General features: G+C 38.9%; 1 protein-coding gene across 2 annotated transcripts; it reads right to left on the minus strand.

The window, feature by feature from the left end:
- Positions 1-11,103: 11,103 nt before the first annotated feature.
- On the minus strand, positions 11,104-33,427 carry LOC133823166 (uncharacterized). Of its 2 annotated transcripts, XM_062255777.1 has the most exons (4): positions 32,285-33,427; positions 32,138-32,201; positions 11,499-12,337; positions 11,104-11,391 (listed from the first exon to the last, which is right to left on the minus strand). In XM_062255777.1, the coding sequence occupies exons 3-4, from the start codon at positions 11,995-11,997 to the stop codon at positions 11,363-11,365; spliced, it is 528 nt and encodes a 175-aa protein (XP_062111761.1). In that variant the 5' UTR covers positions 11,998-12,337; positions 32,138-32,201; positions 32,285-33,427; the 3' UTR covers positions 11,104-11,362. The 2 variants fall into 2 exon arrangements, with proteins under 2 accessions (XP_062111761.1, XP_062111760.1); XM_062255776.1 differs by having other exon boundaries at positions 11,104-12,337.
- Positions 33,428-72,089: the final 38,662 nt, after the last annotated feature.

Genomic DNA, 72,089 nt, shown 5'->3' on the forward strand with positions numbered 1-72,089 from the left:
ATTTAACATTTAGCACTTAACAGTTAACAATTAACGATGCTAATAAGCATGGTCTAGCAATATCAGTGCTAATGAGCACGTTCTTACTCATCATGCAGTAGTCAAGGGCCAGCCTTATTAGTGTATCTCATGCAGGCAGATAAAGCATGTATATTCTATTTAAGCAGTTAAACACATAACAACATAAATAGTTACCAAACTATGAGTCGAGCTTGTCTTCAGTGGCGAGTGTACATGCCCAGCCAGTCTATAGGAACCCAAAACCTTGGCACGCTCTAATACCAAGTTGTAACGCCCTGGTTAACCAAGACCGTCACACTGTGTACTTTAAATAGTGCTTAACTCGCTAAATGATTCATTGGGCCATAAACGTGCATCTAAGTGTTATTAATGGGCCAGGGTGAAAATCTTGGTCAAACGGAATGGATTTATTTTACTAAAAACATTAAATTGTACATGGGATCCCATAAATGTATTTACAAGGTTTTTTACAATCCAAAATGGTCATTACATTTCAAAAGTTACAATCCACCGACCTAAGCGCAAAAATAGGGTTAAACCCTAGTTCCCCTGAGAAACACCTTAGCCATGGTGGTCAAGCGGTCACATATGTACACATTGCCATCTAAGCTCTCCACTCAAGGCTAGGTAAGATTTTCTTTCCCTTTACCTGCACCACATAGCACCCGTGAGCCAAGGCTCAGCAAGAAAACTTATTATTTCATGTATACAATATAAATAAATGATCATGTAATCATTATAGGGTCCTGTGTCCTAGATTGTTGACTATTTAGTCGTTCTGGGGACCTGCGCCCTAAATAGATTACTAGTAAGTCATTTTGGGGTCCTGCACCTTAAATAGATGACTAATAAGTCTCTCTAGGGTCCTACGCTCTGAATAGATGACTAATAAGTCTCTCTGGGGTCCTGCGCCTTAAATAGATGACTAATAAGTCTCTCTAGGGTCCTACGCCCTGAATAGATGACTAATAAGTCACTCTGGGGTCCTGCGCCCTAAGCCATGTGACTATCAATTCATCAAAGCCTTTTAGCCCTGGCTCTGAGTAACTAGTCATAGACTAGCCAAGCACTTTAGTTTTCTTCGACCAATAGGTCGGTCAAGCATTTAATGTTCATGTTGATTAGATCTAATCATTTCGGCACGTGTTAATATGCTATTGTCGCTCTTGACTCATAAGTTAACTCCATACGACCAGCGCTCAGTACTATTGCCAATCATGACTGATAAGTCAGAGCTTCACGACCAGTATTAAACACCATTGTCATTTCTGACTAATAAGTCAGTGTCATTCACAAGTAAGCAATGTTGATAGGCATTTACAATGCAACCAATGTCCATATATAGAGCACTTAACATGCCTCATCAATAATCATGTATGTCACATACTGGGTGCAGTTTTCTTACCTCAGACTTGAGCGTAAAATAAATAAAGAACGACCCTTAAGAACGATCATGTCCTTAGGTCCTTAGCAGTCACCTAATCATAACCAAATATGAAATCTCATCAATAAAATGAGTAATAAACGGTTCATGGACTAATACCCATCTCCCGGGACCTCGAATCCTACTAAAACGGTTAGTAAATTCAATCCCGAGCCTTGAGACTCGAAAACCTGCACTTAAAACTAGTTAAAACCCAATCTGGCTCAAAGAGGACAGGCGGGCCGTGACCTGCCCCCAAGGGTCGCGGTGCGCCCCAAGACAGAGATCCCCCTGTCTGGGTGCCAGGGGCGGGCCGCGACTTTCCCTTGAGGGTCACGGCGCCCCTGCCAGGCAGAGCCCAAAGAAGGTCCTGAGGTTCACTCAAGTCGCGACTTGACCTTGCAAACCCAGCTCCCCTGCATTTTCTCAATCTAAACTCAGCCAAAACTCATTAAACCAATCCCAATATCACAACCAAACATTAATACAACATTACTACCAATCTAACAACAAAACCCAAGCTTTATAACACCCAAAACACCATCAATTACTCAATTCTAAAATCAAAATATCAAGCTTATAAACCATCTTAAAAACATAGGAAAAACCTTTAAGTTCAAGCTAAAAAATCATTACCTCAAACACAGAATTAACACCTAATCTTCACTCAAACTAAAACCCAACTCAAATAGCCTCAAATCTCTTAAGGTTCAAGCTTCAAAATGAACACAATGATAGATAGAGAGAATGATCGAGAGAAAGAAAAGAGAACTCTATTTTTGCTTGTTCCTTCTACAGCCTACCCTTGGCTGAACATATCCAATGGTCTAAATGACTTCAAAACTAAGCAAGGGAAAAATTGTCATTTCCCACCTATCCCGTTAATCATAATTAACGTCTTCCAATTATCGTCATTCCCAATATCCTCAAATAATTATTAAATCATATCCCATTACCCGTTCATTCCCGGTAATGTACTAAATACAAATTTACCCCTAGGCTCACCCCGAGCCAGGTAATTAACTCCGTTATGAACAAATCGCTAACTTACATCCTAGGATCGTCTCATGCCGAATGGCTCAAACATATCCACATAATAATGTGGTCCCACTCATATATCACATACATGCACATAAATACACAAATACGCCATCAACGACAAAAATTATGAAAATGTCATTCTTATAAGAAGTGGACCCACATGCATGTAATTATCATCATATAATAATATAATTTACATAATCATGCATATAATCACATAATAATGCATTAAATCAATTATGGCCCTCATGGCCCCCTAATTCTGGCATTAAGCCACATTAGGGAATTTGGGACATTACAGCTTCGGCTCACGAGTGCTCTATGGTGCAGGTAAGGGCAAGGGAAAGGTCGATCAACCATGAGTTGGAGAGAATGGTGTGGCGTGCACATGTTCGACCAACGTGGCTGCCACGGCCAGGGTTATTTTGAGGAATTCACTGTAAATTGCTGGTTTTGTCGCTTAGGTCGACTACATTGTAACTTTTGAATTATAATACATTTTTGAAACAGTATTTCGCGATCCCAATGTATAACTTTTATGAATTTTAACGAATGTCCAAATCTTTCATAATTAATGTTGCACAATGAGTTTTTATTTCAATTTAATCACAATTTTCAACATAAAACCTCGATTAGCAAGCTAATGACACACTTTATAAATCACATGGTAATGGCTCTAAGGTAGTAGTGCGTTATAGACTAGGTCATTTGTATTCACGCACAAATTTGTACTGAGAAGAGACTCTGCCAAATTGTTTTCATCCAAAACTTTGAGAGAGTATTTATAATAACAGTGACTCGTGGACGTAGGTAGATTTTAACTGTTGAACCACGTTAAAATCTCTAGTTTCTTCTATTTTTTCTAAATCATTACTTATTGCTCTACATAATTAAGTTAACAAAAAACAACGTCAACAAAAATTTTATAACATTTAAATTTATATTAATATAATTATTAAATATCTAGTCTTGTATTATATTGTTATCCCCAAAATTTGAATACAATGACGTGGCGATCAAAAGTGACAAGTGGAAATACATGGTAGTCAATAAATGTGTTATCAAGAAAGGCAAAAGGTTTGAGATGAATATTCAGAGTTGCGATATTACTGGTCATAAAAATTATTTATTTGGTTGGAAGTGATTTGATCGACTAGGTGAAATTTCTGACTGACCAGTAAAGCGCTTTGGCCGACCAGTCATCTTGGGGTCAAGTGTAACCGGTCAATCAAATGTTTTGCCTAACCAGAAGGGTGTTTTGGCCGACCAGTCTCACTTCAGGGAGTGGAGTTGGCCGACCAAACAAATCATAATTCTGCAACAAAATTTCAGTAACGACTTCAGCTAGAATTATTCGTACCCACAGCGGGAATCTCTCAGATTATCCCAAAGAAATCGCATATTGTTGTATTTTAAATTTGATTATTAATTAAATATTGGTTAGAGCAACTGAATTATCCCGATTATGAGGGACTTTGATTTGTACAATCCTGAGCCTATAAATAAAGAGCTCATGGCATCATTGAGGGGATTCGAATTCTGATTTTCCTGGGAGAGCATTTGTATTCTGAGAGAAATCTTGTATTTTCTTCATTTACACTTAAGAAACTCAGTTGACACAGATTCATCTGATCTTAAGTGTAGATCTATATATCACAACTCTAAGTGGATTAAGCTATTATCAACATATTGGGGTTGAACCACTATAAAATTATCAATGTCTTATTTTCTCTTGAAGGTTTACTGTAGTTTTGACATCTATTCATCGTTGGCCAAAATCGTGGTCAATATATATATTATTATAATAATGATATTTTATAACCTTTGAATTTGAATTTGAATTTATGTTAATATAATTATTATATATGCCGTCTTATTTTAAATATTATTATAATAATGATATTTTATAATATTTGAATTATATTAATATAATTGATAAATATCTATTTTTAAGTTATTTTTTTTAGGTTTATTTCATTAAATATTTAGAGTATTTCATTAAAGGTGACAAAACTAAAATAAAAAAAAAAAATTGTTATCTATAGATAGAAGATTCCTTCATTATTCATATAAATACAACTTAATTGATAAATAGAATGTACACGTGTAAGTTTCAAATCTACTTTTTATATATATTATAATGAAATGGAAAGAGATAGGGACAAGATTTATTTACATAAAAAATATGGGAGACAATTATTACATAAAATAAAAATAATTATAAAAATTACATACAAAATTTTATTTATAAAAATTTATTTCCAAAAAATATCATTGTCTAAAAAGTAATATACCTGAATTTGAAACATTCCCAAAATCCTAATTTTCCCATTTTTTTGAGTTTTAAAAAGTAATATTTTAGTTACTTAAAATGTTAATAAGTTACTAATTTGTTTCTTTTTTATAAAATAATTATTTTTAGAGCATATTATTTTATATATATATTTTATCTTAAGATTCTAATTAATCATTTTTAAGTTAAATTATGGTGTCTTATTATTATTAAGGTATTTTTACATTGTCGATTAGTCATTTTTTAGAAATTAATGAGTTACAATAAAATACAACAAATTACTATATAGCTTATTATTAAAAGTTACTTTTAGTATACTATACAATTTCTTTTTTAATGAAAAATTTTAATTCACTTTTTAGTCACTAATGTAATTTACATGGGAGTAATAATGTTTTTTATAAATCAAACAAAAAAGAAACTTAAAAGTTACATGCGAATTATAATAATAAATACACCTTTCAGTATTTTATCATTAATTTTTGTTTGATCAAATTAAAAAATAACTACATAGTTACTTTTTAAATACAACATAGAAATTACTTATTACAATTATTAAGAAACATTTCTGTTTTGTTTACAGACAAAGCTAAAAAAGAAACTTAAACGTTACTTTTTAAATACAACACAAAACCTACCACATCCTATCATCTTCTTTAGTGACGTCAAGAAACACATACTTGTCATATACCAAAATGACCATCTTCAAGAGTAGGTCGCGACGGTACAACTCTTGAGCCCAAATAACTAGCGATGTGATCGGAAAAAGCTTCTAAAGCCGCAGAATACCCACAAACTTGCCGAAAAAAAGACTCTGAGTGGTTGGAGTTTTCCGAAAAATGCAGTCAAAGTCGCACCTTCGACGACTTTGATCTGCGCGTGTAGTCTTCTCCGGCATCAGATGGCGGCAAGGTTTGGGCTGTGAGATCGTCGGTACAGTGTCTTCCCTCCTGTCTGGCGCGTGTAGCAGTATGGTGGCCGGAATATGACAACTTACTTGAAGAGTGAAAGAGTTTTCAAAGTTTCTAAAAAAGGTATTAAAACATTATTCTTTATAATATTTATACGCGTTATTTTTTAAATTAAAATTAAAAAAAAACGTATCACAATGTAATTTTCTCAAAAAATATTTATAATATATATCTTAGCATTTAAGGATTTTTGTCCTTTTACAATCTACTTTTTTTTTAGGGTTTATACTTTTTTGGATCCTGTGTTTTGTCTCATTACCTATTTGGACCCTGTGTTTTGACAAATTACTTTTTGGACCTTATGTTTTGTAAAATGGTTATAATAGAACCTAAACTCAATTTTAATGAAGAAAAAATTAAATATAACAACACAGTTTTTAAGCAGAATGATTTTATTTTTGTTCTGGATTGTTAGTTTGGTAAATTATTTGTGATTTTAGTTGAGAAAACATTGACCAAAATCAGGTTTAGGGTTCTATTTTAACCATTTTACAAAACATAAGGTCCAAAAAGTAATTTATCAAAACACATGGTCTAAACAGATAATGAGATAAAATACAGGGTCTAAAAATGTATAAACAGTTTCCTTTATAGATATAATTTATTATTCAGATAAGTATAACTTCATTGATAAATAGAATGTACACGTGTAAGTTTCTAATCTACTTTCTTTTCCTTTATTATTCATATAAACACAACTTAACTCATAAATACAAAGAGATAGGGACAAGATTTATTTGCATAAAAAATATATATTATGTTATATATCTTAACATGTAAGGAATCGTATATGTTATAAATTCCATGACATTTTTCATCCTCGTTATTTTTTTTTATTCTCTTTCTCCTTCTCTCAAGTTATTTATATATTTTTTTTCTTTTTCTCCATTGCCTTAAATATTTGCTTGCTGCTACATCTTCAAAATCTAAGATAAATTTATATTTACTTGCTATTCAATTACACTATGTTCCACTTGTATTATCTCAATTATAGATCATTGTTCTATTTGCATAATATTATTCTTATATTTAATTGCTGCTAATTATTCTTTTTTAATGTCTACTGTGTAAGTTTTTCTATTATTAGACTTATTCATATCATTTATTGTTAGGTCTAACAAAAAAAAATATTAGCTTGATAGATTGTATTCTTCATTGAATGAATTAGATGGTGATGAAAAGATAACTTAGGAAGAATTTCCTATAAGAAATAGAGTTTGTCTTTTTTATAAATCTATTTTTCATTTGATGTATCTAATATTTATTTTTGGTTTGCGGTATCCATTAAATAATAAAACAAATTATTTCCTATATATTAGTCATTTACTTTTTGTTATTTATATATATATTTTTATAGAATCTGGAAGAATTAGTACTGAAATAGGATAATAAAATTTTTATTTGATTGTCGTCGAAGATGAACAATGGTGAAAAATATATCGGATCATAGTTCTCCAAATTTACGTAATAGTAAAAATATTATGTCCTCCCATAATAAAAGTGATGAGTCAAGTTCTTCAAATATATATATATATATATATATATATATATGATAAAGCAACATATACAAAAAAAAGACTAAATACGAGTGAAGTTGAAAAAGAGCTATATTGAAAAAAAACAGAGAATATTATGCTAAAAGAAAGAAATTGCTTATGATACAAAAAGAAATACTTATTTGATACATAAAAGTATCTAATGTTAATATTTCTAACATATGAGCATTATAACTTATTTATTATGAAATCAATAACAATAAACTATGCTCATGTAATTTACAAGATCAAACTTTATTTAGGGTATTGAATTGAATATATAGAGATAAACATATCTGACATTGAGTCTCCAATGTTCATCTTTGAATCTCTCACAATCTACACAAACAAAATTAGAAAATCGCAATACAAGAGAGAACTTAAGGAGAGCAACCCTTACCAAAACCACATGCATATCTTCACCCAACAACATATATGTTCTAATATATGTGTCTATGCCTTCTTACCCTAAGGGGTATATTGGGCTTATTGGGCTTATATTATTAGATATGGTGGACTATGATTTAATGGGCCAACCTATAGTCTTTAGGGTGATACTATGTACCTCAAATGCAATTAAATTAATATTAACCTTCACATTATGGTCTTTAACTATTCGTAGGCACTCTAGAAAATGATTGTGATAATGGAATTATGTTTGTAATTATATTAGTCCATATAAAATTCTAACATTCTCCCACTTGGACAATATAATCAAACCACCATAATATTGTCCATCACTAAAAGATAGTCTAATAAATCATATATAATATCATATCGATAGGATACATATATTATTTATGATTCGGTCTTGAAGACATTCAAATACAATAACAATCATTAAACCAAACATGCATGTGGTACATCAATTTGAGACTATGCGCATTCGTCTCTTTTGTACCTATCACTTCGTCAAACAACAATATATATTCATATATATGACAACAATAATAAGAAGTGACTTCAAAGATCATTATGCATGTTTCATAAATACAAGTCATAAGCATTCCACACAAAATACTAGCATGTTCAATACATAAAATAGCTCCCACTGAACTCAGTAATCTAGGCCCCTAGTAATCCCATACGGGTAATGTGTTCTGCAAACACACATATAGGTAAGCCTTTTGTAAGTGGATCTGCCAACATGCTAGCGGTAGGCGTGTACTCAATGGTAATGAGGGATTCAACAACTTTCTCTTTAATGAAATAGTACTTAATATCAATATGCTTTGAGCGAGAAGTACTTCGAGTGTTCTTAGAGAAAGCTACAGCTGCGGAATTGTCACAGTACAATTTCAGCGGCCTCGAAATGGAGTCTACAACACCCAATGCTGAAATGAAATTCCGCAACCATATTGCTTGACAAGTAGCCTCATAACATGCCATGTACTTTGCCTACATCGTAGAGGAAGCTGTGAGAGTCTGCTTGACACTTTTCCACGAAACAGCTCCTCCAGCCATCATATAGATGTAGCCTGAAGTGGACTTTTTATCATCCACGCATCTTGCATAATCGGCATCACTGAACCCAACTATATCAAGAGTGTCAGCTCGCCGGTAAGTCAACATATGATCCTTGGTACCCTGAAGATACCTCATGACCTTCTTAGCCGCTTTCTAGTGACTAAGTCCAGGATCACTCAAGTATCTACCCAACACACCAACAACAAAAGAAATATCTGGGCGTGTGCATACTTGAGCATACATCAAGCTACCTACAAGCGACGCATAAGGAATAATCTTCATTTCATCTCTCTCTTTATCATTTTGTGGACATTGGGCCTTTGAGAACTTATCACCCTTCACTATCGGTGCCTTCCCAGGAGAACAAGAATGCATATTGTACATTTTTAAGATCCTATCAATGTAAGTCTTTTGAGATAAACGAAGAATACCATTATCCCTATCTCGAAGAATCTGAATCCCGAGCACATAAGAGGCCTCACCAAGATAATAAGTCAGAATTATTGGATGCAAGTAGAATGTCATCCACATACAATACTAGAAAAATGAAGCTGCTCCCACTGACCTTCATGTATATACATTGATTCACTACATTCTCCTTGAAGCCATTTGCGGTGACAATCATATCAAACTTGAGATACCACTGCCTTGATGCTTGCTTAAGCCCATAGATAGACTTTTTGAGCTTGCATACCATGTGTTCCTTCCCAGACATCTCAAAACCAACAGGTTGTGTCATGTAAACATCTTCAAAAAGATCTCCATTCAAGAAAGCGGTCCTTACATCCATTTGCTTGAGTTCTAAATCAAAATGAGCCACTATAGCCATAATGATTAGGTGAAAAGGTTTCTTTGAAATCAATTCCTTCTCTCTGGCTATAGCCTTTAGCCACAAGCCTAGCCTTATACCTTTCCACCTGGCCATTCGAGTCATGTTTAATCTTATACACCCATTTACATCCAATGGGCCTGCAACCTTTTGGCAATTCAACCAACTCCCAAACTTCATTTTGTGACATAGAATTCAACTCATCTTTCATTGCATCCATCCAAAACACAGATTGAGGACTATTCATAGCTTCTTGATAGGTAACTGGCTCAAAAGTGTCTCCCACATCAAACTCATGTTCCTGTAAATAGACAAGGTAGTCATTAGGAATAGCAGGCATGCGAGCTCTTTGTGATCTTCTCACCACAACTCATCATCCCCAACATCAATATTTTCATCATGTTCTTGATTCTGAGGTTCATCATGAGTTTCCACTAGAATTTGTTCAATTACAGGGTCATCAATAGGAGCGGAAGCGACAGGATAAGGGATAAAAATGCGTTCTTCCCTGAAAACAATTTCGCTTGACCCTTGACTTGAACCAAATTCATCTTCAAAATAGACAACTCTCTCTGATTCGATAACTCTGGTAGTGTGAGATGGGCAATAGAATCTAGAACCTCTTGATCCTATGGTGTAGCCTACAAAATAACCACTAATTGTTTTCAGATCAAGTTTCTTAGATTGTGGATTGTAGGGTCTCACTTCTGCTTTGCACCCCCAAACATGAAAATGATGCAAGCTTGGTTTTTTTTACCTGACCATAGCTCATAAGGTGTCTTTGGGACAGACTTATTGGGTACTTGATTCAAGATATACGTTGCAGTCTTTAATGCTTCACCCCATAAAAACTCTGGCAAACTAAAATGAATCAACATACATCGCACCATGTCAAGAAGAGTGCAATTTCTCCTTTCAGCGATTCCATTCTGTTGGGGTGTTCCCGGCATTGTATATCTTGCATCAATGCCATATTCTTGTAAGTACCTAGCGAAAGGCCCAGGGTTCCTTCAATTCTCATCATAACGCCCATAATACTCTCCACCTCTATCAGAATTAACTGCCTTGATCATTTTCCCCTTTTGAAGCTCAACATTTCTCTTAAAAATCTTGAACGCATCCAAAGATTCAGATTTTTCATGAATGAGTTGTGTATGACCATACCAGGAAAAATCATCAATGAAGGTGATGAAGTATCTATAACCACCCATAGCAGGTGGAACAAAAGGTCCACATATATCAGTGTGGATCAACTCCAACAATCGTGTGCACCTATCTGTTTTACTTTTTCTAACCTTTGTCATTAACTTTCCTTTAATACAATCAACACAGGCAGTAAAATCTGAAAAATCTAGGTCTTGAAGAACCCCATCTTTCACCAACCTTTGCATTCTATCTTTAGAGATATGGCCTAAACGTTTATGCCACAACATAGAAGATTTTAAATCTAACCTTGCACGTTTAGAACCAACAACAGTATTAAGAGAAGTAGAAACAATAGGAGTAACATCATGCAAAACAAGTTTATATAAGTTTCCACATAAAATTCCATTGCCAACCAAAAGAGAGTCACGATACAAATTAAGTTTTCTAGTTCCAAAATGAAGACTATAACCCAGCCTATCCAGAAAAGATACAGAAATCAAATTCCTCCTAATACAGGGTATGTAAGCAACATCCTGTAATTCCAAGAAGTGTCCTGTATTCAATTGTAATCTGACTATCTCTAAAAATTCAACTTTGACTTTTGTATCGTCTCCCATGTACACATGCTGCTCCAAACTACTCGGTCTTCTTCAACTTGTCACTACCTGCAAGGAATTTGTAACATGAATTGTGGCTCCAGTATCTAACCACCAAGAATTTGAGGGCACATCAATAATATTAGACTCTAAATAAACCATCACATGATAATTACATTTCTTTTCTACGTGAGCTTTGAGCTTTCGACAATCAGCTTTCTTGTGCCCAAAGTTTTGACAAAAGTTGCATTTTCCCTTGAAAAACTCATTCTTATGACCAATAGAAGATGAGACTGACTGTCCACTCCCTTTAGAACTAACTGTTTTCTTCTTATGATGCTTTTGATCACTAGAGTTACTAGGAGTGAACTTTTTCTTGTGAGAATTATTGGGATTTGTCACCATGGAGATACTTCTTGCCCTTCCCTTTCTCATGTCCTCCTCTTCCTTGGCAAGAATAGCAGACATCTCCCCAACAGTCCATTGCTCCTTCTGAGCATTGTAGCTTGATCTGATTGAATCAAACTGAGATGGAATGTTCTCCATCACCAACCACGCCATGTAATCCTCACCAAGGCCCATATCCATGGCCTTAAGTTTATGATAGTGGCCCATGAACTTGTCAATGTGAGCCCTAATGTCACCTGAACCATCATAAATAGTGTGATGTAGCATGTTCAAGTGTTCATTCTACTCATTCTTTGAGAATTTCTTATATTTTTCCTTAATGGCAGTAAGAAAATCCTTTGCATTTTCAGACTTGGGAATACTATCACGAATGGATTCGTCCATGTGATATCTCATAAGCATCAAGCAACAATGATTGGAGTGTTCCCAGTCCTCATAAGATTTCTTATCATTCTCAGCAGCATCATCAGCAGGTTGAGCTGGTGCATCAATTCTCAAGGCCAGTCCATTTTCATGAAGGTCAAGTTCATCGTAATATTTTCAATCCACTACTTGTGGTTGGTTGCTTTCAGCGTCAAGACGGCAGGAGATCTAGGAATGCTTAAAGCTGACATTGAAAAACAAGAGCAATAACTATTAAATGCATGTTACAACATGTTCATGGCATTTGTGCTCTTTTCTCACAAATTAATGATCGCTCAAAAATAACAAATGATCATTGTATATGCTAGAGTTCTTAAAACAAACAAAAGATAGAACTCATTCACAGGTAAGAAGAATCTATTGAACATTATAACCAAATAAATGATAATTTACTATCGAGAAGATAGAAAAATTGTGGTTCATAATTGTTAATAGATTTTTTTCACCATATTAAGCATCCTTACCAAATAATTATAATCGATAGGATAATTAATTACTTATATGGATCTTAATATAATTTTGGAGGAAAAAGCAAAATTTAAATAAATAAATATTTAAATGTTCCTCATAACCAAATAGTTTATCATGCTTAATCTTACGATAGGCAAGAAAATAAACATTCACTATTGCCATCGAAAACATGTTCATGCCACAAAATAAATAAACACAAATACAATTATAAAATTAATTTTATTGATTAATCTTGTGCATAAACATATAAATATGTTAGGGTGTGAAAATTGGAGTGAAATGGAGAAAAATGGTCCAAAATGGACCTCCCACGTGTCCCCACGCACCAAGAAAAAAAAATCTGTTTTTTTTTTTATTTTTATAAATGACCATAAAAACGACATGATGTAGTTTTCTGAAAACGTCGTGTCGTTTTTCTGAAAACGACAAGACAAATATGCTGAAAAATGACGTGTCGTTTTTGTTGTCCCTGTCCTTGAAAATCAGATCTACGGGTCTGGTTTCGATCCAGCTAGTTCTTGGCCATTTTAGACTGATTTCAAGCGCCTTTTGTGGGGGTTTTCATCAATTCATCGTCACCCATCACCTCATCTCTTCCTATTACTCATTTATTCCCAACAAAAGATGAAAAAAACCCATAAATCTGAAATGGGTTTCTCCATTGTTAAGCCTTGAAAAAAAAGCTTGATATTTTCAGAAATAAAATGCCAAAAATCAAGTTGAAAACCAGTATTCATTATCAAATCTAATTACCCAAAGTAACATAGCATTATTTCGAAATTAATACACCAAAAAAATTAGATTTTGAGAAAAATGAGTTTATGTCTTAAATCAATCACTAAAATCAAATAACCTGGCTCTGTTACCAATTGTTAATATTTCTAACATATGAGCATTATAACTTATCAATTATGAAATCAATAACAATAAACCATGCTCATGTAATCTACAAGATCAAACTTTATTTAGGGTATTGAATTGAATATATAGAGATAAACATACATGACATTGAGTCTCCAATGTTCATCTTTGAATTTCTCACAATCTACACAAACAAAATTAGAAAATCGTAATACAAGAGAGAACTTATGGAGAGCAACCCTTACCAAAACCACATGCATATCTTCACCCAACAACATATATGTTCTATATATATGTCTCGTATGCCTTCTTACCCTAAATGGTATATTGGGCCTATTGGGCTTATATTATTAGATATGGTGGACTATGGTTTAATGGGCCAACCTATAGTCTTTAGGGTGCTACCATGTGCCTCAAATGCAATTAGATTAATATTAACCATCCCATTATGATCTTTAACTATTCGTAGGCACTCTAGAAAATGATTATGATAATGGAATTATGTTTGTAATTATATAAGTCCATATAAAATTCTAACATCTAAGGGTTCTCCAAAAATATTTAATATACCTTCTAAATATGTACTTTCATTAGATATAATTTTATTTGATTGATCTAGCACAGAGGTATTAATAATTTCAATATCAATTTCATTATAATCTTTAGTATCAATTTTTTTCTTTGTTTTACAGTGCTTTCCAATGCTAACATTTTGTACTGTGCCTAATTTTTTTTTTTTCACAGCATAATATTCACTCTTATTTTGGGGCACAAGTTCCATGCTCCAAATGCCACCAAATTTTTTGCGAACCCTTAAATACTTTTATGTATCACTTTTGACTTAAATTTGCATTTTATAAGTGTCTACAATTTAAAACTCAAATTCGCATCTACACTATGTGAATTCTACTAAGTATTTATACATTGCTTGTATTTTAACATTTTATCATTTGTATTTAACCAATCATAACACCTTATGAATAACTACTAATGATATAACTAAGGTTTCATATAATTTATATTTTTTTTTCATCAGCAAATGCGGTAGAATTTCAAAAACATATTCGAACTTATAATAATACTTTTCCTTTTACCTCATTTGGGGTTAATTACGATAAAAACTTATGTAAAATTGATAAAGGAATATATACTTTTCTAGTTCAAGGACAAATCTATCATTATAGGGTTTGAACTTTCAACTCCACTTGTACATATCTTATTTTATATGTATGGTTTGAATTTATGTTTTTATTGGTACATTTCAACATATAAAATTATGTTAATATAAATTTGTATCTCACGGGGTGATGTGCCGTAGGCACATACTTAAACCTAGTATACACAAATGTGTGGTAGATATAAAAAGATGAGAGAGGAAAAAAAATAATAAAAAAACCTCATATGAACTTAAACGAAAACTTTGTTTACCAAAATTGAATCAAGAAGAAAAGTTTGTTGATGAGGGCTCCTTAAATCAAGAAATGTATGACCGTTATAGATAGAATTGTTGAAAATAACCTTTTGTGAAAAATATATATAAATAATTATTTATAATATAAACGATCAAGAAGAACAAACATACATGCTCAAATATCTACTTCAATTTTCTCTCCAAATTAATTCATATTTCTCATATTTGGATAAATTTGAAGAATATATTACGTTAGAGTATGATAGAAGATTTACATAACTAAAATGTGATATCGTCATATTTTAAATTAAAATTAAATTTTAGAATATAAAATTGTACGCCCTGGTTTTCCCACGGGCTGATTAGCAGGTCGAGCCTCGGACTAATCATGGTTAGTCCATAAATTTCCCCAGGCCGGAGCTCCTGTTTTCGAGGTCGTACTCTATTAGCTCGAGGTATCCTCAAGGACTCGCCAAGGTTGCCCAAGACTGGGGGAAGGAGTCTGAAGGCCGAAGGTCGGGTCAGGGGAGCAGCTCGTGGTACAAGCTGCTCATGGATCTCTGATCCTTTGTAAAGTCAACACACGCAAGATAAGCGTGCCTATATCTGACACCACGTGTTCGATATCTCCCTGACTTCTCGGACACGCAGCAGGAACGTGCGTATTCAGACACCCACGGCTGGGTTGGGCCGTGCGGCCCATTATCTCCTTACTTATCAATTTGACCATACTTATGTGTCAGGTTTAGGAATTAATCATGAATGTCACAGAGTTGATATGACAAATAAGAAGGTCACGGGATGACCTCCTTACCAACTTCCAGGTGCCTTCTCCTATAAATATGGAGACCCTGGGAGTTGATAAGGGTTGGAAAAAATAGTCTCTGAAGAGATATATACTTTGTAACCAAATACCCAGAATAGATCAATAATATTGACTAGTGGAGTAGAAGGATTTTAACCTTTGAACCACTTAAAAACGTGTCTTGAGTCACCAAGTTCATCCTCTAAGATTTCATATCTATGACGGTTCTACTTTCAGCACTAATCCCTTTCTCTTCTTCTCTTAATTACCTGTTGGCGAAGAACCGCGTCAACAGTTTGGTGCTTTCATTGAGAGCAAGTTCAATTAGTGCTGCCACAAACATCCAACTATGGTGACCACTCGATCCAGGCATGGCAACGAAACAGAGCAGCAGGAGGGGCAGGAGGCCCACCATATTGCCATCCCTGATGAACAAATTCCTGAAGTCCAACAGAGGCCAGGAAAGCAGCCGGCGGGCCAAGACGACACTGGTAGCTCAGCGCCCCGGCCACCTAATCCGAACCCGTGTTATTATACTGCGGTGGAGATGGAGAATGCTCAACTGAGGAGCCAGTTAGCAGCAGCCGGTCGGCAAATCCAGGATATTCTGGCCCGACTACCCCCTCTCACAACCAACGTTAACGTTGGAGAGAGGCAAGGTGAGGCTCCTAAGTCTCACCGGGGTAATCGGCCCAAGCATAGCCGGTCGGATAGGCCTCATGCAGCCAACTCCACCCCTTCATCGCACCATCAAGAGGCAAACTTCAGGGAAATGCCTAGGGTCGGACAACAGCAATACAGCTGTTCGGTCAGGACGTCCCTCCTCCCGTGGTCGAGGGAGAGATATCCACCATCTCTGGAGGACCGCACATGGCTGGCACGAGCAGAGGCGCCCAGAAGAGGTATGTGAACGAATTAAAGGCCCACAACGGGGTGGTGTTCGTCCCGGAGCAGCGTCATTCAAAACAGCAGCGGTTAGAGAAGCAACCGATTACTTTTACGGAGGAAGACGCAGGCCATGTCCAATTCCCCCATAATGATCCCTTGATCGTAGCAGTCCAGCTCGCCAACCGGAAAGTGAGGAGAGTGTTGGTGGACAACGGAAGCTCGGTGAACCTCCTATTCCGATCCACATTAGAAAAGATGGGTCTAACCGTCGCCGAGCTAAAGGCGACCTCCATGATGCTATATGGTTTTTCGGGAGAAGGATTGGCAGCGATAGGGACGATCGAGCTGGTGATCACCCTAGGAGAAGAGTCTCGGACAATCTCCAAGCTACTTGAGTTAGTGGTCATTGATTGCTCCGCTGCCTACAACTCCATTTTGGGCCGACCTACACTCATAGCTTTCAAGGCCATCACTTCCATTCGACACCTCGCCATGAAGTTCCCTACTTCAACAGGAATCTGTACCATCAAGGGCGATCAGCTCGCTGCCAGGGAATGCTACAGCATTTCCATGAAGGGAAAGTCTAAACCCGGGCAGCTGGCAATGGCCATTCAGGGCGAAGAGGAATCTCAGGGACCCTTGGCGGCTCCTGAGATTGAAAAACCTCAGAATCCCAAAGAGGAAAAGATCGCCTTGAGTGAGGACATTGACCCCCGAGTAGGCGAGGACAGATCCGAGCTCCAGGCTATTGAGGAGCTCGAAGAGGTGAACATTGATAAACAAAATCCGTCACGGACGGTTAAGCTTGGGAAGAACCTCTGCGACAAGAGAAAGGCGGAGCTGATTACGTTTCTGAAGAATAGCTTGGACGTATTCGCATGGTCTCACGAGGACATGGTGGGGATCAGCCCGAGTGTCATCATGCACACGCTCCATCTGGATAAAAGCGTTCCTGCCAAGTCTCAAAAGCAAAGGCGTTTAGGAACAACCCGAGCTGAAGCCCTAGAAGAAGAAGTGGCCCGGCTCAAAAAGTGCGGCTTTATCCGCGAAGCCAAATTTCCAATTTGGGTCGCCAACCCCGTGCTAGTTCCAAAGCCCAACGGGAAATGGCGGACCTGCATTGACTTCTCCGACCTGAATAAAGCCTGCCCCAAGGATTGCTTTCCATTGCCAAGGATCGATCAGCTGGTGGATGCTACGGCGGGGCACGAGCTCATGTCCTTCATGGACGCGTACTCAGGCTACAATCAGATCGCGATGAATCCGGCAAACCAGGAACATACCAGCTTCATGACCCCAACGAATGTATATTGCTATAAGGTCATGCCGTTTGGCCTGAAGAATGCCGGAGCTACCTACCAGAGGCTAGTAAACAGAATGTTCGCGGACCAGATCGGAAAGAACATGGAAGTGTATGTTGATGACATGCTCGTCAAGTCAAAGACTGCCGACAACCATGTTTCCGACCTGGAAGAATGTTTTAAAATACTACGGGAATACGGCATGAGGCTTAATCCTCAGAAATGCACGTTCGGTGTCGCATCGGGGAAATTCCTGGGGTTCATAGTCAATACCCGAGGAATCGAGGCGAACCCAGACAAAATCAGGTCACTGCTTGAGCTTCCTTCCCCCAGGTCGCGGAAAGATGTCCAAGGCCTCACAGGAAGAGTGGCAGCACTCAACCGGTTTATTTCTAAGTCAACCGACAAGTGTTTGCCCTTCTACAACCTGCTCCGGGGAAACAAGAAGTTTGAGTGGACAGTAGAGTGCGAAAGCGCATTCCTCGATCTGAAGGCGCATCTGGCTGAACCGCCCATGCTGTCCAAGCCCAGGGCAGGAGAGCCTCTTTTCCTCTACATGGCCGTCACGGAGGATGCAGCTAACGCCGTGCTAGTACGAGAAGAGGACCAAGTTCAAAAGCCAGTCTACTACATCAGCAAGAGACTCCTCGGAGCAGAATCACGGTACCCACTGATGGAAAAATTGGCGTTTTGCCTAATCACAGCCTCGCGAAAGCTCAGACCGTATTTCTAGTCCCACTCGGTACACGTCGTGACCGATCAGCCTCTAAGGCAGGTTTTGCAAAAGCCTGAAGTATCGGGACGTTTGTTAAAATGGGCGGTCGAACTCAGTCAGTTAGAGATTTTCTATACTCCACGAACTGCCATAAAAAGTCAGGCGTTGGCTGACTTCGTGGCGGAGTGCACGGGATTCCAGGAGGATCCATCAGAAGGCCTACTTCAAGTCGCCTCGCCGCATTCGTCGTGGAAGATCTACGTTGATGGTTCATCTAACGAGAACGGCTCCGGGGCCGGAATCATTCTAATATCCCCCGAGGGACATAGATTCCACTCGGCGCTAAGGTTCAGGTTCAAGGCGTCTAACAACGAGGCAGAGTACGAAGCTTTGTTTGCTGGGCTGAGGGTAGCTAAGGAGTTAAAGGCGAGCTCCGTCCAGTGCTTCAGTGACTCCCAGCTCGTGGTAAACCAGGTGCTGTGCGAATATCAAGCACGGGGACCAAAGATGGCCACCTATCTGGCAAAGGTAAAAACTGAGCTATCCGCATTTGAGCGAGGATCGATCGAACAGATACCTCGAGAACAGATACCTCGAGGACGGTTGAAGCAATGGTGCTCGCAGTTCCGGAACCCAGTTGACATGAAGAACTGGTCCTTGAAGTCATTTGGATGGCTTGGCAGCTCGATGACCGCCGCCGTGTTAGGAAAACGGGTTAAATAGTAGAACCTGTCGCCTCGCCCCCGCTGGTCCGGGCTGGCTGCCAGCAGACGGTAGGAGTTGGGGAGGAGCTGAAATGGGGCTAACCCCACATAGTTCAGGAAATCAGCGAAGTACTGATCCATGGGGAGGAAGGCCCCTGCCATGAAGTGTTCACCGCTCCAGGCCGCGAACGATTCGTCGAGCGGCGTACAGCTCCGCTCGCCCTCCGCAGCAGGTCGGGCTATAACGGAGGCTTTCCCCAGTGGAATGTGAAGGGTTGTGGGGAAGTCTAAAAGCCCCTACTGTGGTCTTCTATATATGACGTCATGTACCACGAGCAGGAGCTTGGGGGGCAGATGTACGCCCTGGTTTTCCCACGGGCTGATTAGCAGGTCGAGCCTCGGACTAATCATGGTTAGTCCGTAAATTTCCCCAGGCCGGAGCTCCTGTTTTCGAGGTCGTACTCTATTAGCTCGAGGTATCCTCAAGGACTCGCCAAGGTTGCCCAAGACTGGAGGAAGGAGTCTGAAGGTCGAAGATCGGGTCAAGGGAGCAGCTCGTGGTACGAGCTGCTCATGGATCTCTGACCCTTTGTAAAGTCAACACATGCAAGATAAACATGCCTATATCTGACATCATGTGTCCGATATCTCCCTGACTTCTCGGACACGCAGCAGGAACGTCCGTATTCAGACACCCACGGCAGGGTTGGGCCGTGCGGCCCATTATCTCCTTACTTATCGATTTGACCATACTTATGTGTCAGGTTTAGGAATTAATCATGAATGTCACAGAGTTGATATGACAAATAAGAAGGTCACGGGATGACCTCCTTACCAAATTTCAGGTGCCTTCTCCTATAAATATGGAGACCCTGAGAGTTGATAAGGGTTGGAAAAAATAGTCTCTAAAGAGATATATACTTTGTAACCAAATACCCAGAATAGATCAATAATATTGACTAGTGGAGTAGAATGATTTTAACCTTTGAACCACTTAAAAACGTGTCTTGAGTCACCAAGTTCATCCTCTAAGATTTCATATCTGTGACGGTTCTACTTTCAGCACTAATCTCTTTCTCTTCTTCTCTTAATTACCTGTTGGCGAAGAACCGCGTCAACAAAAATAATGACATTATCTTATAAATATCTATATAAGATTTTATTATAAATCGTAAATTTAAATTTTAGTATAAATATATTATCTGATATGAAATTTAATTATTCACTACTAAATTGTAGAATAATTAAATTAGTAAATTCTAGAATCTACAAAAATTAGTTTTGATCTTTTTATTTTATGAAGGTAATTTTCTATAATAAATAAAGAGATTTCAACGTCAACAAAATTCTAAAATCATATCAAATGATGAAGAGAGTTCTAAAAAATAGGTCTTTCACCTCAAAAAAAATTCAAAGCATCACAAAGAGTACATATGCAACTTAGTTGTCAAAGCCAAGTACAGTCACAAATACCTCAAATTATCAAATTATGCAAACATCAAACATAAACCTCAAAATTTCATAAAAGGTCATTTACCTCAGAATTTTTCCTAACTTTCAAAACAACAAATAGTTACATGATATGGTCATCTACCGGGATTTCATAAGTTTCTAAAAATACCATGAATTTCTATGAATAGTCATTTACCGAAATTCTTCCATTTATTTTCTAAAATAACTATTCAGAACTACAAGTGACTTGATTCATCATAAAGAAAGTATGTAGGCAACTCAATAAGTCAAATTTACTGCAATCACAATTCCAAATTCCTAAAAAAAATTCCAAAATTACATAAGTAATTAATATCATCATAATTTGAATCAAAATGTTTCCCTTTAAATAAAAATAGTAGTAATTAAGAGATTATTTTTATAATCTCGGATGAGTCGAACTCAAACTAATAAACTCTTATACTATAAAATCAACATAGATAAAATTGTGTTTAACATTAATTTTAATTTATTAAATTTGAAATTTTTGTCTAACTGCATCTTTCACCATCTTTAAAAGATTGAATTACACTAAAATATTTTACTAAATTTTTATCAATATTTAAAATTGGAATTATTAATATCTTAAAATTTAAAATATATTTTATTTAATTGTCAAAAATATATTTTTTTTTAAATTTATTTTAAGTAAACTTACATTCGTATATTCAATAAATAATTTTAAAATTCCACATAAAAATAATTTTGAAATGTTGCTAAAAAAGATAGAATAGTTCTCAAGGAAGATTGATGTAAGTTGAAGAGATATCACTGCCAAATTTAGTAATCCGTAGCGAAAATTTCTTGAATTCACATGGCCCCGTGAGTTTTTGAATGTGAGAAAATGTATAAAGAATGTCAAGAAAACAATGCATTAAAAATATCAACATAATAATTTAAAATTTGAGACTAAAATATAAAACAGGTAAATTGTCAACAATTTCATGACTAAAAACTAAAGAGTAAATAAAGTTAAAAAAAAATGTAGATCAGTTTCGTATGTAGAATTATTTTTTTTATTTATAGAATTATATACCTCTCGAGCTCCCAACACTAGCTTAAGTGCATTTATCCTCTTAAACATTTTTATCACTTGGAGAAGGCTATGTCCAATACTAAAGGATGAAAGATATTCAAATCAAACAAATCATAGTTTGGCAGCCAAATTGCTAGAGTAAAGATGTTACCTTCAATGACAACACAAATCACAACCATATAAATTAGTAACAACACAGTCACAAGAGTTGTAATATAAAGGGATTTTAGCATTATTGCCCCCTAAATTATAAGTGATTTGCCAATTTGGTTCTTTAGATTTTTTGTCCTGCAATTACATCCCTATGTTTATGAAACAACATCAATTCATCCCAGCTCACTTAGGTGACGTTTAGTTGTAAAAAAAAATGAAATAGTAATAGTAATAGGAATGGAATAGAATTTTAATTCTTTTGTTTGATAGAAACTTTAAAATCAGTAACTAAATAATTATGTTTGGTATAGTATCTAACATAATAGAATAGAATGAAAATTTTATTATATTGACCAACATATCCTTACTCTACTTTTATAATTTTTTTTAATTAAATTATCAATATTTTTTAATATTAGTAATTAAACAAAAAAATTATATATAATGTAATCTAAATATTTTGCAAAAAGAAATATAATTAAAAAAAGAACTATTACCATTCTTTACTTTGATACTTATCTATTTTATTTTATAAGGCAAATTAAAAATTCAATATCTCCTATGTAAAGCAAACAACATATGCAAGGATATATATATTGTCTTAGCTGTAAAAAAAAAAAAAACGTTCGGATAGAAAAGGCAAAAATGACATAATATCAAAATATTGGAAAGGAATGAGTTTTCAACTCATTTAGTTAGGAATAATAAATCCAACCTTTATTATTATTGGATTTAAAGGTTGGATTTATTAGTTAGGAATAATAAATCCAACCTTTGGACTACACCGAAAAAATTAGGAACCATGAAGATAAAATCCCCTGATGTTGGACAAATTACAAAGAATGCTTTTAGTGTTCTTCAAGAACAGCAACAGTTTCTTCATGTTCCCTCTCCATTATTGAATTTGAATGGACAATTTCAACTTAATGAGCTGGAACGTTTGAATAAGAGAAATAAGCAAATAGCAGTGAATGATATTTGCAAGATAAATAAGATTGGAATTGGGGCTCTTTTGGAAACCAAAATAAAAGGTGATAGAGTAGAGGAGGTAATGAATACTAGCTTTGTTAACTGGGAGTATTACAGTAGCAAGACTTTGGAAGGTAGGATCCTTTTAATCTGGAAAGGTTGCTGGGTCAAGGTTGACCATGTTCAATTTATTCATTGCAAGGTTCTGGTATGGGCTACAGGTCTCTCTTTCTGCTTCACTGTTGTTTACGGTTTAAACCAGTTAGATTTGAGGAAAGATCTTTGGTCTGAGTTGGCCTCAGTCTCTCTTCCTGTCAAATCTTGGCCAGTTCTTCGTGACTTTAACTCAGTTTATGATGTAGAAGATCGAATTGGGGGTAAGGTTATTTCTCCTAAAGAAGTTGAGGATGCAAGGAAGTGGCTTGATCTTGGGATTGTGGAAGAAATGAAATTGCTGGGCTCGTATTACACTTGGTCGAATAACCAAGATGGTAATAATCGCATTTTTTCCAAAATAGACAGAATTTTTGTAAATGAGGATTGGATTGATATGTTTCCAAATGTCAATGCAATTGCTAGTTGGGAGGTAATTTCGGATCACTGTGCCATTATTTTGAAGAACATTTTTGTTATTAAAAATGGTCTGCGGCCCTTTCGTTTTTTCAATATGTGGACTAATCATCCGCTCTTTAAGCCTACTGTTTTAGATAGCTGGAAAAAAGAGTTACCATCGGAGGGTTATGGTATGCAACAGATAATGAGGAAATTGCATCGCCTTCAGTTCATTTTGAAGAGATTCAACTGGAGAGTGGTTGGTGATATAGTTAAGGAGTATGAGGAAAGCAAGGTGTCATTTCAGCAAGCTAAAACCAACTTATTTTCTGATCCGAATAACCAAAGTCTGAGCGATATAGAGAGAGTATCTCACCTGGATTTTAAAAAGAAAGAGGCTGCCTATGCTAGTTTTTTATATCAGCAGAGTAAGGTTGATTGGATGAGGTTTGGAGATGAGAATTCTTCTCTGTTCTACTCCAGCATGAAGAAAAGGAGGAGGCTCAATAGGATTGTTTCTTTTGTAGATGAACAAGGTAATGTTGAAGTGGATTATCCGAAAGTTGTTAATCATTTTACTCAGCATTTTCAATCTTTTTTAGGAGAAACTAGTGCAGCATTTGGGCTGGTTGATACCTCTGTAATTCTCTCAGGTCCCATCCTTAGTATTGAAGATCAAGCTTTCCTGATCAAGCCTTTTACTTCAAGGAAGTTCAAACAGCTATGTTCAGCATAAAGTCAATAAAGAGCTCGGGACCGGATGGTTTTGAGGCTGGTTTTTATAAGAGTTTATGGCCTAATATAGGGAAAGAAGTGGCTTCAGCAGTGTTGGAATTTTTTGATCTAGGCCACATTCCGAAGAGGCTGAACAGTACTATTTTAGCCCTTATTCCCAAAGTTACTCAACCCTCAAATGCCTCAGAATACCGCCCAATAGCCTGATGTAATACACTTTACAAATGCATTTCTAAAATGCTTTGTAACAGGTTAATTCCTATCCTTCCTAAGTTGGTTAATCAAAACCAAGGTGCTTTTGTTAAGAATAGGAGTATTGCTCATAATATTCTAATTCTCCAAGACCTCCTCAAAGGCTATAACAGGAAAAGAGTGTCTCCTAGGTGCTTAATGAAAATCGACCTGAGCAAAGCCTATGACTCTATTGATTGGAATTTCCTTGAAAGTCTGTTAAATGCTTGTAAGTTCCCTGATAGATTTATCAAATGGGTAATGGTCTGCTTGAGAGGTTCTTCATATAGTATTCTTATGAATGGTCATCTTTATGGTGATTTTAAGGGTGGTAAGGGGCTGCGTCAAGGTGACCCTATTTCCCCCCTTCTATTTGTCCTTGTTATGGATTATCTCACCCGTGCTCTTCATGGGGCTGCCAAAGATAAACAATTCAGATTTCGTCCGCTCTGTAAATCTTTAAATATTACTAATCTTTGTTTCGCGGATGATTTGTTGATAATGTGCAAAGCTCATCTCAGTTCTATTCAGATAATGCAGCAGGCGTTCTAGGAGTTTTCATCAGCGTCTAGCCTGAACATTAATCAAGCTAAGTCAAGCATTTACTTTGGAGGTATTACTTCAGCTGAGAAGGAGACGCTGTTGTGTTTATCCAAGTTGAGAGAAGGGCAGTTTCCTCTTAAGTATTTAGGAGTTCCTTTGAGGCCTACTAAGTGGAAAGCAATGGATTGTGATATAATAATCTCAAAAATTCGTCAAAGACTTCATGGTTGGGCTAGTCGAAACCTGTCTTATGCTGGGCGTGTGCAGTTAATTCAATCGGTTCTCTTGGGGATAAGGAACTTTTGGATGAGCATATTTCTCCTTCCTCAGAAAGTTATCAAAGAAATTGACCGTATATGCAGGGGTTTCTTATGGGGTGGCAATGGAGTTCGTAGCAATTTTCATTTAGCATCTTGGGATCATGTTTGTAAGCCAAAATCTTATGGAGGCTTAGGATTTAAAGAGAGTGTCCTTTGGAATAAGATTAATCTTGCGAGATATGTTTGGGCGATCTCTTCTAAGCAAGATAGCTTGTGGGTCAAATGGGTTAATTGCATTTATCTAAAAGGGATCCGAATCTGGGATTATGAAATTTATCAAGACACAAGCTGGTATTGGAAAAAGCTAGTTAAGGTTAGCAATTTACTATCTGAAACTGAGTTAACTACAGCAGTTTGCAAGGGAAAATTAAGGCTGAATTCACTTTATCTGAATTTAATTTCTGGTTCCCCTTGCAAAGGTCTGAAACTTATTTGGTGCAAGCTATCAATGCCTAAACACAAGTTTATACTTTGGCAAGCTTATCACCAGAAGCTTCTAACCAGAGATCTTCTTCATCATTGCAATATTCCAATATCATCTCATAGCTGCCCGGTTTGTGAAATTAAAATGGAGAGCCATGCTCATCTATTTTTTGACTGTCTTTTTTCAAGGAAAGTGCTTCAGGCAGTTGAGAAGTGGCTGGGTAATCTTATTTGGCCTTGGCAATTCCAGGATTGGCGCTGCTGGTTGGAAGATCCAAGTTCAGTTGATCTGGCTCGGTTTGTGGCAGCTATTTTGGCTGCTTCAGTGTACTTCATATGGCAAAATAGGAACAATTGCTGGGTGAATAATTACTGCTCTTCAGTAGCTCAAGTTGATGATCATATTAGGAAGTCAGTTCAGGCTAGAGTAATTAATCTTTGCTGTATGAGGAAGAATCTGAATTTGAGGGAGAAGTTAATGTTTAATTTTGTCTCTAATATGTAATTGAGGGGGAGTTATCTGCTCCGGCCTTTGTTTGTTCTTGTTGGTTGATCAATATACTATCCTTTTCTTGATAAAAAAAAAATAAATAAATCCAACCTTTTAAATGAATTACAATTCTTGTAACAAATATCAAACCAAACAAAGGAATGAGCCTACTTTTGGAAAACCAATTCCATTCCACCTGTGATTCTTTTAAACATACGTTACCTTAATTTCCGTTAAATTTGATATCCTTTTCACATGCCTAAATATCAAGGGTAAAAACGTCTTTTTAATATTCATCTTCTCTCTTCCCTAATCTCAGGTACGAAATCTCTCATATTTGAAGAAGAAAAATCAGTTTGTAATACTCTTCATATCATTTGAAGAATAATACGTTATCAACGGAGAGAAAATGTGGAATATTTCTATATTGATTAAATCATAAGGGTTGTATAAGCTGAACTATATATAGAGCCCGGATACTTTTTGAGATTTATGAAGCTGACACACACTGAGGATGAGCTTGATCTACAAACCCAAGGGGTTGTTGCATGTATACTTTTTCTCGTAAGTCTCCGTTCAAAAACACGTTGTTTACATCGTGTTTGTGAAAGGACCAGCCACCTGATAGAGCCATTGTGAGAACCATTCTAATGGTAATAGACTTGACTACTGGACTGAAAGTTTCAGTGTAATCAAAGTCAGGTTGCTGGTGGAAGCCCTTAGCCATGAGTCGAGCTTTATATTTATTGATTGAGCCATCTGGATTCTCATTCAGTTTAAGGACCCATTTGCATCCAAGTATTTGTCTGCATTCAGGCAATGAAACTAGACTCCAAGTTTTATTTTTTCCAAGGCTGCTAGTTCTTCAAGCATGGCAGCAGACATGTAGACTTTTGGTTTGTATATTCCACCCTTTGGACGAGTTTTCATGGAGTGGGAATTGATGGGAGGTGGAGCTACAGAGATAACGACAACACTTGCAGCGGGATGATCATTGCCCAAAGCTGCATAATCAACGTTAGTGGCAGTAGGAGAATCTTCAATAGAAACTTCACATGGAAGAATCACATTAGTCTAAACATAATTTTGATTAAATGAAACGTGGGTGATAATAGATCATAATGGGATATAGCAGCACATTGATCAGGAGGGGACTCAGAGGAGTTAGATGAAAAGAGTTGGGATGATGGTTATTGGAGGAAGGTGACTCAGGTAGTGAAATTGGATTGTTAACCAGATACTAAGTCATGGCGCTAGAGTTTTGTGAGTGTAAATGCAGTAACGCAAATGGAAAAGAATTAGAAGAGGAAGAGATAGAGATAGAGCTGGAAGATGAGGACAGAGAGTTAAAAGGGAAAGAATATTCATCAAAAACAACATCCCTTGACAAATAAATTTTGCCCTCAGAACTAAGACACTTATAACCTTTAAGAGTAAGAGAATACCCCAAGAAAGTACACTAGAGTGACCTAAACTCAAGTTTGTGTCTATTATATGGCCTTAGATTTAGGTAAGATGGTGATAAGCCACCACTGACATATGTGTACACACGCAAGGGCAGGGGAGGTAACCGTAAGGAAGCAGCAGAGAATAATCTGTAGTGGTTATAATTTGTTATGAGAGTGACTCTAGTGTGTGAGAGGGTACACGGTACCATTATATGGAACATTATAAGTAGGGAGAGTGAGTCAGTAAGTGGTGTGTAGAATTTGGTAGGGTGTAACCCATTGTGGGAGAGATCTAGGCTCTCGAATTCCTAGCTATTCAATACAGAAACTCACCATTTCTGCTTCTATATCTCTGTTAGACACCTAAAAACTTAAGAGTGGAATAATTTGGGGTTTTGTGAAATAATAGTTTAAATGGAGATGTATGATTGAACTTTGGTGAGGGTAATCTATTGATGAGATATATTGCAGTTCTAAAGGCTTCGTCCCAAAATTCGAAGGGCATATAAGCATGAGAAAGCATTGTCAAACCACAATCTACAATATGCCTATGCTTTCTTTTGACAACCCCATTTTCTTTTAACACATGAAGAGCACTACGAGTTTCTAGTAATGCCATTTGGTCTCACTAATGCACCAACCACTTTCCAAGGGTTAATGAACGAGGTGTTTCGGGGGTTCTTACGCAAGTTTGTCTTGGTATTCTTTGACGACATACTTGTGTATAGAGCATCTTCGGAAGAACATGTATATCATCTAGAATTGGTGTTGGAACGTTTGAGGCAGCAGTGTTTGTATACAAATAAAAAGAAATGTCTATTTGCCCAATCTAGTGTGCAGTATCTTGGGCACTTCATTTCAGCCACGGGGGTAGCAGCGAACCCGAAAAAAATTGAAGCTATGGCATCGTGGCCCATTCCGAAGTCTTTAAAGGAGTTGAGGGGGTTCTTAGGCCTCATCGGCTATTATAGAAAATTTGTGCGAGGCTATGGGCATATGGCAAGACCACTCGCGGAACAGCTGAAAAAAGATGCTTTTGGATGGATCCCCGCAGCACAAAAGGCGTTTATACAGCTCAAAGAAGCCATGTGTTCAGTCCTTGTTTTAGCACTTCCTGATTTTGTAGCTCCTTTTATTGTGGAAGCAGATGCCTCGGGGTCGAGCCTTCGTGCTGTGTTGATGCAAAACCAGCGGCCTATTGCTTTTTACAGTCAAGTATTGTCTTCCCGAGCACGCACCAAGTCAGTTTATGAGCGAGAGTTGATGGCTATTGTTTTGGTAGTTCAAAAATGGCGTCCATACTTGTTGGGACGAAGGTTTATGGTGCGGAACGATTAGTGAAGCCTGAAATACCTGTTGGAACAGAGATTGGTTGCAACGGAGCATCAAAAATGGCTAACAAAATTGTTGGGCTACGACTTTGATATTCAATATCGACCCGAGTTGGAGAATAAAGCTGCAAATGCATTATCGAGGATGCACAGTGAGGTTTCTTTAGCTGCCATCTCCATCCCTAGTGTTTTGTCTATACCAGACTTAAAGGCACACATAGCTTCGGACCCAACCTTATCTAAGGTGATTGAGCAATTGAAAAAGGGAAATGATTGTGGGGGATATTCAATGGTTCAAGGATGTCTGAAGTTTCAGGGGCGTTTGGTTTTACCATCTACATCACCATTTATACCACTACTATTGCAAGAGTGTCACAGTGGCAATATGGGGGGACATTGCGGAGTTTTTAAGACATTCCAACGAATGGCAGCAGACTTGTATTCGGCGGGAATGCGCAAAGATGTTCAGAAATTTGTGGCTGAATGTGGAGTATGTCAACAAAACAAGTATGTCGCTCAGTCACCCGCAGGATTGCTTCAACCACTGCCTATATCCAAACCAGGTTTGGGAAGATATATCACTAGATTTCATTGAGGGATTACCCATTTTGAATGGATTTGACTCCATATTAGTGGTGGGTTGCTTCAGCCACTGCCTATTCCAGACCAAGTTTGGGAAGATATATCACTAGATTTCATTGAGGGATTACCCATTTCGAATGGATTTGACTCCATATTAGTGGTGGTGGATCGTTTGAGCAAGTATGGGCACTTTGTTCCCCTTCGGCACCCTTCTGCCCTTTCGGCACCCTTTCACAGCCACCACCGTAGCCACGGTTTTCGTTAGAGAGATTGTCAAGCTCCATGGTATTCCTCGCTCTATTGTGTCTGATAGAGACAAAAAAATTCCCAGCCTCTTTTGGAAGGAACTTTTTCGTTTCCAGGGGACAATGTTGAAGCAAAGCACGGCCTACCATCCACAAACCGATGGTTAAACCGAGGTGGTAAATCGATGCTTGGAAACATATCTCCATTGTTTTGTGAGCTCCAAGCCGAATCAATGGTCTAAGTGGTTGCCATGGGCAAAATACTGGTATAATACAGTTTTCCATTCAGCGGCTGGGATGACACCTTTTCAGGCCTTGTATGGTCGATATCCTCCGCACCTTATTCGTTTTGAACCAGCTAGCACTCGGGTGTCCGCGGTAGAGTAGACTCTACAGTCTAGAGATGACATACTTGGGTTGTTGAAACAGAATCTTCAGCGTGCTCAACAAAAAATGAAAGATCAAGCAGATAAAAATAGAAGGGATGTTCAGTTTAAGGTAGGGGAACTCGTGTATGTCAAACTACGCCCTTATAGATAGCGAACATTGGCCAAACGCCTAAATGAGAAGCTGGCACCTTGTTCTTTTGGTCCTTTTCCCATCACAGCTAGAGTAGGAATGGCAGCATATCGGCTTCAACTTCCCCCTGATGCGTCTATCCACCCAGTTTTTCAAGGCAGCCCTTGGACCAAATCAGCAAGGTACGAAGCTTCCCACAGGCATAACCGCAGAGTTGGAATGGTCATTGGAGCCCGAAGAGGTGCTAGAGGTTCGGCCAGGCACACAGAAGGCAGCCCCACAAGCATTAATTAAGTGGGCTAACCTTCCTAAGTTTGAGGCGACATGGGAGGATTTTCAGGTCATTCAAGAGCAGTTTCCTCACTTTCACCTTGACGACTAGGTGAGACTTCGAGTGGGCAGTATTGATAGGCCACCACTGACATATGTGTACACACGCAGGGGCAAAGGAGGTAACAGTAGGGAAGTAGCAGAGAATAATCTGTAGTGGTTAGAATTTGTTATGAGAGTGACTCTAGTGTGTGAGAGGGTACATGGTACCATTATGTGGAACATTATAAGTAGGGAGAGTGAGTCAGTAAGTGGTGTGTAGAATTTGGTAGGGTGTAACCCTTTGTGGGAGATCTAGGCTCTCGAATTCCTAGCTATTCAATACAGAAACTCACCATTTCTGCTTCTATATCTCTGTTAGACACCTAAAAACTTAAGAGTGGAATAATTTGGGGTTTTGTGAAATAATAGTTTAAATGGAGATGTATGATTGAGCTTTGGTGAGGGTAATCTATTGATGAGATATACTGCAGTTCTAAAGGCTTCGTCCCAAAATTTGAAGGGCATATAAGCATGAGAAAGCATTGTCAAACCACAATCTACAATATGTCTATACTTTCTTTTGACAACCCCATTTTGTTCATGAGTAAGCATTGTCAAACCACAGTCTACATTATGGCTATGCTTTCTTTTGACAACCCGATTTTGTTCATTCCCCCCCCCCCCCCCCCAAAAAAATTTCTGATTGAAAGGACTGTATAGGTAAATTGAATTGAAGTTCAACTTGCTTTTTGAAAATTTGAAAGGTGGGAAGAACCTCAGATTTAGCTCAAAGCAGATACAACCAAGTATACCTGCTATATGCATCTACAAAACTGTAGAGTGAGTAACCATAGGAAGAAGTATCAGGGGAATGTCCCCATAAATCGACATGTATTGGTTCAAAGGGTTGTGTATAAACCATGTTTGACATAGAGAATGGAAATTTATGCACTTTACCAAGACACCAAGCTATGCAAAAGTCAACAGTTTTATTGCTAGGAAATGCATTACAAGAAGACATAAATGTCTTTACAATTGGAGCAGATGGGTGCCCCAATTCGCCATGCCATAACTGAAACAAGATGGCACATTATTGCAAGCAACAAAAACAAATGGTGAAGTTGATAGGGAAGGCACCGGGGCATTGGAGAGGGAGGCAGATGTATATGATGAAAGCGAAGGTTGAACTGTTCTTAGTTGAGTAGGATGAAAGACATATAGGCCCTGTTTAAGTGTGACAATGAGCAGAATCTTCTTGGTTTCCTAATCTTTGGCATAACAATCATTAGCATGACACTCAAAAAGAACATTGTTACCTCTGGTAAATTGTTATACACTTAACAAGTTATTGGTAATGGAAGAAACACGCAAAAGGTTTCTAAGAACAAGAGTTTTAGGTTGAAAAAGAGATTGAAAATTAAAATGACCAATGTGTGAAATAGTCAAACCTGTTCCATTGCCAACCATGATTTGATCTTGACCAAGAAATTCTGAGCTACTTATGAGATTGTGCTGTTCCAGAGTAAGGTGGTGAGTGGCAATAGAGTCGAGATACCAGTTCGGATCATTAAGAAGGTCTAGAGTAGCAATATTACCTTGCATTGGTGTTGAAGTCGATCCTGAAGCAGGAGATGATCCATAGAAAGACTTGTCAAAGCAGTAGAAGCACTGCAACACAGTATGTCCAGGTTTTTGGCACTACTGACAAAGAGGTTTGGATTTCCAATTTTGCTCCATTTGCTATGACCATCATTGCCACGGCCACCAGAGCTATTAGTATAGAAATCACCTTCGCCATCTCCACTTGTAGTCGGAAGAAAGGCACCATAGTGAGGGGGAAAATGGGGGAATAGCCACCACGAGAGTTGGGGGAAAACACTTCTCGGAGGACCCAGAGGACGATTAACACTGACAAGATTAGCTTCTCCATTTGCGATATCAAGCTATTTGGCAGATGTTTCGTTACTCGCCTTTTGAGCTATCAACGGAGCTTCAATCTCACCGACTGTATAGGGTTGAATTCTAAAGGTAATTGAAGTGATAAAAGATTTAGTCCCTACTGAGACCATTAATAATTACTTCAATGTCGTTATTAAGCGGTGTTTTGTGACCAATCAAATTTAACAAATGGAATAAATTCTTAATATGAAGCAAATATTCATTCAGAGGCAAAGAATTTTTCTTCATGTTATAAAGCTGAGTCTTAAATTGACTTATCTTAGCATAAGTTTAAGTCGTGTAGTACTTGTTTAGGGCTTCCCAAATCTGAACAGAAGTATCATTGTCAACGACACGGGTGATAATGTTTTCCCCCTTGGAGGGCATCATCCACGAAAGGAGCTGATCTTGTAGTTCCCAATCTTGATACTCTTCAGACGGATGATTGAGAAGCTCAACTTCTTCAATGTTGAATTTTGCAGGTGCCAAAATCAGATTGAAGAATCGTCCCCTTTAATGGTAGTGAGCACTTGCTTCTTCCATGGGAGGAAGTTGTTGTCATCCAATTTAATGGATAGAGAATGTTTGAAGACGATCGGTGCTTTGACATTTGAAGACGTAGAAGCCATGGTAGAGAATGAAGTCGCCATCGGAGGAGGAGGAATCGTCGGAGCGACAGGAGTCAGTGGAATCAACTAAAAGAAAATCAAGCTTATACATTTTTAAAATATGCCATCCATTATTTTTAATCAATTAAATAGTCATTCTCAAGTTGTGAAAATCAGACATCTAACTTTCAAGAAAAAACAAGAAATAGGCAAAGAAAGATTAGAAGAAACATAATATATAAAATTGGGCTGTTTTTTATTTTATTCTTATAGTTTACTGAATATTATTATATTTAACCGATTTAAACTTAAATAATTAAATAAATTAAAATTAGATATTTTTGAGATATTTTACTATGATAATTATTTAAAAATAATTAAATTATATATTTTATAACTTAAATAAAATTTAGTTAAACTGTGACTGCCAAATTCAAAAATTAAAACAAATATAAACTTAAACAAAAATTAATTAATTAATTAAAATATGATATATTTGAGATATTTTATGATAATTTAAATAATTAAATCATAATTTTTTTAAAGTAATAAAGGCATACATATCATTTTTTTTATCTTATAAATTTGTGTGATAGTTTAATTTTTTTATCAAGTGATTGGAGCTATTTTTCTTCATCAAATTCACTAATGGACATTGTGAGATACATTAGAAACTAAAAATAATTTATGCGATTTTCATGAACTCTTATTCATGTTTATTGGATATTTTGGTCCATTCGTGAAGGTTTATTAATATAATGAGGCTAGTAACTTTTGTTTTGGAGATTCAATATATTAAATGGCTAGGAACATGATTCATATTTTCCCAACAGATCAAATATTGGTTCCCTGGTGAATTAATTATACTTAAACAACAAGAGGTAATTAGAAAGGTTAAACGGTAATTCTTGATTAGCTCTAATTAGCGAACAAATAAATGAATAACAGAACTACATATATTGATTATATTAATAGACTACAAGAAAATACTCTGTAAATATAATTCTATAATTACTAAGAGTGCAATTCCATATTTATAGTGAACTAATAATATAAGTAATAAATAAGATTATTTAATTAAATAGTTTAATTAATAGTTTGGTTTATTAGAGCTTAGTATATTAGGTCCATAGTCCCCGAGTCGCCTCTATCCTACATTGTCAAGGTAAAAATGTCACATGCAAGATTAACGAATAAAATGACTAAATTACAATGAAATTAATTTTCCAGGGCTAAGTGATAATTATGTGCAATTAATTAATTATGAATTGATTAATTATTTCTCTAATTAGTTTTTATTTGAAAATTCTTTATATTAGTTGAAATTAATATTAATCAGTGTTTGAATTAATATTAAAGAGAGTTAAATATTATCTTAGTATAAGATATTTGTTCAAACTGATAAATTAAGATAAAGTTAATTTTGAATTAACAAATATTTATTTTTAGAATAAATATATTTCCTTAAATTTAATAAAGAAAAATTAGGGATACACAGAAGTGGTGTCACTTACAATGCCACATGTCCCTAGATTCAAATAGTATTTATTTATTTAATTATTGTTTTAATTTGATTAAAACAAATAATTAAAAAAATTATAACATATAAGTTATGAATTAATTTAATAAAAAATTAAAAAATGTTTTATTATCTTTATAAGTTTAAAAAGATCCTATGCTTTTAATCAGAAAAATCAGACTTATTAGCCTGATCAATCGATAGAAATTTTCTAAGCCTGAAAAATTTCTAGAACTCTCTTCATCATTCTCTCTTCTCCAAACTCTCTAAATATCATGTGTTGAGAATATCTAGAGAGCCTAAATGATCAAACTAGTGAATCTTATGTGCCCACACACGTCCTTGTGTGTTTGAGGAACGACTTGGAAGACTAAGGTGTGAGTCTTAATTGGATAGGAGTATCATTTGATTATACAAAAAGAACCTAGAATGCCACAACAAAACGGTGTTTCAGAAAGAGGAAATTATGATCTTGTTGGACATGGACATGTCTATATTAAGCTACTCATATCTTCCTCTCACAATCTGGGGTTATGCACTTCAGACGATGACTTACATTTTGAATGCACTCCCATCTAATACAATAAGCAAGACACAACTTGAGTTGTGGAATGGTAACAAACCATTTGGGATTGTCTTGCTCATGTTCTTAGACTTAAGTCAGGGAAACTTGACTCAAGGTCTGAAGTGTGTATTTTCGTTGGCTATGCTCCAGAGACATGAGGTGGTTATTTCTATGGTCAAAAGTATCAAAAGGTATTTGTTTCCACAAATGCAACATTCCTTAAGCATGACTATATGACTAACTATAAACCTTATAGCAAAGTAGTTTTGGAGGAACTTACAGCTGATCAAATTCCATCATCATCATCATTAAATAATAAATGACAAACCATAGAGAACATTGTTCCTGAAAGAGAAGCCCTAGTGCAATGTGGTAGTGAGAGGATTGTTAGACAACCTGTTCGCTATGAACATGAAGCACGCGTATTTTTTTTCTGACATAGACAAGGATGATCCATTGACCTTTAAGGAGGCAATGGAAGATCCTGAAAAGGAAAAATGGCAAGAATTCATTAACCAAGAAATTGAATCGATGTATTCCAATTTTTAATGGAAAATTATAGACCCGCTTGAAGATGCTAGACCCATTGGGTGCAAATGGATCTTCAAGAAGAAAAGAGGTGTTGATGGGAAAGTAGAGACTTTCAAGGCAAGACTTGTAGTCAAAGGCTATACACAGAGAGAGGGTGTCGATTATGAAGAGACATTTTCTCCCATTGCCATGCTAAAATCCATACGCATTCTCTTATCCATAGTTGCCACTTATGACTATGAGATATGACAGATGGACGTCAAGACAACTTTTCTTAATGGCTATCTTGATGAGAGTATTTATATGGTACAACCAAAAGGGTTCGTGAAGAAAAGGGAAGATCATAAGATGTGCAAATTGTTAAAATCCATTTATGGATTAAAACAAGCATCTAGATCTTTAAACATTACCTTTGATGAGACAATTAAAACATATGGTTTTGAACAGAATGTCGACGAAGTATATGTAGATAAATATTTTTTTTAAAAATAGTGGTTTTCTTAGTTATTTACGTGGATGACATTCTTCTCATTGGCAACGAAGTAGAGACATTGTCAAATGTAAAAAATTGGTTAGTTGAAAAGTTTCAAATGAAAGATTTGGGCGAAGCGAGCTATATTCTAGGAATCCAAATCCTCAGGGATATGAAGAACAAGCTCTTGGAACTTTCTCAAGCAAACTATATAGATAAAGTGCTAGAAAGGTTCTCAATGGAGAATTACAAGAAAAGTCAGTTGTCGACTAGACATGAAATTACTCTTTCTAAGGAGCAATGTCCAAAGACACCTCAGGAAGAAGAGGACATAAGAAAGTATCCCTACGCTTCAGCAGTTAGGAGTCTTATGTATGTTTTGTTGTGTACTAGGGCGGACATATGCTATGCCGTGGAAATCATAAGTCGTTATCAATCAAATCTCATTTTAGAGCACTGGATTACAGTAAAGCACATACTCAAGTATCTTCGGAGAACAAGAGATTATGTAATGCCCTGGATAGCCAAGATCATTACACTATGTGTTTTAAATAGTGTTAGACTCTTTAAATGAGTCGCTTGGCCATAAACGTGTAACTAAACATGATTAACGATTTAGAGTTTAAATTTTTGGTCAAAAGGATAACCATTTCATTAAAATGTTTACGTTCATACATGAGATCCCAAAATAACGTTTAAAAGGCTAATTACAATTCAAAAGTTACAACCAACTTACCTAAGTGGAAAAATAGGGTTTGACCCTAGTTCCTTTAAGAAACCCCGGCTGTGGTGGTTGAGCAGTCGTATATGTACACATCTCCATCGAAGCTCTCCAACTCATGGTCGGTCCATCTTCCCTTTCCCCTTATTTGCACCACATATCACCCGTACACCAATGCTCGGAAAGAAAACTTAAACATGCTCATAAGCAGATAATAAAATATTACAGAATCACAATAAGCATGTCTAGTAGTAATAATACTACTCATGCGTGCATTCTATTTAGATAAGTGACTACAATGCTACACTGGGGCCCATTGCCCTAAATACGTGACCATAGAGTCACCCCGGGGCCGGTGCCCTAAATAAATTATTAATAAGTCATACCAGGGCCCGTTGCCCTAGGATATAGGACTATAGAGTCACCCCGGGGCCCACTGCCCTTTCCTCTGTATAACCAGCCTTGGAGCTGGCACAACGTTCTTGGCGCTTTAATTTTCCAACGACCATAGAGTCGGGTAAGCTTATATCACACTCCTGATTAGCCCTAACCATATCGACGAGAGCTCAACATGCTATTTCCTACCTTGACTTACAAGTCAATGCTTTCGACCAGCGCTCAACGCTCTATTGCTGTCCTTGACTTAGAAGTCAATGCTTTTCAATCAGATAATGCAAACAAGCATATATCATTTAACAATTAGCCAGATATAGATTATTCAAGCATGCTCAATCAAAAAATCACAGGCATAATCATAATCATGCTCATTCACAAGGGCCCAAGCCCTAATCATATTTATATCTAACAACTGGGTCAAGCCCTAATCACATATATCACGTATTGGGTGCATTTTTCTTACCTCTGTCCAAGCACAAGTTAATTACCATGACCCCCGAGCACGATCCCGTCTTGAGCCCTAGCGGTACCCTAGTCACAACCATAATAAATGATATCCATCAATATCGAGTAAATAAAGACTTCTGAACCGAGTCCTAGTCTCCGGGACCTCGAATTCTACTAAACGGGGTAGTAAAATCCTTCTTGTGCCCTTAGGTTCGAGTTACTGCTTCCCGATTTGAGTCACGACACCCGTCACAAGCACCACGACTCTCCTTAAGTCAGATAGCCTAGCCCTCAATTTTCCTGGACACGGGCCGCTGCGCTGCCCACCAAGCGTCACAGCGCAAAGGGCGTTCAGGGAACTGCCCTGGCCTCTGAGTTCATAAGGGTCGTGGAGCGTCCCTACGAACCCAGTTTTTAAACACTTTCTCCGAGCCAATTCCCTCAAAATTCACCCCAACGCAGAACCAAACCCATAATTGAGTCCCAAAACCTCAACACTACACTCAGAGCAGCACATATACCCAAGAACTTAACCAAAAACCTCATCACAAATCAAACTTAAATCCTTGACTAGAATTTAATCAAAACAAGGTTTAAAGCTTACCTCAGTTGTGAATTACAACCTTTCAGCTCACCTAATCCAATCCTAGCCTCAAGCCTTCAATTCAATACTAATTTTTCCAAGAATTCAATTCTTTGAACAAAGCAAGTGGGAGAGAAAGAGAGAGAGAATGTGGGGGGGGGGGGGGGGGGAGAGAGTTATGTTTTGGGTTTCCTTAGGTTCTGAGGGGTTCTAAGTGACTAAGTCACTCCAAGCTTAGAAAAAGACCAAACTACCCCTTGCTCAATCCTTATTCATTTGATGCCCCTAAGGGAAATATCATCATTGCCACACTTCCCGCTAATCTCAATTAACGCCTCATAATTCCCGTTACTTTTAATATCCCCATTAATCACCAAATAATTTCCCATTACCTATGAAATCCTGGTATTGTACTAAATTACCAAAATACCCCTAGGCCCACCCCGAGCCGGGTATTTAACCTCGTTATGACTGAACTGCTAACTTCCTCCCTAGGATCGTCTCGTGCTAAATAACCCAAATATATCCACATAATAATGTGGTCTCAATCAAAACACACACATATATATAAAAATATGCTCTCAACGGGACAAAATTTCCCTTCTAATAAGAAACGGGCCCACATGCATGCTTAATACACCTAAACATGCCAATACAGTCATATTATAATACAACTCACATAATTCATATCATCATGCAAATAATCACGTAATACATAATTAAATCAATTATTGCCATCCTGGCCCCCTAATCAAGGCACTAAGCCTTATTAGGGAAGTTGAGATGTTATAGGTTATATGCTTGTTTATTTAGGGGTGAGTTAAACCCTACTGGATACACTGGTTCTGATTTTCAATCAGACCATTGTAAATCGACGCCTGGGTCAATTTTCACTCTTGGTGGAGGAGTTGTAGTCTAGAGAAGTATCAAACAATCAAGTATTGCATATTCAACCATGGAAGCCAAGTATATAGCAGCTTATGAGGTAGCTAAGGAATCGATTTGGCTTAGGAAGTTCTACACTTATCTGGAAGTGATTCCAGATATGGAGAAGCCACTAATCCTGTACTGTGACAACAGTGGAGCGGTAGCTATGCCAAAGGAACCTAGAAGTCGCAAGAGAGGAAAACGTATTAAAAGAAAATACCATCTGGTAAGAGAGGTCGTGTATAGAGGTGATGTGACAGTTATGAAGATACCGTCAGAACAAAACCTGGTAGACCTATTTACCAAGACACTTCTTGCAAAGTCTTTTATGGATTATGTACATCATATGGGATTGAGAGAGATGCCTCACTTGCTTTAAGGGCAAGTGGGAGTTTGTTAGGGTTGGTGTCCTAAAAACATGTGAAAAGTCATTTTTATTGAGTTAAATAAAAGTACAATTTTATTATATCTTATTATTGAAAGTATTATTTGAATAATTTATATATAAATATAAAAAATTACATATTCATTTATGGGAATATGATCTTGTATGCGTATGAGAGAATTAAAATCACATATAATGAATAAAATAGTCAACAACATATTAAAGTACAAAATCTTTAATGAATGGTTACTAGTACGGTTTACTAATCATATGAGATGCAAGTAATCAAGATTCGGTTACTGATGTGGATAGACATCTTGGAATAGGTACTTTATATAATTGCGATTATATATGACGATGTGATGTGAATTAATTTCTGTATGAACTTACCGTTTGCCATAAAGATTCAATTCATATCTTAAAAGATGATCATTTGTAGATCAGTCTAAATCCTGAACTTTCATGAATATTTATTCATGTTTATTGGATCTTTTGTTATGAATGGATGGGAAAATTATTTTACAATAATGGAATCCACGATTTCCTAACAGATCGAATAGTTGTTCCCTTAAGGGTAAATTCTGGGACTGAATAATTACTGAGCTCAAATCTACACTATAATTATAGATTAATTATTCACTAGTTAATCAATGCTACTTAAGGAACAAGAGGTAATTAGAAAGGTAAAATAGTAATTCTTGACCAACTCTAATTAGTGAACATGAGATTTATTCAAGCTTAGTATTATAGGTCCATGGTCCCCAGGTCGCCTCTATCCTACACTATCAAGGGTAAAGATGTCGCAGGCAAGATTAATGGATAAAAGGACTAAATTACAAATGAATTAATTTTCCAGGGCTAAGTGATAACTATGTGCAATTAATTAATTATTTGACTAATTAGTTTTTATTTGAAAAATCTTTATATTAGTTGAAACTAATATTAATCAGTGTTTGGATTAATCTTAAAGAGAGTTAAATATTATCTTAGTATAAGATAAATATTCAAAGTGATAAATTAAGATAAGGTTAATTTTGAATTAACTAATATTTATTTTTGGAATAAATATATTGTCTTAAATTTAAATAAAAATACCAATGAGAAAAATAAGAGACACACATAAGTGGCGCAACTTACAGTGCCACGTGTCCCTGGATTCAAACATTATTTGTTTATGTAATTATTTAATTATTGTTTTAATTTGATGAAAATAAATAATTAAAATAAAATTATAACATATCATTTATGAATTAGTTAAATTGAAAGAAAATAAAAATATTTTATTATCTTTATAAGTTTAAAAAGATACGATCTTTTTAATCTAAAAAATCAGACTTATTAGTCAGATCGATTGATAGAAATTTTCTAAGTTTGAAAATTTTGTAGAACTCTTTTTAGCATTCTCTTTCTTCAAACTCTCTAAATCTCATGTGTTGAGAACATCTAGATAGCCTAAATAATCAAACTAGTGAATCTTACGTGCCCCCACACGTCCTTGTGTGTTTGAGGAACAACTTGGAAGACTAAGGTGTGAGTCTTCGTTGGATAGGATGATCATTTCATTATACAAAAAGATTCAAGGACTCTTGATAGACTAAAAGAGGTAACCTTCTTCTCTTTTTTTGTATAGATTTAATGTATAAATATATGTATTGATCCTAGCTTGGTATTAATAATTTTTAAAACCACCACCCCCTTCCGCTGCGTCCCTGATTTTATTCAAATTAATACCAACATAAGTTTGGTTAGAAGGGTCTGAAGCAACCTATCTTGTGCAACTATCAGTATTTTAAGCCATGAACGGTGACGATCTTGCTGCACTATGCAACGCCTTGGATATCAATTGTTGTGATAAATTTAATATTTGATTTTAAATACGCAAGTGCACGTAATCACACAAGTAATATAATGATAAGTAAATCGTCTCCACAGGGATTGCAAAATAGAAAAATAAGCAAAACAATTACTAAACAACTTATAAGTACTAAAAATCAAATGGGTTGTTTTTAGGCTAAGAAAAATATTAAAAAGATGGAAATACTGAAATTAAAAACTGAACTGAACAAGAAATTTGAGAGAAATATATGAATTGAAAAATGGACTTGAATTATTGAATTCTCCTATATTAATCATCCTGAACAAATTGCGGACAGATTGCGGCAGCAATATTCTAGCAAAACTCCCAGGTTAACAAGAATTCATTTAAACACTCATAAAACTTTCCCAAATTTTATGACATTAACTCTTCTACCTAATTAAACATATTCCTATGTAAAATCATATTTAAGAATGCAATTCAAAGTTTAATTTTAATTCTCAAAAGTTACACAAGGTAAATAACATATCCCTATATTACTTACTAACATAACCTAACATAAATTATGACTTGTGTCATCCATGTTCTTCCCATTACATTTAATATTTTCAGCATTAAACATAATTAAATAACTTGCTATTGCTTGCCAAACAACAACAATAAATTAATATAAGCACACTTGAATGAACAAGGGAGATTTTACTAAAATAAAGTGCAAGAAATTGATAGACTATAACATAGGGTTCATCAACAATTCAAGCCACCTAAAAATTAGTTCATGACTGAGTTCATAAACATTAATCCACAATCAAAACAGCCCATAATATTCAGATTTAGAAATCAATTCAGAAAATATAAAAATAAAGTTTATGAATAAAAAGAAAGAACAAATTCAAAATAATGCTTGAGCTTTCTTTGTTTGTCCTCCTTCTTCCTTGTTGATTTATGAGTTTCTCTCTTTTCTTTTGCTGGTTTTTCTTTCTAAAAATGGCTGATGATTTCCTATTTCGGCTGATGCCTCCTTAAGTCCAATTTAGGTTTCCTCCTTTAGCCCCCCAAAAGTCCAATACTGCCCTTCCTCCTTTAAAAACGCGAGTTCCTCTTTTTTCTTTTGTCCTTTTCTCCCATATGTTTACTGATTCTTTCTGCCCTTGCTACCTCAGCCAATATTCCAGCTCACCCATTGACTTGCCACGTGTTCCATGTGCCCAAAAACTACTTGATCAAAATGCTTCAGCGAAATCTATTTTGCTGCAGCAAACCTGATAATTCAGCCATCAAAATTTCAGTTAAAATAGTTTCACATGCTAATTCATTCCTTGTGCAAATATTTATCCATGAAACTACTGCCTTTAACCCATTAGCTATTAAAAACTACAAAAATAATTAAACTTAATTAAGATCATAAAAACACCAAAGTTAACTACGAAAGCTAAAAATAAACTAACATCACCCACGATTTTTCCACAATTATAAGTTCAAAAGCACATGAAATAACTCTTTATTCAAGAGTTATCATTAATGAAGATGATGATGATGATGTTATTGTTGGTTTTTGATCATGTGATAGACAAAGCAGTGGAAGCATGGGCTAATATTTCAATGCAATAATAACAATTATTAAAGCATAAGAATGAATTACTCTAGGAACCATAACTAGAATAAGATATTTCTCATGCACATGAATCTGAATAAAATAGAATCTTACAAATACCTTTTTTGGATGTAGAACACGTGCAGATCAAATAGTGTCTTAGCCTCCAAAGCCACCATCTTCCATACTATGGCTCTCACAAAGAGAAGGAGATAGGTGGATGTCTACACTATTTGGTAGGATACACAAGAACACACTTTTGAATCTCAACACATGAGAGAGTGTTATTCTCACAATTCAGAGAGAACAAAGTTCTCTATTTTTCCCTCTTGGAAAATAAAGTTAATTGCATTTGATCTTTTTTTTTCTCATGATGTCATGTTCTATTAATATAACAATCAAAAGAAGATCTAGCCCTAATCACATTGGGCCTATACGTGGGCCACAATCCATTTGGACTGTGATTGGTGCCAACTGCAGGGTTGTGGACCTTGTGGTATTTTATCTCTATAAAATGTTATTTGTTGGACCTTTATCATATTATTTTATGTAGTCATATTCCTCCATTATGCAACACCTTTTTGTTGCAAAGTACCTGGTGTAGTGAGTTGTGAAGCAATTCCATGCTCTATCAAGAAATCTTCGAATTCATTGTCAAGGTATTCCCCGCCTCGATCTGATCATAGCATTTTAAGGGTTTTTCCTATCTGATTTTCAATTTCCGCTCAGGATTCTTTGAAATTTTCAAAGGTTTCTGATTTCCTTTGCATCACGTATACATAACTGTATCTTGAGTTATCAATGAAGGTGGCATAATACTCGTAACCACCTCAAGCTTGTACATTCATTAGACCACAAACTTCAGTGTGAAATAACTCGAGAGGTTCTTTGGCTCTAACACTTTTAGAGGAGAAAGGTCTTTTGGTCATTTTTCCTTCTAAATAAGATTCGCAAACTGATAGAGTTCTGACCCTTAACTCACTTAGAGGCTCGTCCTTAACTATTCTTTGAATGCTATCTAAGTTAATATGACCTAGTCTTAAGTGCCAAAGAAATGTATCGTCTTGAGGTACTTTTTGTTGTTTTGACTTTGGTTGTTCAGATTTGAACATTTTAGCATTGAGTAGTGAAGACATTTAAGATCTTATCATACATAGACATTTTTCTAGATTTCTGTTACAAACATGTGAATCGTTTCTTGAAATAGTAACATAATTATTATTAAAAGAAATAGAATAGTATTGTTCTAACATTTTTAAACAGAAATTAAATTCCTTTTAAAATCAGAAATAAAATAGATGTTTTTTTAGAAATAATAATTTATTTTCAGTAAAATAAATTTTCACTTATCCCACTACTCTGGTTTAAACAAAAGCCCATGTCCCCACTCTCAGTGTGAACTCCCCTTCTTGGAGATCTGTCCAAGAGATAAACATTTTTAAATTAGAACAAACATGATTAGTGACTCCTGAATCAACTATCCAGGTATAACAAGTATTTTCCACTAAACAAGCCTTATTTTCTAGAAAATCATATTTACTTTCCTTTCAGTTCTTTAACTCCTCGAGATTCCTTTTATAGCTCCTCTTACAATACCCATCTGTATGATAGTGAGAAAAAATCCCATTGTAGTTGGAGTGAGCAACTTCTTTGCCCTTGCCTTTGTTAATGCGAGGCTTATGAGTTGTGTGCTTAATCATTAGTTAAAAAATCTTGTTATTTTTCAACATTTTAATATTACTAGTAACTTTGTCATTAGAAGGAATTGTTGTATGAGAGTTTCCTCCAGTCATTGTATTACTGTAATTAAACAAAAGAAAAATAAAAAATACAACCACACACTCATACACCATAAATCATAGTATTTGTACAATAAAATAAAAATAAACATGATGCATGCTTACAAAAACCTGTTCATAAAAGTACAACGATGAGATAACCAACACAAGTAAGTGTCGTTGATAGGATATGTCAAATACTTGCTAGTTAAAACGAGATGCTCTCAATTGTTATTATATCAAAATATTTGATATCTCTATAATAAAAAAATACTGTTATTTTGGTCAAAAATATATCTAGCTAGGGTAGATATATTTTTCGTGAGTGTAACCTACTATGAATGTCATCAATAGGATAGGTCAAACATGGAATACATCTTAAGACCCTATCTCAAAGAGGTCTACATGTTAAATTCCTAGCCAAAACCCCTTCCGATAGGGAGGACGAAAGCAAAGCAGTCTCGAGGCCTTGACTAGAACCAACATTTTTCAACCAATAGTGGAGACCGTAAGTTATAGTGCCTTATAACATTCTCCCACTCACTATTTTACAAATAAAAGGTTTTCTATTAAAATATCTCATAATTTAATTACTAAGTGATTATTACCAAAATTTAACTATTAAATCTAAATCACTTATGCAATCCAAATTTTAACACTTAAAATTCTAAGATTACAAAATTTAGAATTGTTGACTGCTTTGTTCGCTATCAACTTAATCCGAGTGTTTAAGAAAATAATAGAAAAGAACACAAGAATTTTACATGGTTCAGACTATAAAAGAACCCTACTCCACGAGTCTCTGATATTTAATGAGCTTGAAGCTTGTTAGCAAACTTCAATGGTGCTTTTCAGACATCGTATATATTGTTATGAGTTACAGAGTTTCTCTCTCTAAAATTGGGATCCTTTACAAGGAGATACCCCAGCCCTATTTATGGAGGTTGGGGTCATTAATGTTAATCATCTATAATTAATACACACTCCCACATTATGGGGTATTAATGCTGAACTAATACATAAAGGGTTGAACTAAATAGAGACTACGACCCAGGTAGATTGAACGGGGCCCATTGTAGAAAGTTGTGTACCAAATTATGGGGAACATGACTCTGACTGTCAGCATGTGGCACACCGTCGCCCGTGTCAGGTGGCGTTGTGGGAAATGTTGATTTTCGAGGGTACAAACTCGACACCATTAATTGAGGCTTAGCAAAAGCTGTCAGATAATCTTCTGGAGGCCCATACCTGCAGTGACTGACAATACTTTTGGTTCGAGGACTAGAATCCTAGACTTGGGGGATGGGCAAGTGAAGAGAGCTCCTCGGGACGTGGCCTCACCTGGTGGCATCCTCGCCTCGAGGTGTGGCCTCACCTAGAGACATCGACGCCTTGGCCGGTTTGGGTATCCTGAAGGAGTTCACACTCCAAGCACCTCATGACTTATCTTGTCATTAATTGCTCCTAATTGTCATGTGTCTCGTGGTGAAAATACAGACAACAAGAATAATTACTAACAATTACTAATTAATTATAAATGATGTTTTTCTTAGGTTTTAAACTCATTAATAACCTTAAAACATACTAAGGTAATCTAGACATGCTATTAATGTGATATTACCCAATTTAACTACTTAAATTTAATTCACATTATTTGTGCCCACTTATGGAAGAAAAAGAACTATACTACTTTTCTATCCTAGAAGACATGTTAATAAAAATTAACATTTGTACATAACATGCAATTTTAATGACGCAATGAGTGGGCGTTCCTATTCTATATGACATGTGAGATGATCATATCAATATGTTACCAATCATACAATATAATTAAACATTAGGGTATTGACTGGGTTCTCTTTGTTAAATGAAATTACAAAAATACACTAAGGCATTCCTTGGGCTTTAAAACTTCTTGTAATCTCCATGGGCTTCGTCCTTTGTTGTGGGTCTTGGGAATTGCACACTCAAACCCTAACCATAGGTTCCAAATAAGATGACCTAATTTCCAAATAATAACTATTCTTATTAAAATAATAATTTCATAAATTATTAATTAATAACTAATGAAATGTGGTTACCATTTTTTAAATAATAATTTAATTGATTATTACTTAATAATTAATAGTATCCTAAAATATTTTCAAATTTTGGGGAAAAATAATTCATAATTTTTTTTTTATAATAAATAGTTTCTTAAACTACTATTATAATTATTGGGATTATAATTACTCAAATTATATTTAATTAATAATCAATTAGTTTTTATAAATGATAACTTTATTTTAACGTCATTTTAGAATGTGTTTTTGTAACGCCCTAGATAGCCAGGACCGCTACACTGAGTGTTTATAAAGTGCTAGACTTGCTAAGTAAGTCATTTAATTAAAAGCGTGTTATCGAACTATAGAGGAACTAGGGTTAAAATGTTTTGGTCTCAAAAGTCGCATTTTCATTAAGTAACATTATCTGTTTACACGGGATCCCAAAAATATTAAGTTTAAGGACCGTTTACAAAAGTCATAAGGTTTGGATACAATAACAAACCATATTAAGGCAAAACAGACAGTTAGGTAATCCCTGTCCTGATCCACTCCTCGACCATGGTGATCGAACAGCTGGCTATGTACATTCAACCCCACAGCCCTCCAACTCAGGATTGGTCCAGCTTGCCCTTGCCTTTACCTGCACCACGTAGCACCTGTGAGCCAAGGCCCAGCAAGAAAACACAACAACAGAGCATAAGCAATCAACAGACAAATCAATATCTCATATTGCATCACATAATCTCAACCATATAACCATTCAATATAATAAAGTATTCCACATACTAAACATATCAACTCATATCATTTATAGCCCACAAGCGATAACTAGGGCTAGCGCCCTCAGGCCGCTCCCTCCGTTATCCCACTAACTCCGGCCCGCTTAAACCGAGCTCAGTGAATATTAAGCTGTCCTCGGCTACCAGTGGCCAAGCCGCGCCCTGTGCGCAAATATAGTGTACGGCGCCCTTAGGCCGCTTTTACATGTCCCGTGGCATAATCCCATCATTGACACGATACAAATATCGGGAGCACTTAGTCCCATCACAAACATATAACTAGGGGCTAATCCCTCGACTCCTTGAGCACGATCCCCCTCGAGCCCTAGAGCTCACCTAAACACAATCATAGGCCAAAGCCATCTTCAATCCTCAAGTCCAAAACCTAGCCTCGGGGCTAATCCCGAGCCCCCGGGAAGTCCTAGTTCCACCGAACAAGGTGGTGGAACCAAACCCCAAACCCTTGGTCAAAAACCCTTGCAAATAACCCTAAAATCCTCTTCAGAAGGCAGGGTAGAGCTACAACGCTCATGGGAGGGCGCTACAGCGCTACAAACAGAAGCAAAATCCCCTAGCAAGCTTGGCCTAGTGCTACAGCGCCCAAAGGCTAGCGTTGTAGCGCTAGTCACAGGCAGGCTAACACCATTTTTTCCCTCCTGCGATTTCCTCGAACCAACCTCAACCAAAACTCCTCCAAATCTTTCCCAAACTCAAAAACAACCTTATGACCATACTCCACTCATCCCAAGCACCCCAAATACCTAGAACTCAAGCTCATGCATCCCCAAACTCAAAATTCACCATAGCCACTTCTAGACAATGAAACTCAGCAGAAACCAGTTGAACATCAAAGTTAGAGCTTAGAGTTTATACCTTTGATGGGATTTTGACCACAAGTTGCCTCTAGACTTCCTTGGCTTGCTCCTCCTTAGCTTTAGGCCTGAATTCCCTAAAGTTTCCATCCAATTCAACTTAAACACCATAGCTTAAAAACCAGAAACAGAAACTGAAGAACTCTAAAGTCTTACCTCAAGTGTTAGTGACCTCTTGCTAAACCTCTGCCAATTCCTCAACCCTAGCTTAGGATCCTTGATGTTCAGTCTATCCCAGCTCTCCTCTGAGCTTTGCTCTAGAAATCCTTAAGAAATTGATGAAGGAAGCTTAAACCGACCTTATAAAACTCTCTCTGTTTTTCTTCCTTTCTTTTTCCCTCCTTTTTCTTCTTTTCTCTCTTTCAGACTTCTAAACTTCTCTACACTTCCCACTAACATAAAGTCTCAGTAATTCCATCCTTAGAAAGCCAAATGACCCTAATGCCCTCCCCTTTATTCCTAACCCCATTAATCCCCTTAAGGGCATTCTAGTCATTTTACCCAATTCCCGCTAACTCCTTAAGTGTCTCTAATATTTCCCGCTTAATTCCCGATACCTAATTAATAATATTCCTCAATGTCAAGATAGACTCCAGTACACTCACTAAATTCCCATTTATACCCCTAAGCTCACCCCAAGCCGGGTATAAATCCCCGCCATGACTTTTTCGCTACTTTGCTCACTAGGATCGTCTCGAGTCGCAGATCACAGACATATCCACATAATAATGTGGTCTCAACAATTATCACATATACCAATACAGTTATACCCATAATGTCCAAAATTATGATTATGCCCTTCTAACCTAGTCAGGGCCTATATGCATACTAATACACATAGTCATGCATCTCAGATATTCAAATAGTCATATAACATGCTTTAAATCATAATCATGCATCTTAATCATTAAAATCACACATAATTCCCATTATGCCCTCCAGGCACACTAATCAAGGCCCTTAAGCCTTATTAGCAAATTTGGGTCGTTACAGTTTTTGTGGTGTTATCCAATAAATTAGCATTTGTGACGTGGCGAATAATCTCTTGACACGTGCCTGACACCTGGAGCGTCTGCTAGAGTATCGACCAGGAGACACACCAGAAGCAGGACAGACCTGTTTTTACCATGACCAGACTGGTTGGTGGTTCCGCTGGCAAAGCAACATTTATGGAAAGATCTTATGTATCCCGAATTTATTTCATGCAATCTTCTGAATATCCCATGATTCAGGGGATAATATCTGTAACAATATTGGGCAACCCTCGTTGTAGACCGTCTATAGAGGATTGAGTGAAAATTATGGTTGTAACAATGGATAATTAATAACGTATCTATATTTGTTATAGAGCGTTCTATGAATTCAAGAGTGCAATTCCAAGTCTTTAGTGGAGTCACGAGGAATTAATAAGTTAGTAAATTTATTTGTTAGATTTATGATAACTTATTGGAGCTTGATTTTATAGGCCCATGGTCCCCATTGTACATTGGATAAAATCATCTAGATAGTGTCAATAAATTTATTGAATTATCAATTAGAATTATCAAAGTTGACCAGGTCAATTTTGGATAGTTTCACAGAGTTATGTAATTTTGAGAAGAAAAGAGAAATTATGGCAGATTTATTAATTAAGATAAATTGGTATCTCAACTAATAAATAAGTTTAAATAATGGTTCAAATTATAAATAATTAAATCAATAGAAAATAATACAGGCCTTGATTTTAAGTCCAATGAACTTATAATCAAATGAGAAATTTCACGGGCCTAAAGTCTATGATAATTTCAACCTAGGACTGTTTATTGGCTATTATTTTATTAATTTTTTAATTAAATTAAATAGTCTAATTGATTCTATAAAATGAGTGCTAAGTGAGAGATGAAAGCATAAGTTCAGAAGTCAAAAACACAAGTTTCTGATAGTTTTTTAGATTCTCTCTAAACACAAATCCTTTTCTAAGTCTCTTAGTTCTTTTCTCTTCTTCTCTCTGTGTCTATCTCATGTGTTGAGAATTGCCCACTCAAGTCTAGGTGATTCTAAGGATACTTTGGAAGGCTGTGAAGAAAATTGAAGATCAGTTCAGTTTCTTGGTGTACGCCCTAAATATCACAGGCTATTAGCGAGCTGAGAAAGAGCATAATTATAACAGCCACGTGGATGCCACGTATCTGGAGCTACTGTTACTAGGTCCTACCTCTTTAGCTCGAGGTAACCAATGGCTTAATGAGATTACTGAGGAGTCGGGTCAGAAGTATGGACACCACGAGCTGAGAGTACATCAAGCACGAGGTGCGAGCTTGATTTGGCACCTCTGACCCCTTATAAAGTCAACCACGCAATGTAAGCGTGCATATATCAGACATCACGTGTCTGATCCATCCCTGAATTCTCGGACACGCAGCATAAACATGCGTGTTCAGGCACCCACGATTGGGTTGGGCCGTGCAGCCCATTATCCCCCTTACCTATTGATTAGACCACACTTCATTGTCAGGTTTTAGGAATTAATCATGAATGTCACAGAAGTGACATGATGGGTAAAAAGGTCACGGGATGACCTCCCTTGCCAACCCCTATGTGACGCCCCACGTCATTATGGCTGCTTTTTGGAATGACGACTGGCCCTACAAACCAAGACAAGTCTTTCCAGCGTGCTTTGTCCTCACTCACACACTTCCTGGGAAAACTTCCCAGGAGGTCTCCCATCCCTAGATTACTCCAGGCCAAGCATCCTTAACCATGGAGTTCTCAAGTGATGGGCTACCGAAAAGAAGATGCACCTTCCTGATATAGGTAGTACCCATCAATCCATTTAAGCCCTCTTCAACTATGTAGTCCCATACCTACAGATTCTTAGAATCATCACACTTGACCTTCCCCAGGCGGTGTGGGACTGCACAGCTTACCCGGTCTTTCCCCTTACGGATCACAAGATTCTGACTGTCACAATCACCCCCCCTTACGGGCCCGACGTCCCCGTCGGCCACACTTCCGGCTGGGTCAAGGCTCTGATACCATTATGTGACGCCCCACGTCACTATGGCTGCTTTCTGGAATGACGACTGGCCCTACAAACCAAGACAAGTCTTTCCAGCGTGCTTTGTCCTCACTCGCACACTTCCTGGGAAAACTTCCCAGGAGGTCACCCATCCCTAGATTACTCCAGGCCAAGCACGCTTAACCATGGAGTTCTCAAGTGATGGGCTACCGAAAAGAAGATGCACCTTCCTGATATAGGTAGTAACCATCAATCCATTTAAGCCCTCTTCAACTGTGTAGTCCCATACCTACACAGTCTTAGAATCATCACACTTGACCTTCCCCAGGCGGTGTGGGACTGCACAGCTTACCCGGTCTTTCCCCTTACGGATCACAAGATTCTGACTGTCACAATCACCCCCCCTTACGGGCCCGACGTCCCCGTCGGCCACACTTCCGACTGGGTCAAGGCTCTGATACCATTATGTGACACCCCACATCACTATGGCTGCTTTCTGGAATGACGACTGGCCCTACAAACCAAGACAAGTCTTTCCAGCGTGCTTTGTTCTCACTCGCACACTTCCTGGGAAAACTTCCCAGAAGGTCACCCATCCCTAAATTACTCCAGGCCAAACACGCTTAACCATGGAGTTCTCAAGTGATGGGCTACCGAAAAGAAGATGCACCTTCCTGATATAGGTAGTAACCATTAATCCATTTAAGCCCTCTTCAACTGTGTAGTCCCATACCTACACAGTCTTAGAATCATCACACTTGACCTTCCCCAGGCGGTGTGGGACTGCACAGCTTACCCAGTCTTTCCCCTTACGGATCACAAGATTCTGACTGTCACAATCACCCCCCCCCTTACGGGCCCGACGTCCCCGTCGGCCACACTTCCGACTGGGTCAAGGCTCTGATACCATTATGTGACACCCCACGTCACTATGGCTGCTTTCTGGAATGACGACTGGCCCTACAAACCAAGACAAGTCTTTCCAGCGTGCTTTTTTCTCACTCGCACAATTCCTGGGAAAACTTCCCAGGAGGTCACCCATCCCTAAATTACTCCAGGCTAAGCACGCTTAACCATGGAGTTCTCAAGTGATGGGCTACCGAAAAGAAGATGCACATTCCTAATATAGGTAGTAACCATCAATCCATTTAAGCCCTCTTCAAATGTGTAGTCCCATGCTTACACAGTCTTAGAATCATCACACTTGACCTTCCCCAGGCGGTGTGAGACTGCACAGCTTACCTGGTCTTTCCCCTTACGGATCACAGGATTCTGACTATCACACCCTAGGTGTCCTCTCCCTAAAAATATGGAGACCATGGGAGTTGCAAAGGATTGGATTCTAATCTGTAAAGAAATACCCTGTAAAGAATATCAGAAAGATATCAATAATATTGGCTGATGGACTAGAAGGACATTAACCTTTGAACAACCTAAAAAAATATTCGTGTTATCATTTTATTTTGAGATCATTCATCTATTACGGTTCATTATTTAGCACTAATCCTGCTCGTTATTCTATTAATTATCTGTTGCCGAAGAACCACTTCAATAGTTTGGTGCTATCGCAAATACCCAACCATGGTAGTCACTCGCTCCAGACATGGTAACGAGGCGGACCAACGTGATGGGCAGGAGGCCCATCATGCCGTCATGTCTGATGATCAGAACCCTGAGGTTCAGCAGCGGACGGGCAAGCAACCAATAGGCCAAGACGACACTCGAAGTTCGGCTCCTCGGCCGCCCAATCCAAACCCAGATTTTTACACAGCGGTGGAAATGGAAAATGCACAGCTGAGAGGTCAGCTGGCGAAAGTTAACCAGCAGATTCAAGAGGTTTTGGCCCGACTACCCCCTCTTACAATCGACGCTAACGTCGGAAAGAGGCAAGGCGAGACTCATAAGTCCCGCTAGGGTAATCGGTCCAGGCTCAGTCGGTCGGTTAGACCCCCAACATCAAATTCCACTCCCACATCGCACCACCGGGAAACCACTTTTGAGGAACTACCTAGGGCCGAGCAACAGTACAGCTGATCGGTTTGAACTTCAACTCCCATCTCACTTTCGCCCTCGAGCACACCCATGAGGGCTCGAGAGAGCTCACGAAGGAGATCCGGGGAGGGCTCACAGCGACAGCCTGCCCCGGCAAGCCATCCTGCACCCCGCTTGGACTGCCGAGCACAGGACGCGGAGGATGGTAGAGGGGAGCGGCCGCGACCTAACTTGATCCGCCCTGACGGGACTAGGATCGCATTCTGTGGTCAGGCATCCTCCTTCACCAATAACATACCCGTCTCCTCCCCGGCCAGTTCGAGACATTTCGGCTCATGGGAGCAGCAGGAGAAATCCTCCTTCTGCCGGACCTTCCCATCGTAGCCGGGCGCCTAGAGAAGTCCCGGATCCTCGTCCTCAGCGGCATGCCTCGAGCTTCTCAAATGGAAGCTATTGGACTAGAAGTCGTCGAAGTGATCTATCCAGTGGAGACCTACGCCAGCGCTTGAGCTCGGCGCAAAGTCCTCAAGCCTCCCCTAGAGACGACCTCTGAGATTGCCTAAACTCTCGAAGAGGAGACCCAGTTGGAAACAACAGCCGCGCTCTCCAAAGGGAAGACCTGTCTGAAGTACGTGACAACGGGAACGTCCCATATAAACTATCTCAAGATAGGAGGGACAATAACCCGCCAAATACGTACAATGGATCTGGAGCTATTGAACAGCCCCGGAACAACCAAGGAAGTCAGGACAAAACCCTTGAGCGTCTGGCTATGATGGAGGAGCTGATGAGGAAGCTCCTATCATAAAAAGAAAAACATGAATATGATTCATGGGACGAACTTGAGCTCTTCACCCCCAGCATAGCAGCGACGGCGTATCCACCTGGTTTCCGTATGCCTCACTTGTCCAAGTTCAACGGAGACGGGGACTCGTCAGATCATATGGGTATGTTCAATACCTTGATGATGGCCCACAACATTGGTCCCGAGCTGAGGTGTCTAATATTTCCTTCCACCTTTACTGGGCCGGCCAGACAATGGTTCAAACAGAGTAAGAAGCAGCCAATCAGCTCGTGGAAAGCTTTCTCTACTGACTTCAAGAGAGCATTCCGAGCTTCCCAGGCTGCCCGCGTCAAGGCCGATACCCTGGAAAACGTAAGGCAACAACCCGATGAGCCTCTGAAGGCTTACCTGAGCAGATTCGCGAACGTCGCTGCTCGGGCCAGAGATGCAGATGACAACTCCAAGCTCATGGCTTTGAGGACTGGGATCCTCGTCAGAGGAGGACTCTGGGAAAAGATACAAAGGAAGGGAGTCAGCACCGTAAATGAATTCCTAAATAGGGCCCAGGGATGGATAAACCTGGAGGAGGCGCGAGCATCAGCCGTGGAAACCAGCCAGGCCCCTGAACAGCCCGCTGGAGTGGGAACGGAGGTCGTGACAGCGACCCAAACCGTTACACAGAATAACCAGTTTGGTGGAGGCAAGTGAAAGGGGAGCAGCGAGGGCAATCAGTAAGGCCCAAAGATGAACAAGTCCATAGAAAAATTCAAGCCAGTGTACGCGACTTATGTCGAGCTCACCCACTCTAGAGAGAACATCTTCCTAGCAAATTCTGCTCGCCTCCCCTAGAAGAAGCTGAAATCATTAAAGCACTAGAAGGATAAGCGAGACCCTTCCAAGTTTTGTCGGTTCCACAACGACATTGGCCACAATACCGATGATTGTAGGCACTTGAAGGATGAGATCGAGACTCTCATCAGAGCTGGACCCTTGGCTCAGTATGCGCGGAATAGAGTTCCCGCCGGTCATCCAGCTCCGGAAGTCCCGATAGGTCAACCCGGATCTCGGGTAGATCAGGAGATCCCTCCTCCCGTGATAGGAGGAGAGATTTCCACGATCTCTGGAGGTCCCCATCTGGCTGGCACGAGCAGAGGTGCCCAAAAAAGATATGTCAATGAACTTAAGGCTCAAAATGGAGTGGAGTTCGTCCCTAAGCAGCATCTACTGAAGCAGCAACGATTGGAGAGGCAACCAATCATATTTACTGAAGAAGATGCCAGCCATGTCCAGTTCCCTCATAATGACCCTCTGGTCGTAGCCATGCAGCTCGCTACTCGGAGGGTTAGGAGAGTGCTGGTCGATAATGGGAGCTCGGTAAACCTACTGTTCCGGTCCACGCTGGGAAATATGGGTTTGTCTGTCACTGAGCTGAAAGCCACCTCCATGATGCTTTACGGATTCTCTGGAGAAGGATCGGTGGCAATAGGAACGATTGAGCTGGTGATCACCTTGGGAGAGGGACCTCGGACAGTCTCGAAACTCCTTGAGTTTGTGGTCATCGATTGTCCCACCGCGTACAATGCCATTTTGGGTCGACCTACACTAATAGCGTTTGAAGACATTACCTCCATCCGCAACCTCACGCTAAAATTCCCCTCTTCCATGGGGATATGCACGGTCTGTGGTGATCAACTTGCTGCCAGGGAATGCTACAGCATTTCTATGAAGGGAAAATTAAAACTCGGGCAGCTAACAATGACCGTCGAAGGTGGAAATGAGGAATCTCAAGAACTCGTGCCTAGTCCTAAGATTGAAAAACCTCAGAATGCCGAAGGGGAAATTATCATCTTAGGGGATGATATCGACCCTAGAATAGGCAAGGATAAATCCGAGCTCCAAGCTATCGAAGAGCTCGAGGAGGTAAATATCGATCCACATAATCCCTCGCGGATGGTAAAGCTCGGGAAAAATCTATGTGACGAAAGGAAGGCGGAGCTGATTAAGTTCCTGCAGGAGAACCTGGACGTGTTCGCATGGTCTCATGAGGACATGGTGGGGATCAGTCCGAGCATCATCATGCACACCCTCCACTTGGATAAGAGCGTGCCTACAAAATTCTAGAAACAAAGGCGCCTGGGAACAACCCGAGCTGAAGCCCTAGAAGAGGAAGTAGCCCGGCTATTAAAGTGCGGCTTTATCCGTGAGGCTATGTATCCGGTCTGGGTCGCCAATCCTGTGTTGGTCTCGAAGCCCAACGGGAAGTGGCGGACCTACATCGACTTCTCCGATCTGAACAAAGCTTGCCCCAAAGACTGTTTCCCCTTGCCAAGGATCGACCAATTGGAAGACGCCATGGCGGGGCAGGAGCTCATGTCCTTTATGGATGCATATTCGGGCTATAATCATATCGCCATGAATCAAGCGGATCAGGAGCACACTAGCTTCATGACCCCAACTAACGTTTATTGTTACAAGGTCAAGGTCATGCCATTCGGGCTGAAGAACGCTGGAGCTACATACCAAAGGTTGGTAAACAGGATGTTTGCCAACCAGATCGGGAAGAACATGGAAGTGTACGTTGACGACATGCTGGTCAAGTCAAAAACTGCCGATAACCATGTTTCCAACCTGGAGGAATGCTTTAAGATACTGAGAGAATACGGCATGAGGCTTAACCCGCAGAAGTGCACTTTCGGGGTCACATCATTCCTGGGTTTCATTGTCAATACCAAAGGAATCGAGGCAAACCCCGATAAGATCAGGTCCTTGCTCGAGCTGCCCTCACCTCGGTCGCAAAAGGACGTTCAAGGCTTGACAGGAAGGGTGGCGGCCCTTAATCAGTTTATCTCTAAATCTATCGACAAGTGTCTGCCATTCTACAACCTGCTCCGGGGGAATAAGAAGTTTTAATGGACCGAGGAGTGCGAGTGTGCCTTCCTCGACCTGAAAGCACATTTAGCTGAGCCACCCGTATTGTCCAAACCAATAGCAGGAGAGCCTCTTTTCCTTTACCTAGCTGTCACAGAAGATGCAGCTAGTGTCGTATTAGTCCGAGAAGAAGACCGGTCTCAGAAGCCAGTCTATTACATCAGCAAGAGGCTTCTCGGAGCTGAGTCCCGGTATCCTTTGATGGAAAAGATGGCTTTCTATCTCATTACGACCTCTCGAAAGCTCAGGTCGTATTTCCAGTCCCACTCAATACATGTCATAATCGATCAACCTTTAAGGCAGGTTTTGCAAAAACCTGAAGCATCGGGACGTCTATTGAGGTGGGCTATTGAGCTCAGCCAGTTCAAGATTTTGTACACACCACAAACTGCAATAAAAAGCCAGGCCCTGGCTGATTTTGTGGCAGAATGCACAGGATTCCGAGAAGATCCTGTGGAAGATTCAACCAAGGCCTCCTTAGTCCAGGTCTCATGGAAGGTCTTTGTAGATGGCTCATCTAACGAGAATGGCTCCGGGGCTGGGATCATTTTGATATCCCCAGAAGGACATTGATTCCACTCAGTGTTGAGATTCAGATTCAAAGCGTCCAACAACGAGGCTGAATACGAAGCTTTACTGGCCGGGCTAAGGGTGGCCTAGGAGCTGAAGGCCAGCTCCGTCCAATGTTACAGCGATTCCGAGCTCGTGGTAAACTAAGTGCTAGGTGAATACCAAGCACGGGGAACCAAGATGGCTGCTTACCTAGCCAAGGTAAAGAGCGAGCTATCTGCATTCGAGCATGGCTCAATCGAGCAGATACCTCGGGAGCAGAATGCCAGCACGGACGCACTCCCAAAGCTTGCTACCTCCAGGGAGGCGGAGACTCTGGGGTTAGTGTCGGTAGAGTTCATGGAGAAACCAAGCATAGAGGAAGTCAGGGTGGAGGTCGAGATGATTGATGCCAGACCGACCTAGATGACCTCCATCCTCGAATATCTCACAGCAGGAAAGTTACCTGAAGAGCGTAATGACATAAGGCAGGTACTTTACCAGGCTCCAAGGTATACAGTGGTAGATGGGATATTATACTAGTGTGGACACTCTCTACCTCTCCTACAATGTGTTCTGCCAGGCGAAGCGAAGAGCACGAGGGTTTTTGCGGAGATCACACTGGGGGGCAAAGCTTGGCCCTGAAGATATTAAGGCAAGGATATTACTGGCCCACTCTGTCAAAGGACTCTATCTCCTACGTCAAAAAATGTGACAAATGCCAGCAATTCGCCACAGTTGCCCGAGCTCCCCCAGTCGAGTTGAAGATGATCTCGTCCCTGTGGCAATTCGCGGCCTGGGGAATTGACTTGGCTGGCGCCCTCCCTACTGGAAAGGGAGGAGTCCGTTATGTGGTGGTGGCTATCGACTACTTCACCAAGTGGGTAGAAGCAGAGCCCCTGGAAACAATCACTTCAAAAAGAGTCCTCGACTTCGTGGTTAAAAGTATTATCTGCCGATTCGGGCTGCCAAAGAAGATCGTATCAGATAATGGAACGTAGTTCGACAGTGACCTCTTCACCGAATTCTGTGAGAGACACGACATTGTAAAAAGCTTCTCCTCCGTGGCCTATCCCTAGGTGAATGGGCAGGTCGAGACCATCAATAAAACACTAAAGGCAAGCCTTAAGAAAAGACTTGACGAAGCCAAGGGAGTCTGGCCAGAACAGCTCCCCCAGGTACTGTGGGCATACCGGACCTCACATCGAACGCCGATAGGTCATACTCCTTTCTCCCAGGCTTTCGGGAGTGAGGCAGTCCTTCCTGTCAAAGTAAAGGTAGCCTCGCATAGAGTCCATGCATTTGGCCAGGACTGCAATCATGAATTGCTCTACACATCCCTCGACCTGATTGATGAAAGACGAGAAGATTCACAACTATAGCTCGCGCATTATCAGCAAAAGATCACTCGTTATTTCAACTCAAAGGTCAGAAAATGTGCCTTTGGCATTAGCGACCTGGTCCTCAGAAGAGTCTTCTTAGCCAGTAAGGATCCCAAAGACGGAGTATTGGGGCCGAACTGGGAAGGGCCCTACCAAATAACTGAGGTCATAAAAGAAGGAACCTACAAGTTAGCTCGGCTTCATGGAGAAGCAGTCCCACGAACTTGGAACGCTATCCATTTGAAGAAATATTATCAATGATACCTTTGTAAGGCTTAATTAGAAAGGCCATATTTTGTTTATTAAGTAAGGAGAATTAAATCTTTTTTCATTATTGTGTATATTTGTGGATGTAATGTCTAGTAACCATGAAAGACCCTTTCTTAATTACTTGGGGGGCATATGTCCTGGATATAACCAGGTCATCTTAAAGACTTAGAAGTTAATTCAAATTGATTGATCAATGTTTTTCTTAAAAAGCACGAGATATCGATAAAGGATTAACGCGAACTAAGTTATATCCTGGATATAACCAGGTCGGCCTAAAATCTTAGAAGTTAGTTCAAATTGATTGATCGATGTTTTTCTTAAAGAGCACGAGATATCAATAAAGGATTAACCCGAACTAAGTTTTCAAAATTAATGTCCTGGATTCAACCAGGTCCTAAAACTTAGAAGTTAGTTCAAATTGATTGATAGATGTTTTTCTTAAAGAGCACGAGATATCAATAAAGGATTAACCCGAACTAAGTTTTCAAAATTAATGTCCTGGATTCAACCAGGTCCTAAAACTTAGAAGTTTGTTCAAATTGATTGATCGATGTTTTTCCTAAAGAGCACAAGATATCAATAAAGGATTAACTCGAACTAAGTTTTCAAAATTAATGTCTTGGATTCAACCAGGGCCTAAAACTTAGAAGTTAGCTCAAGTTGATTGATCGCTGTTTTTCTTAAAAAGCACAAGATATCGATAAAAAATTAACGCGAACTAAGTTTTAAATTAATGTCCTGGATACAACCAAGACTTTTCTTAGAAGTTGGTTCAAGATTGATTAGCATGTTTTTTCCCTAGAAAAGCATAAGATGCCAATCACAACACCAACAAAAACTAAGATTATTACAAAATTCATAGAAGAGAAACAAGATAGAGGAAAAAATATGTAAATCAATTAAAATAAAGGTGAAGAAATCAAATGTCTTGAGGTCAGAAAACCTCATAATATAAAGTTACAAAAAAAATGTGTAAAGGATAAAAAGAAAAAGAAAAGTCCTATGCCTCGCCAGGGCGTTCTGATGAGGTCGCCCCCTCGCCATCCTGCTCAGTGGCAGTGGAAGTCTCCTAGGTCTCGGAGGGCGCCTCTTGTTGAAGGCGAGCCTTGAACTTCTCCAAGAAGGACTCCCACGCGTCCGGCCCCAGAAAGGAGAAGTCACCTTCCGGATTGAAGACCTAGCAGTGGTACAGCATAGCCCCATGGAGGAGCTGGAAGCTGCCCTCTCCGCCGCTAGGGCAGCCTTGGCCTCTTTGGCCTCAACCTTCGCGGCGTCCAGTGCGGCCCGGGCAGCCTTGGCCTCCTTGAGCTCGATCTTCGCAACGGCTAAGGCGGCCTTGGTGGCATCGGCCTCCTGCAGCTTGGTCCAGGATGCCTCCAGCTCGGCCTGGGCGACCTTCTCATTTTCTCGAGCAGTTGTCAGGGCCGCCTTGGCGTCCCTTTCCTGTTGTTGAGCCATCGCAAGAGCGACCTGAGCAGCCTGGTGCTCGCCCCTAATCTCCTCGATCTTGGCCCGGGACCGAGATATGCTCCGGTGGAGAGCCAGAGCCCCCTGCAAGACCAAAAGATAATAAGGCAAGTGCCTTAGGAAAAGTAATAATATAAACAAACTAGGAATACCAGAGGCAAGGCCAACTTACTGTGAGGGTCATCCCCAATGAAGACTCCATCACGTTCTCGGCACTCCTTGTCTCGATCTCCCGCAGATCCCTCGAGGTGGCATTGTAACAGTGGTCCACCATGTAGGTCGCGGTCTCATAGACTGTCCCCCTGAAGACATCGGGGATTTTCTCCAAGGCCCGGGGGTTGATCGGGACGCGCACCTTAGGGGTCATAGTTGATAAGGTCTCAGTGGGCACCTCCGGTTCCCGAATAGAGATGGGAGCTCGTGGAGGAGGCGGGGGCATCTTCTCCGTTGTAGGAGGGGGCGTAGGCACTTTCTCTAGAGCAGCCGGGGATTGGTTTTTCCCCTTTGCAGGAGACTTGGAGGTAGTCCCGATGGCTTTCTTTGCCATCTGAAGCCTCTTCACCATGGGGCTGGAAGCCCCAGAGGAAGGGTTTCCCCCAGGGAACATAGCTCGCAAATCATTGTTCCTAGGCTGCGACATCTCTTCTATTGAAACAGACAGCAAAGCATTAATATACATGTAAAAATATTTGTGCAAAACAACAAAAGAAAAGAAAGCACATCTTAAGTATGTATTGAGCGGGATCCTACCCTCCGAGCTAGAGGAGGAATCTATGGTCACGACCTCCTTCCCCGGAGCTTCAGCGGGGGAGTCTAAGATAACGACTTCACGGGCTAGAAGAGGCTCTGGGTCCGGATCCGCCTTGGGACTGGACTCTTCTACGTACTGCCTAAGACCCAGAGCTACTACACCTTCCAGGAGGGAGGGCCACGACCTAAGATTGGTCCTGTACTCCTCGAAAAAGGCCAAACTAAAAGCTAAGTTATTATCTACAACTATAGTACTCCTAGGGCGGCTCATGTCATAACATAGCACGAGCTGGTCGACGCATTGGAGTAGGGTGATGTCGTGGTCTGGGTCATTTTGGTGGCGATGAACGGGTTGGCTGAGGTTAAACCTAACAATCCGTAGGTCGGCAGTGGCCCTATCTAAATCCCTAAATAGATAAGGATTACCTTGGCCGGAGGGGCTGGCTGTTGCCTCAGTCTGGGCCCTCTCCACGTTTACTTCTTAGGCGACCTCCAGAGGCCGCTTCTGCCGCACGAGGGGCACCTCGTCCTCCTCATCCTCATCCTCGCCCGCGGCCTCCTCCTTGGGGATGGGTGCCATCTCACGAGCAGGAGGGAGGCTCCGCGATCTCCTCAAGGCCAAAGTCTTGCCCGGAGAGATTAACTTGCACGCCAGCATCGTCTCGTCGGACACGAGTTGGCGATAATCCTTTTCACTTGGGGGGAGCCCCTCCAAGGTCTCATATTGACCCCCAAGGGTCATTGACTTGGCCGTCCTCCCAAAAATAGCTTCATGATAGTTTCTAAGTGAGGAACAAATGAAAAGAGACTAGTCAGCAATCAACTTACGAGATGAAGGTAGAAGGTACTTACGAGGACGGTTGAAATAATGGTGCTCGCAGTTGCGAAACCCCTTTGACATAAAGAACTGGTCCTTAAAGTCGTTGGGGTGGCTTGGCAGCTCGATGACCGCAGCCGAATTTGGAAAACGGGTCAGGTAGTAGAACCCTTTGCCTCGCCCCCGCTGCTCCGGGCTGGCTTTGAGGCAGAAGAAGTAGAGGATGTCCGCTGGCGTGGGGACCTCCCATTCCTGCTTCAGGAATAGATACTTTAACCCCACTAACAAACGATATGATTTAGGGGGGAGCTGGAAGGGATTCAGCTTCACGTAATTTAAAAAATCCACGAAGTACTGGTCCAGTGGGAGGAAGGCCCCAGCCTTGAGATGCTCGACGCTCCAGGCGACGTACTCCTCATCAAGCAGCGCGTAGCTCCGCTCGCCTTCAAGGGGAGGTGTGGCGTCTAGGGTGCCTCTCCCTATCTCAATATTATGGGAAAGCAAGATTTTGTTGACTTTCCCTTGGGTGGTGACCTTCGAGGCGATCCTCTCAGCCTCGAAAAAGGTGTCGGGCCCCACATCGACCTCCTTCTCCACGGTTGGACCAAAGTTGGGGATTGGGGAGTCCGTGACCACCTCCTTTCCTTTGTTAGATTGCTAGGAAGACGAGCTGCCCGCACTCTTCTTGGGTGCGCTCTTCTTAGGTCCCTTTTGATCGCCTAACGAACAAAGAAGAAAATTTAGAAAAGACGACCTAAGTATAAGAAAGAATCTAGCGCGAGGTGTTTCCTTTACACGGGCTGAGGTAATCTCAGCCCTTGGCGAGTGAGACCACGCGGTTCTATGAACACGTGCCTGTGCTCCCAACGGGTCCCCGATTACTCGGAATCCGTGTGTCAGGAGGGTCAGAGTAAAAGTTTTCCTTGGAAGGAAAGTTTCAGTAGGCAACAGTAGGCAAAACCACCTGTGAAGCGTGTCCCCTAAGCTACCTGGTTTTTGCACCCTAAGAACTGGCTATTCCAAACAGGCATAAAAATATTTTACCCAGAAAATCACCCCAAAAAGTTTATCCTATGAGTCATGCTCCTAAATGGTTTTTCCTACGGTCGATGCCCCTAGGATAAAAACCTACGCATAAAATACCAGCAAAAAGCTAGCAACCTACTGCATGTGATTAAAGAGTAAGTTTACCTAAGCAACAGCGAAGGAAAACATTTAAAACATGCACAAACGGAGGACTTACAGAAATGATTTGCTATGATGAGACTGAAAGGGTCATCTGGGTTGAAATCCTATTGGGATCGCTGGTACTGGAGTCTCGAAGGAGCTCTCGTGTCTAAATTTCTAGAACACTGAGAATAGTGACCGGAAGAAAGGAAGGATTTTGAGACTAAGAAGAAAGAAGAAGATGAGAAAATGAGAAAATTTTCAAATGAACGGGTAGCCCATGTGAAAGGTGGCCAGCCCTTTTATATACGTAAAAGGCCAAAGGAGGAGGGCCGTTGGATCGCCTTGATGTAGGATACGAGGATCACTACTCAAAAGATGAAACAACGACCGAATATAGGCCAGGCCATTTAATGCGCTTCTCGGAAGACGGACCATCACCAACCACGATGCTCCACGTATTCGATACCAGCGTAATGGGTGGAATGTGAAGTGTCCACAAAGAAGCCTAAAAGCCCCCACTATGGCCCCAAGTGACGTCGTGTGCCACGAGCAGGGGCTTGGGGGGCAAATGTATGCCCTAAATATCATGGGCTATTAGCGAGCTGAGAAAGGGCATAATTATATCAGCCACGTGGAAGCCACGTATCCGGAGCTGCTATTACCAAGTCCTACCTCTTTAGCTCGAGGTAACCAACGACTTAATGAGATTACTGAGGAGTCGGGTCAGAAGTATGGACACCACGAGCTGAGAGTACATCAAGCTCGAGGTGCGAGCTTAAGTTGGCACCTCTGACCCCTTATAAAGTCAACCACGCAATGTAAACATGCATATATCAGGCATCACGTGTCTGATCCATCCCTGAATTCTTGAACACGCAGCATAAACGTGCGTGTTCAGGCACCCACGACTGGGTTGGGCCGTGCGGCCCATTATCCCCCTTACCTATTGATTAGACCACACTTCATTGTCAGGTTTAAGGAATTAATTATGAATGTCACAGAAGTGACATGATGGGTAAGAAGGTCATGGATGACCTCCCTAGCCAACCCCTAGGTGTCCTCTCCCTATAAATATGGAGACCCTGGGAGTTGCAAAGGGTTGGATTCTAATCTGCACAGAAGTACCCTGTAAAGAATATTAGAAAGATATCAATAATATTGGCTGGTGGACTAGAAGGATTTTAACCTTTGAACAACCTAAAAAAGTATTCGTGTTATCATTTTATTTTGAGTTCATTCATCTATTACGGTTCATTATTTAGCACTAATCCCGCTCTTTATTCTATTAATTATCTGTTGTCGAAGAACCGCGTCAACACTTGGTAATACTCTGTGACAGAAATGATACAATTGTTAGAGAAACTGAAGGAATGACTCATTCATTCTGCTGCATATAATGTAAGTATTCTTATCATTATTTCTCTTTGAATTAAATTTTAGAAATATGTTCTAGGTTATCTTATACTAATTTGTTTAATATTAGATCTACAAGAAAATAAATAAAGATCATGTATAAGTTTTCCCCACAACTGGTATCAAAGCCTGGTTAATCTTTATTTTCATGCATGAACATGTTAAAAATTGGATTATTTGATGTGTTTGAATAATTGGATGATTTTCATGTTTTTATGAAGATTATTGAATTTTACGTGATTATTAGCGATTTTAGGTTATTTTGTTGTATTTTCTATGCCATTATTTTTATGTATGCTTTATTTGGTGTAAAACATGTTAAAAATTAATTAGAAAATGATTTTGGTTTGAAAAATTGCACAAAAAAAATTTCTGAATTTTTTTTTGCCTGGCTGCCCATGCGTGCGTGTTGAACCCAAAAGAGGGTGTTTTAATATTTATACTCACAAGTGCACGAATCGTTTCGGAATATAATGTTCATGTAAGTACGAGGTCGAACCCATGGGAGTTGACTAACATCAAAAGAAACTATTTCAAACAAAGCAAGAAGATTCTAACCTAGTTCCAAATATTTGATGAGATTTTGTCTGAGAAAAATAAAAGACAAGTAATAAAAAGATTTAACATTAAATAGAAAAATGGTTTTAGAATCCACAAAATGCAAGTTCAATAATATTTATAAGTATATGGATTCCCAAGTTTAGATATAGTTGAAATAAATCACACTATATTTTATTTTCAAAATACATTTTCTATTCAAGCACAAATTACTTTAAAAAAGGTAGGATTTTTCTTCACTTATATAAGATATAATTTATAAGCATTAGTTGTGTTACAACCTAATGAAACTACAAAAAATCAAAGAGATTATGTTTAGGCAAAATATGATACTTATGCTCTAAGAATTAGATGTGAACAATTTAATGAAAAACATTTAATCAAAGAATATCATATTTTTGCATAATGAAGAACTAAGTGTAATATGCTTTAACAATCAATAATAGGTGAAAAATGCATATCTTTGATAGAAAAATCCATACCCAATGTTGCACAAATGGGAAATCAACATACAACAAAAAATACTATCTAGTTACATTTTGCTTCATCATCATCTTAATAATCTTGAAAAAGATTAGAAGCTCATAACTAGATTGAAATAAAAATTACAAAATAACATACTTGACATGCTCTTTAAAAGATGAAAATGGTAGAGAAAAAAATATGAAGTGTAGAAGAGGTTGAAAAGATGAAGAAGAGCCCCCCAAATGGTTTTACAAGACTCTATTTACAGGCAAAATATGGAGATTAAATTAATCAAATTAAAATAAATAAATTGATTAATTTAGTTGTGTTGGGAAGTGGTAGGATAAAAATAGTAAGTGTAAGGGTATTGGAAAGATGAAATGTTTGGTTGGATGGAAGATTAGTGAAAAACTAGGGTAAAAAAATGAATTAGGAATGTTTATTTAGGTAAGAAAAAATAGGGAAGAGTAAATTGATATTTGAGTGAAAAGAAAAGAAAAAACCATTGGGAAGAAAAATATGATTTTTGGCCTTTTGGTGGCTGTGTTGGCAGCTTGGCTGGGGAGTGCTGGGCCGAATGGTGGAGCAGCTGGCGGGCCCAGGAGGCTTGGCGAGTGGGCTTTGGGCCTGGCTGGCGAATTGGGCCACGGCTGGCCTTGCTGGAGCTTCAGGCGGTGATGAAGCTGCATGGCCACGGCTGGGGAGAAGGAAATGGTCAGTTGGGGAGACTTGAGACAACTGGGCATTGGGGTTGGCTGAGTGCTGAGGAGAGTTGGGACAGGTGGCGGCAGCTAGGGATACTGGGCCGTACGGCTGGGAGGGAGGAGAGGCTTCGTGGGCTTGGGCTTCGGTTGGTCTCCTTGGGCCTAAGAAAAGTGCCATTTTTCTTGTTATTTTCTTTCAAAATTACCACATTTCCTTTAATTTCCTTGCTTTTCAAGAGCCACAAATGATCTACAAAATAAATTATAAACTAAATTAAAATTAAATATTTTCATTAATAAAATATACCATATAACTCCCATGAAAATATTAATTTACATAACATTTAATTTCAATAAAATCATATTTTTAGCATTCAAACTAACAATACTAATTTTAAATAATTCAATTACAACATAACACAATAAAATATCTATAAAAACATATAAAAATATAGAAAATTACAATAAGACTAATAAATGCAAAATTACTTAAAAACTTAATAAATTAATTAAAAATTCAAGAATTAAGCAACAATTAGCACAAAAAAAGTGGTAAAATAACTCTATTTTGTAGAGTTATCACACCCCCAAACTTAATATTTTGCTAGTCCTCGAGCAAAAGAAAAAAAAAACACACATTTTTTTTATTTGGTGATATCAAAGATGTCCTCAAAGATTGCACATTGAAAATAATTTTAAAAAATATGAATCAAAATTAACCTTATGTAATTAATTCCATAGTCAATCTTGCTTTGAAAATATATTTTAAATTAGAAGTCCAAAACTATTTATCAAGTTATTATGTGAATTTTGGAAAAATTATTGTAATAAACTATTTATTTCACATATTATGATGAATAATTTTTCAAAATTTCATTTTTTTTTAAGAAAAATTGACCCAAGAATTAAACACAAAGCTTAAGAAAGATTCATATATTTTTTAAACTAAAATCAAACCCAATCGAGGGTATTATCATAGGAAAAACGGATATCACCAAAGGGTTTTTTTTAAAAAAATTAATATATAAAATAGATACTCTACCATCCAATTTTTCGTTTTTTTGTTTTTTTTTTAAAAAGAAATTCTACCATTTTGAAATACATGAACAAAGTAACCATATAAACCCACTACCCCCAAACTTAATTTATGCATTGTCCTCAATGTATCAAAATACAAATATAAATTGAAGCGTGAAAGAGTTTAGAGTTTAGAATGGTCATACCTTATCATGGAGCATTGTCAAGAGTGCAACAAAAAAGAAACAAAAATCAAAACAAGAAGTTAACCTAAAACATAAATAAAACACACATTTACCAATAATTGATGAGAGCGATCAAGGACCATGGTAAATAGGATCCTCAAGAAGGATTTCATCCACTTTAGTAGTTTTCAATTCTAAAAATGGTTTCAATTTTTGTCCATTCACTTTGAATACATTACCATTATTAGGATTTTCAATTTCAATGGCTCCATGTGGAAAAACAGTGCGAACAATGTATGGACCTACTCACCTAGAGCGTAACTTCCCCAGGAAGAGATGCAAACGAGAATTGTATAAAATGACTTATTGACCGGGAGAGAAATCTTTTCGCAAAATGTTTTTGTCATTGTAAATCTTCATTCGATCCTTATATTTTTTGGAATAGTCATATGCATCATGCCTAAGCTCTTCTAACTCATTTAATTGAAGCTTTCTTCTCTCACCCGCTTTGTCTAAGGAAAAATTCAATTGCTTAATTGCCCAATAGGCTCTATGTTCTAGCTCAACGGGTAAGTGACATGCATTTCCATACACAAGTCTATAGGGAGACATTCTAATGGGTGTTTTGTATGCAGTTCAATATGCCCATAATGCATCAATGAGTCTTAAGGACCAATCTTTCCTAGTTGGATTGGCAGTTTTCTCTAAGATGTGCTTAATTTCCCTATTTGATATTTCAACTTGACCACTAGTATGTGGGTGATAAGGTGTAGTGACTTTATGTGTAATACCATATTGTTTCATTAAATGCTCAAAAGATCTATTACAAAAGTGTGTACCGTTATCACTAATGATAGCACGTGGTGAGCCAAAACGGGAGAAAATATTTTCTTTCAAAAACTTAAGCACAACTTTATGGTCATTTGTGTGGCATGCAATAGCTTCAACCAATTTAGACACATAATCAACACCAACAAGAATGTACAAGTTACCAAAAGAGTTAGGAAATAGACCCATAAAATCAATGCCCCAAACATCAAATATTTCAACAATAAGGATAGGATTCAAAGGCATCATGTTTCTTCTAGTTACACTTCCTTACTTTTGACAACGTTCGCAAGATTTGCAATAAACATAAGTGTCATGAAAAATAGTAGGCCAATAAAATCCACATTGTAAAATTTTCAAAGCAGTTTTCTTACCACTAAAATGTCCACCACATGCATGATCATGACAAAAAGATATGATTTTAGTTTGATCACAATTTTGAATGCATCTCCTTATTATTTGATCAGGGCAATATTTAAACAAATAAGGATCATCCTACATGAAATTTTTCACTTCAGAATAAAATTTAGATTTGTCATGCTTAAATGAATGAGAAGGAATTTCACCAGTGACCAAATAATTCACAATGTCACCATACCAAGGCAAAGAAGATATATGCATGAGTTGTTCATCAGGAAAAGTTTCAGTTATAGTGGTGGAGTCATTATTAGTCCCAACAACAATTCTAGACAAATGATCAGCAACAACATTGTCAGAACCTTTTTTATCTCGTATCTATAAATCAAATTCTTGTAAAAGCAAGATCCAACAAATTAAGCGAGATTTAGCATATTTTTTTGACAAGAGATATTTCAATGCAGTATGATCAGAATAGACAATTATTTTAGATCCTAACAAATAAGACCTAAATTTCTCCAATGCAAACACAACAACAAGCAATTCTTTTTCAGTTGTAGAATAATTTAATTGAGCATCGTTCAAAGTTTTGCTAGCATAGTAGATTACATGAGGTAACTTGTTAATTCTTTGTCCTAGAACAGCATCAATAGCATAATCAGAAGCATCACACATTATTTCAAAAGGAATATTCCAATTAGGAGGGCGAATAATAGGTGAACTAGTCTGTACGCCCTAATTTTCCCACGGGATGATTAACGAGCTGAGATACGGCCTAATCATGACTACCACGTGGACCTCACCAAGACCGGAGCTGCCATCGTAAGGTCCTACCTCCTTAGCTCGAGGTAACCTAAGGGTTCGCCAAGATTGCTCAAGGACCGAATCTAGACTCTGAAGGCCGCAGGTCGAGGTAAGCATCCAGCTCGTGATACGAGCTGGAGTTGAGGGCTGTGACCTCTTATAAAGTCAACCACATAAGGTAAACGTGAATATATCAGACATCACGTGTCTGATATACCCCTGACTTCTCAGACACGCAGCAGGAACGTGCGTATTCAGACACCCACGATTGGGTTGGGCCGTGCGGCCCATTATCCCCTTACCTATTGATTTGACCACACTTATGTGTCAGGTTTAGGAATTAATCATGAATGTCACAGAGTTGACATGATAGGTAAGAAGGTCACAGGATTACCTTCTTACCAACTCCCAGGTGCCTTCTCCTATAAATATGGAGACCTTGGGAGTTAATAGGGGTTGGATTCTCAATTGTAAGAAATAACTTGTAATCAAATACCCAGTATATAGCAATAATACTGACTAGTGGAGTAGAAGGATTTTAACCTTTGAACCACTTAAAAAACGTATTTTGAGTCACCCTTTCATTCCTAAGATCATTTATCTATTTCGGTTCAACCTAAGCACTAATCCCTTCCTCTTCTTTTCTTAATTATCTGTTGGTGAAGAACCGCGTCAACAGTTTGGTGCTTTCATTGAGAGCAAGTTCGATTAGTGCTGTCGCAAACATCCAACTATGGTGACTACTCGATCCAGGCACGGCAACGAGACAAAACAGTATGATGGGCAGGAGGCTCATCATACTGCCATCCCTGGTGAACAAATTCCTGAAGTCCAACAGCGGCCCGGCAAGCATCCAGCGGGCCAAGACGACACTGGAAGTTCGGCACCCCGGCCACCTAATCTGAACCCATGTTATTACACTGCGGTTGAGATGGAGAATGCTCAGCTGAGGAGCCAGCTAGCAATAGCTAACCAGCAGATCAAGGATGTGCTGGCCCGACTACCCTCTCTCACAACCGACGCTAACGTCGGAGAGAGGCAAGGCGAGGCTCCTAAGTCTCACCGGGGTAATCGGTCTAGGCATAGCTGCTCGGACAGACTTCCGACAGCCAACTCCACTCCCTCGTCGCACCAACAAGAGGCAGACTTCATAGGAATGCCTAGAGCCGAACAATAGCAGTACAGCCGTTCGGTCAGGACTTCAACTCCTAGCTCCCAACCAGCCTCGAGCACGCCCAGGGGAGCTCGAGGAAATTCCAAAAGGAGGTCCGGGAAGGGCTCGCAGCGTCAGCCCATCCCCAACAGCCATCCTGCACCTCGTCCAGACCGTTAGGCGCAGGGCCCGCAGGTTGGCAGGGTCGAAAGGCCCCCTCCTAGTTTGATCCGTCCTGACGGAACTAGGATCGCCTCTCCGGTCAGGCATCCTCCATCTCCAATTAGATATCCATCTCCTCCTCGGCCCGTCCGAGATATTCCAGCCTATGGAAGTAGCAGGAGGAACCCGCCATCAGCCGGACCTCCCCGACATAGTAGGGCGCCGAGGGAAAGCCCAGATCCTCACCACCAAAGGCGGACTCCAAGTCACTCTAACAAGAGCTACTGGACCGGCAGTCACTGGAGCGACCTCTCTGGCAGAGACCTGTGTCAGCGTCTAAGCTCGGCACAAAGTCCACCAGCCACCTAGGGGGCGACCTGCGAGATCGCCTTAACTCTCATAGAGGGGAGCCAGCAGGAGGAGACAGCCATGGTCGCTCAGGGGGGGCCCTGTCCGAAGTACGTAACGGCGGGAATGCCCCAAATAACCTATATCAAGATAGGAGGGGCAATAACCCTCCAAATATGTACAATGGATCCGGAGCTGTTGAACAGCCCTGGAATAACCAAGGACATCAGGACCAAACCCTCGAGCGCTTGGCCCAGATGGAGGAGCTGATGAAGAAGCTCCTGTCAGAAAAAGAAAAAGATGAATATGATTCAGGGGACGAG

Source organism: Humulus lupulus, chromosome 3 (genome assembly GCF_963169125.1).
Source record: "Humulus lupulus chromosome 3, drHumLupu1.1, whole genome shotgun sequence".
In the NCBI taxonomy this organism is placed as follows: domain Eukaryota; kingdom Viridiplantae; phylum Streptophyta; class Magnoliopsida; order Rosales; family Cannabaceae; genus Humulus; species Humulus lupulus.

What these genes read in the sequence shown, in the direction of transcription:
- LOC133823166 (XM_062255776.1), bottom strand. Translation starts at nt 11,997, where the DNA reads ATGCTACATCACACTATTTATGATGGTTCAGGTGACATTAGGGCTCAC.